This window comes from Lactuca virosa, chromosome 4, assembly GCF_052849685.1.
Source record: "Lactuca virosa cultivar CGN04683 chromosome 4, Lactuca_virosa_CGN04683_v6, whole genome shotgun sequence".
NCBI lineage: Eukaryota > Viridiplantae > Streptophyta > Magnoliopsida > Asterales > Asteraceae > Lactuca > Lactuca virosa.
Window position 1 is genome coordinate 212,569,614 of NC_136429.1, and position 72,089 is coordinate 212,641,702.

The 72,089-nt window shown below is 38.4% G+C and overlaps 1 protein-coding gene across 1 annotated transcript; it reads left to right on the top strand.

Moving 5' to 3' along the window:
• The first annotated feature begins 45,895 nt into the window (after positions 1-45,895).
• Positions 45,896-46,345, top strand: LOC145105570 (uncharacterized). The gene has a single exon (XM_079042653.1). The coding sequence runs from the start codon at positions 45,896-45,898 to the stop codon at positions 46,343-46,345; it is 450 nt and encodes a 149-aa protein (XP_078898779.1).
• Positions 46,346-72,089: the final 25,744 nt, after the last annotated feature.

Genomic DNA, 72,089 nt, shown 5'->3' on the forward strand with positions numbered 1-72,089 from the left:
GCCAAAAGTCAAAGGTCAAAGTCAAAGTCACCAGCCCATAATGTCAACTATCCATCCTCACGTCGTGACCAGCCCTTGGTCACGTCGTGAGAGCTTACTCGGTCCGATTCCAACTCATCCTGACTCACCTTGGCCAACTCAGTCAAGGAAACTCAACTTAGCTGTCATCACGACGTGAGCAACCTTATCTCACGTCGTGAGCTCCAACAACTTACCAAAACGGGATCAACCACTCCTCACATCATGATCAGTCTGAAGCAAAAAGTCCAACTTTTAAGTCCTTAATCTATTAAGCCTTAAACTCAAACTTTCCAGAAGGTCTTATAACTCCATAATATATTGGAAAGTCGATGCTTTTAAGACATATATGTCCAATACATGTCTAGATCTCATTTGGGTCAAAAGTTGAAGAAAAAGACATACAACTTTCATGTAAGGTTCCAAAACTCAACCATTCTCTAGATCTGAACTCTAAGACACTCCTAAGGCCCTTATAACCCATAAAGTTACCAACATTATGGTTTCCATTCATTCAAACTTGCTCAACAAAGGATAAAAGTGAGACAAAACTTAGATCTAGCCTTATATAACAATAAATGTGGAAGTTTTGACACTTAGAAGGGTCCAAAAACTATATGAAGTGATGATGATGATGATTCCTTGCAAGCCTCTACAAAAAAATCCCCTCTTTCTTCTTCTTCTTCTATTCTTCTTCCAACCAAGAAAGGCTCCAAAATGGCCAAGAATTAAGCAAGGGATAAACTAGGGGTTTCTGAGGTGAAAAAGGGTTTGGAAGCTGATAAGAAACCCTAAAATAGGTTTAGAGGTGCTTAAATATGAAGGAAACCCTAAAATATCATGGGCTTGGGTTGCTTCAGTTCTCACGTTGTGAGCCTTTATGTTCTCATGTCGTGAGAACAGTCCCACACAAACATTCTCATCTTAGACACCTCACGTCGTGAGGCTCATTTTTTCTTTCAAAATCCAACCTTTTGACTCCTTGAAACCCTGATTCGACTCATCCAGGAAAATGCGTGTTACAATTCAATTGGATTATAACTTAAGCTAGTATATGCAATCGTTGAAAACAAGAGGTTGCAAAATCTGCAAATTAAATAATCTGATACGTTAGTCATGAAGATCACAGAACCTTGATAGTCATGAATCTTCAATTGATGGAGTCTGAAGAATATGAATGTGGCTGGTAGAGATGGTGGAATGGTGGTGGCTAGGCTAGAACAAGGTGGTGACAGTTTAAGAGGGTTGTGACATCATGATGGTGAGTGACGACCGATGAAGTTAGGGTTGTTATAAGATGGGCTGGAAAAGATGATAAGAAGGGTAACTTTCAATCTTCCATAAATATAGGGATATAATTAATATACTAAATAATTTAATTAACTAAATTACCATAATGCTCGTATAAAATGATTCGTCCATATTATGTTATACATTTACACAATAATTGTTAGTTTACATATGATTCTATCTCTCTCTCTCTCTCTCTCTCTCTATATATATATATATATATATATATATATATATATATATATCTCCAGTAAAATCCTAAATTTTGGCCAACCTAAGTTATAATCCTGAAGTAATTGTTTTTTTAAGTAATAAAAACAGGCAAAATATTGCATTCAGCCCCTTTCCTACCGGTCAGAACCAATAACAAATTAATATGAGGTGATTTCGTAAACTGACCCGACCAGAGAATGACACATTAGCATCCCGACCATTTGTACGGCGCACCCAGACAGAGTGTGCGGCGTGCATATCTTTTTTCGGCTATAAATACTTGCCACCGTATATGCTTCTCATATCCCACCCCTATAACTTAATCCCTCGAGTTCTCTCTGCATTATATCCAAATTTCCTTAGTTTCTAGTATACCGGTGAAGCCCTGCGACCCCTGAGTGCCCGATAAGTAGTAGCCCTCGAGTAGAAGCTTTGTCAATGCAATTTCCGGATTTTTTTCTAGGGAATCCTTGTAAGTTAAATTACACTCTATATTATTTTAGTGTAATTTATATTTAAATTCATAGTCGTTGTTATAAATTTATAAATAAGATTTGTCAGTAAATCCAACGTCATATTATTGATTGATCTACTTACGAGGATGATGTCTAGACTGGATTTAGTGAGGTGTATAAAGTGAGATTTCCAAATAGTAACTTTGTATACCAAACAGACCCTACCTCCGATATGATCCTACTTAGTTGTCCCTTATCAGCTGTAGATCACTAGACATTGTGGTTATTGAGGGATCCATACTATCATTAGTCATAAAGAATATTAGATTAAGACTTAGTGATAATTATACTAGGTCACATCAAAGGAAAAACTAAGTGCTAGAGTGAAGCGTTGTCCGATTTCCAAGTCATCACTTTAAAAGGTGAGTGCAAGTATTCTAATTGCTTAAATGATATGTGGGTTGTCTTGTTGTGTTTAATATATACGTGCAACATGATACAATTATTACTTGGTTAAACTATCTATACTTTATCATATATAATAATAGGATTGGGTAGTAATGGGTCGTGTGAAATAATAAACGAGCGGTCGTGATTCAACCATGTGAGATAGCGGTTGTGATAGTTTAGTGAGAAATGTGCAAAATAATAAGTTGTGCATGTTGTGTCTATCCAAAGTACTATTGTACTGTCGTGTCTGCCGTGTTTTTCCAAAGTACTAATGTACTAGCTTGCTTACCCAAAATATTATCATACTGTCGTGCCTAATCATCTAAGAAATATAGGTGTCGTCTAATAAAGATCCTTTAGGAAAGATCCCTTGAGATCATTATGTAACATCCCAACCATCAGGTATTATTAATTTTTCCTTTTAGACTTCATGTTTAAGGTCTACTCGACGAGTTGGCGCTATGAATCGTCGAGTAGCAGCGGGCCAGGACACGTCATTTAATGAGTGACTCGTCGAGTCGGCATCGGGAACTCGACGAGTAGGAACTGGCAGTGGAAACCCTAATTTTCAGGGTTTTGCACCCTATATATTGGACCATTAGCGCCTCCCACTGTTCTCTATCACCCTCTTGAGACCCAGAAACCCTAATTGTCGTGAGTGAGAGCTTGGAGAGTGTTTTGGAGTTTTGGTGAGTGACTTTTGTGAAGGAAATTTGTAGATCAAGACGCTAGCATCAAGATTTCTGTGTGGATCCAGAGTCTACTTCAGTTTGGGCATGTTTTGGAGGTAACCAGCTGTTACCTTAACCTCTTTTTCTTCCAAGAATCATTCATATGTGAAAACTAGGGCTTTCTTTAGTTATTCATGAAGGGATTTTGGTATGGGAGCTAGATCTGAAGTTGAAACTTCAGATCTGAACCTCTTTTGAGTCCTAAGTCCATAAAGTTTCCAGCTCTTGCAAGGATGAGACTCTCCCAAGGTGTAAAGCTCCATTAGAAGCTTAGATTGGTCATTTAGAGCCTTTAGGGCCTTGCATGTGTGTAAAGTTTGCAACTTTACGTGATAAACATGCCTTAGAAGCTTGGATCTGTAATCTGGAACCTTGGCATGGCTTAAAAAGTGTCTGCATGGATGAAGGTCTGCAAGGACTCGGCGAGTTGCATAGTCAACTCGGCGAGTCATATGAAGATGGTCGTGAACTCGTTGAGTTGATGAACAAACTCGGCGATTCCGTTGAAGATTGCCTTGAACTCGGTGAGTCGTTCGATGACTCGGCGAGTCGGCTAGGGTTTCTCCCAATTCTTGGACACGTATGAACTCGACGAGCTAAAGGGGAACTCGACGAGCTAATCAAGGATTTCATGACTTCTCGAGTTCAGGAAGGACTCGACGAGTCGAGTCAACATGGACTGTTGACTATGACTGGGGACGTTGACTTTGACCAAGAGTTGACCAGTTGGCTTCTGAGAGTATTTTGGTAATTTGGAGATTTACGAAAAAGGGTTTTATGGTAACGATAGGTGGTGGAGGTCGTGTTGGTGATCCGGGAGTTGAGCTTCTAGTTTCAGACGACAGTTGCGAGGTGAGTTTTCCTCACTATACTCAAGGGTCTAAGGCACCAAGGCCGGCCCTTTGGATTATTATATGGTTATGTTATGCTAGTATGATCTGTTAGATCGGTATCCTAGAGGGTAGGATAATATTATATGATATGTGGTATGATCTGTTAGATTGGCATCCTGGAAGATAGGATGGTGTTATGTGCTATGTGGTAAGATCCGTTAGATCAAGTATTGTCTATAGACTGTTATGTGATTATCTATTATATGTGCACATGTTTGTTTGCCGGTTGAGGCTTATCTGCTTGGTGCGAAGGCCAATAGACCTGGGCATTCCAACCTGTAGGTTGTGGGCCGTGAATATTCCATCCCGAGGATGATTGGACTCAGAGTATGTGGGCATTCCAACCTGTTGGTTGTGGGCCTGGGGTATTCCAACCTGATGGTTGATTGGACCCATAGTGTGTTGGCAATCCAACCTGTTGGTTGTGGGCCTGGGGTATTCCAACCCGATGGTTGATTGGACCCATAGTATGCTGTTATGATTATATGTGTATTGTTGTGGGTATGGGTATTTTGGGGGAACTCACTAAGCTCTCGGGCTTACAGTTTCAGTTTATTGTTTCAGGTACATCAGGGGATCGCGGCAAGGCGAAGGCGTGATCATACAGCTCCTCATGTTTTGTCTATGTTTCTGGGAAAACTCTGATATTATACATTTTGAAAACAAAGTTGTAATGATTTTTAATGGTTTTGGAAATGTTTTAAAAGTTTTAAATTGGGTTGAAAATTTTTGGGTGTCACAAGTTGGTATCAGAGCCTTGGTTTGAGTGAATTGGAGGAACATGCGTGTAAATCCAGTCTCAAATCAAGGAAAGGTTTTCAAAATGATTTCTAAAATGGTTTTCAAAATAAGTAAATGAGGATACAGGATGTACGATCATCCGGAGCCAGTAAGTAGCCCCAAAATACCATACAGTTACTTGATTATGTGATATGTTAGAACAACATGCTAGTGCTAGGCTAGGGGTCTTCAGGAATTGCATGATAGAATTGCCTGATTGTATGATGCCTGATAGCCTAGGGTTTCCCTTATATGAAATTGACATAATTACTGTAGTTGCTTAGTGTATGCATCACGGCCGTACATAATTAAGATCTTATAGCCTAAGAATGTTTGATTTAGCCTTATGTTCTGTTCTTGTTCGATTGGGAGCTTAGGGTAGGATTGGATATTCGAAAGACTATAGGGTCTAGCGTTATGTATGACTAGCATACACTAGGGCTGCAGGGGTTGGTGGAAGTTTCATGGATGGGTGAGTTGTAGGGGACTGGTAGGTCAGTTGTGAGACGGTTAGTCTTCCTCTAGGAGTGAGGATTGAGTGTTCTCTATGATATGTGTCACACCCCGGCCGTCGGCGGAAACACCGGGCGGTGTAACGTCATTTCTCGTATCATAGTTATCAACTTCCTGAAAACACATGCAATTTAAAATACGTCAACATAAAGTTGGTGAGTCCACAGGTTTTGACTCCATATAAAAATAATACATTTTCCAAGTTCAAAAGTATAGTTTTGAAAATATTATTTTGACTCTCCAACGTTTAGTATATATATCATAGGTATAAAATTTTACTTACCAAATAAGTAATGTACCTATAAGTCTCATATACTATGAATATAAGTGTTTGTAATTCCATACAAACGAAAGTTGCTACGTATAAATCTTATTTCAATTCTATACGAGTAAAACCGCTACGTATAAATCTATTTCAATTCTATACGAGTAAAACCGCTACGTATAAATCTATTTCAATTCTATACGAGTATGTGTGTTAGGTATAATTATCTACTTAATATACAAGTATTATACCTACTAGTTTCTTGTACCTAGAGTATAAGTGTTTGGGAAACTTATACTTAACATTAATACTTGTATAACGACAAAGTATAATGCTTCTAACAATTTGCTACCATGAGTCCATAACCGCGGCTATATGACTAGTTTCAAACCTCTTCTTGATGCTATAAGTTTCGCATCTTGAGATAAGTTCCACACGCTTCATCAACGTCGGAACAATAAACAAACAAAAGGACAGTTCGTCACTCGCACACGGTTTTGTTGTAGCTAGCAACCACGAGTGGGGTTGTCAACTCGTATCTTATTCATACACGACTTCCTCGCTCACACGGGATTAACGGTTACAGGTCAGAGGATTTTCCCTAAGATTTCCAATCTTAGTTGATGAATACAATAGCTCATGTAGACTTGTCGAGTTCCGTTAGTTCTAGTAGTAAAATCATATTCGTGTCTAAAACCCTAAGTTATTAGACTATGCTTTTAACATTACTCCTAATTTATAATACTTAGGTAGTACAACAGCTATAATTAGAATTAAAACCAGGTTTTATCTTGACATAAAACCAGTAATAACAACATATAACGTTCCTAGTTTTATCTTGACATAAAACTATCAATAACAATATATAACATACTAAGTTTTATCTTGACATAAAACTAACAATAACAACATATAACATACCAAGTTTTATCTTGACATAAAACCAATAATAGCAACATACTTTATAACTTAACATATAGAACTTCCGAATATAACTTCGGAACTATATCGCACACAAAATATATATAGTTACCTAAGTATAACTCAAGATCTACATTAATATACTACTATAACAATAACATGCTAACAACTTTACGATAGTTGTATACTTTCAAATATGAAATAACTATATCCCGGTTATTATAACTATCTACGTTGATACTAATATACTATCATATAGACATAATAATAACGTATTTATAATATTTAGCATGCGTTTTCCCCCGAAAACATTAGAAAGTGGGGCCGTGAAACTCACCTTAATAGCGTGATTTTATGTAATCTAAGCAGAAACGGTCAGCGTACGAGGTCGTCGAGGCTCGGGATGCAAGATGGCTTTAGCACAGGAGAGAGGAGAAAGGGAAATTGTGTAAGGAATAGCTGAAGTCAGACCTGCTATTTATAGGAAGGATTTTGGACCCTCACGACGTGAGAAACTCATTGTTCACGTCGTGAGTTCCAAACTTATCACTTCGTAGACTTGCCATCCGTCTTCTAGCTTCCGAAGGTGGCAAAATGACTCCTCACGTCGTGAATTATCAATGTTCACATCGTGAGTTTGGATCTTATCCCCTCGCAGCCTCGTCACACCTTCTAGATCCGAAATATGGCGGTTTGACTCCTCACGTCGTGAGTTTTTGTGCTCACGTCGTGAGTTCAGTCAAATTAGGGTTTCTGACAGCGAAATCTTCGGAAGGCCATAACTTTTGCATACGAACTCCGTTTTTGACGTTCTTTATATCCACGCGTAGGTAATTCCGAGTACTACAACTCTCTAATAGATTACAATATCTAATTCTAAGCCTATTTTAAATCCCTATTGTTATAAGGCATTATAGCGTTAGAATTTATCATAACTTCTTCACGCAAAGTCAGATTTAGATGTTCTCTATATTTTTCGAATCGTATGGACGTATACTTTGAGTTGTATCATGAAAGTTCATACTTTAACATGAAGTACATAGTAAGTTTATCATATTACTAGTTTAACAAAATCACATTACATGATTGGCATAATCACATGTGATTGTTATTGACCTAATTTTGACGGGTGTTACATTCTCCCCCCGTTAGAATAATTTCGTCCCGAAATTTATCTTATGGATGGGGTTTTGTTAAATAGTTGGGGGTATTTTTTTTCATCTGATCTTCATATTCCCAAGTAAATTCAGGTCCTCGTAAAGAGTTCCATCGAACTTTCACTATGGGAATACGACTTTGTTTTAATCATTTGGTGTATCGATCCATGATTTCGACAGGTTCTTCCACAAAGTTGAGTTTGGTATTGACTTGTATCTCGTCGAGAGGTACAACAAGAGTGTCATCGAATAGACATCTTTTGAGATTTGACACGTGAAAAACATCGTGTACATTGCTTAGCTCTTGAGGTAACTTGATTTGGTATGCGACAAAACCAATTCTTGCTATAATTTCAAAAGGTCCTATATATCGTGGGTTTAGTTTGCCTTGTTTCCTGAATCGAATTACGACTTTCCAAGGAGAGACCTTTAACATTACTCTATATCAAACATGGAATTCCAAAGGCTTACGTCTTACGTCAGCATAGCTCTTCTGACGATCACGTGCTGCCTTTAATCAATCCTTAATTTGCACAATCTTTTGAGTTTGTCTCGTGGATTATTTCTGGCTTAGTACGTAAGGTATCACCTATATGTTCTCTGGCCAATTGTGTGTCTCCAACTTCTCAGTGCAAAACTACAACTCCCAATTCAAGGTCATGGGTAGTGTAATTATTCTCATGCACCTTTAGTTCTCGTGATGCGTAGGCGATAACTTTTCCTCTTTGCATCAACACACATCCCAATCCTTGATTTGATGTGTCGCAGTATACGACGAAATCTTCTGTCCCATCTGGAAGGGATAGGATTGGTGCACTACACAACATTTGCTTTAGTTTCTGAAAAGCAGCTTCTTGTTTGACTTCCCAGTTGAACTTCATATCCTTATGGGTTACTGTTGTAAACGGCTTGGCTATTTTGGAGAATTTCTCTATGAATCTACGGTAATAGCCAGCAAGTCCTAAGAATTGACGCACTTCTGTTGGCGTCTTTGGTGCTTCCCAATTCTTAATTGCTTCAATCTTGGAGGGTTGGACATGAATCCCTTTGTTGCTAACTACATGACCTAAAAATTTGTACTTCTCTAATCCAAAATTCACATTCGGAGAATTTGGCGTACAACTTTTCTTTTCTTAGTAGTTCCAAGATTATTTACAAGTGTTGACCGCGTTCTTCCTTGGTTTGTGAATATATCAATATATCATCGATAACTACTATCACAAATTTATCCAAGTACGGTTTGAAAACACTATTCATGAGGTCCATGAGCGACGATCAATCCAAAAGCTTAACTAGGAACTTAGATTGACCATACCGAGTCCTAAATGTTGTCTTCGGAACATCGTCTTCTTGTACTCCGAGTTGATGGTATCCTGATTTGAGATCTATCTTTAATCTTCTAGAATCTTCAAGTGTTTTAGTCTATCAACCACCGTATTCAAGTTTGGTTGTGCATCGGTCTGACCATAATTAAACATAAGTGATCAGTCTACGTTTAGTTGTGGTTCGTACCATGTACAATAAAACTCGGCTAAGTAGTTTGACCTAAAACCTTGCGTTGAATTCTTATCGAGGGTTTGGGTTTTCTATATTTTTGGGTTATATACATGTGTTCTCATCGCGGAACTGAGTTCATACATAACTCTATATCTTTGTGTTTGTTGTATTCACGAGTATTATTAATTATTGTTTGTTACTTCAGGTCTAGCTGATAAGGCACCGGCCAGTCAGGACAGTCGGTGGGCAGGATCATTTTAGCATATAGCCGTTCTGAAATCCAGCAACCCAAATCGACATGTCTATCCTTGTCACCGCTCCCGTAAGTAGTCTTTCAGTAGTATAATTTAATAATACTTTTTATTTATAAGTTAAGGGATATACCTAAACCTAACAGAGTAAGCCCTAAACTATAGTCGTGCTTTCCTAAGAAAGTACTAATTCACTATAGTTAATAGCTCTGATACCAATCTGTCACACCCGGCCGTCGGCAGAAACACCGGGCGGTGTAACGTCATTTCTCGTATCATAGTTATCAACTTCCTGAAAACACATGTAATTTAAAATACGTCAACATAAAGTTGGTGAGTCCACAGGTTTTGACTCCATATAAAAATAATACATTTTCCAAGTTCAAAAGTATAGTTTTGAAAATATCATTTTGACTCTCCAACGTTTAGTATATATATCCTAGGTATAAAATTTTACTTACCAAATAAGTAATGTACCTGTAAGTCTCATATACTATGAATATAAGTGTTTGTAATTCCATACAAACGAAAGTTGCTACGTATAAATCTTATTTCAATTCTATACGAGTAAAACCGCTACGTATAAATCTATTTCAATTCTATACGAGTAAAACCGCTACGTATAAATCTATTTCAATTCTATACGAGTATGTGTGTTAGGTATAATTATCTACTTAATATACAAGTATTATACCTACTAGTTTCTTGTACCTAGAGTATAAGTGTTTGGGAAACTTATACTTAACATTAATACTTGTATAACGACAAAGTATAATGCTTCTAACAATTTGCTACCATGAGTCCGTAACCGCGGCTATATGACTAGTTTCAAACCTCTTCTTGATGCTATAAGTTTCGCATCTTGAGATAAGTTCCACACGCTTCATCAACGTCGGAACAATAAACAAACAAAAGGACAGTTCGTCACTCGCACACGGTTTTGTTGTAGCTAGCAACCACGAGTGGGGTTGTCAACTCGTATCTTATTCATACACGACTTCCTCGCTCACACGGGATTAACGGTTACAGGTCAGAGGATTTTCCCTAAGATTTCCAATCTTAGTTGATGAATACAATAGCTCATGTAGACTTGTCGAGTTCCGTTAGTTCTAGTAGTAAAATCATATTCGTGTCTAAAACCCTAAGTTATTAGACTATGCTTTTAACATTACTCCTAATTTATAATACTTAGGTAGTACAACAGCTATAATTAGAATTAAAACCAGGTTTTATCTTGACATAAAACCAGTAATAACAACATATAACGTTCCTAGTTTTATCTTGACATAAAACTATCAATAACAATATATAACATACTAAGTTTTATCTTGACATAAAACTAACAATAACAACATATAACATACCAAGTTTTATCTTGACATAAAACCAATAATAGCAACATACTTTATAACTTAACATATAGAACTTCCGAATATAACTTCGGAACTATATCGCACACAAAATATATATAGTTACCTAAGTATAACTCAAGATCTACATTAATATACTACTATAACAATAACATGCTAACAACTTTACGATAGTTGTATACTTTCAAATATGAAATAACTATATCCCGGTTATTATAACTATCTACGTTGATACTAATATACTATCATATAGACATAATAATAACGTATTTATAATATTTAGCATGCGTTTTCCCCCGAAAACATTAGAAAGTGGGGCCGTGAAACTCACCTTAATAGCGTGATTTTATGTAATCTAAGCAGAAACGGTCAGCGTACGAGGTCGTCGAGGCTCGGGATGCAAGATGGCTTTAGCACAGGAGAGAGAAGAAAGGGAAATTGTGTAAGGAATAGCTGAAGTCGGACCTACTATTTATAGGAAGGATTTTGGACCCTCACGACGTGAGAAACTCATTGTTCACGTCGTGAGTTCCAAACTTATCACTTCGTAGACTTGTCATCCGTCTTCTAGCTTCCGAAGGTGGCAAAATGACTCCTCACGTCGTGAATTATCAATGTTCACGTCGTGAGTTTGGATCTTATCCCCTCGCAGCCTCGTCACACCTTCTAGATCCGAAATATGGCGATTTGACTCCTCACGTCGTGAGTTTTTGTGCTCACGTCGTGAGTTCAGTCAAATTAGGGTTTCTGACAGCGAAATCTTCGGAAGGCCATAACTTTTGCATACGAACTCCGTTTTTGACGTTCTTTATATCCACGCGTAGGTAATTCCGAGTACTACAACTCTCTAATAGATTACAATATCTAATTCTAAGCCTATTTTAAATCCCTATTGTTATAAGGCATTATAGCGTTAGAATTTATCATAACTTCTTCACGCGAAGTCAGATTTAGATGTTCTCTCTATTTTTCGAATCGTATGGATGTATACTTTGAGTTGTATCATGAAAGTTCATACTTTAACATGAATTACATAGGAAGTTTATCACATTACTAGTTTAACAAAATCACATTACATGATTGGCATAATCACATGTGATTGTTATTGACCTAATTTTGACGGGTGTTACAATATGTATGTTGTTAGGGTGTTGTGGTGATACTTGAGAAAAATATGGGTAGGTGTGGAAGGTAGTATGGGCCCGTACTACTGAAAGCACAGGACCCATACGCATAGCAAGGAAGTCACAACCCCTAGGGATTAGTCGGGAGTTGGTTCCCAGTTACTTATGCGGATTGTCTGATATCTTCCTGATATGTTTCAGAATGGCAGTTACGAGGCGTTTCAAGTCGGGGTCCGGATCAGGATCAGGACAGGGTGATCAGGAGGCCCCAGTGGCACCTGAGGTTATCGGCCAGGAGGGGCCAATGTTGACAGAGGATCGGGTCAGGGAGATCATCCGCGAGGAGGTGGTCGAGATTGTCCGGGGTCAGATTCTGGAGTTGTTCGGGACTATTAAGTCCGCTATGATGGAGTATTTCGACGACAGATATACATCCCTCACTGAGACAGTTGCCGCTGCAGCCACCGCGGCTGTAACAACGATGGGAGGGGGAGCGGGGCGAGTTTTTCAGTACAGGGACTTCGATAACATGAAGCCCCCTACTTTTGATGGGACGCAGGATCCCGTCAAGGCTATGAGGTGGATCTCGGATGTGGATGGGTGTTTCTTCACCTGCTCGTGTCCTACTGACAAGAAGGTCAGGTGTGCTCTGAACCTGCTAAGGTCCGGGGCCAAGGACTGGTGGAGACTTGCGACTGGGTCGTACACAGATGACCAGAGAGCTGCTGTTACTTGGGAGCAGTTCAGAGACATGTTCCGCGCCAGTTACATTCTGCGGGTCGAGCGGGAGCGTTTAGCACAGAAGTTTCTGAGTTTGAGACAGGATGGGGAGTCGGTGACGGAGATCACCCGTATGTTCACTGAGAGGGCGATGTTTTGCCCGGAGTTTGCTTCCGAGCAGGCTCAGATGACCCGTTATATGAGCATGCTCAAGACTGACATCCGTCAGTTTGTGTCTACCCAGCGATGTGATACACTTCTGGAGTTGCAGGAGGCCGCTAGACGGTGTGAGTTGGAGATTGAGCTGTAGTTGAGGGAGCAGTGGCAGGCCCCGACACAGTCACAGCCAACACCAAAGCGGTCCAAGACCACTGATACGAGGACTGGGGGACAGCCAGGCCACACTTGTGGGAAGTGCGGGAAGGCTCATTCAGGGATGTGCCGGACAGGGAGTGGGTGCCACCGATGTGGCAAGCAGGGCCATTTGGCCAGGGATTACAGGCAGCCGACTCCGACTTCCAGAGTCAGGCTTTGCTATCATTGTGAGTAGGTGGGCCATATGAAGGCCCAATGTCCTCTATTAGCCGCCAAGCCGGCGCAGGCTCCAACGCCGACTACCTTGAGGATCACGGATGGGAGACCAGTCAGGGCAGAGCCTCCGAAGGCTTAGGGTCGTGCTTTCCAGATGACCGCAGAGGAGGCCAGGGCAGTACCAGATGTGGTTGCCGGTATGTTTCTCCCCTCTATCTCATTTATTATAATTGTGTTATGCTTATCTGTTGTACCTGTGATTAGGTACGTTTTTAGTGAACTCTTTGCCCGCTTTGGTTTTATTTGACTCGGGGGCGAGTCGGTCTTTCGTATCTTAGTCATTTAGTAGGGAGTTCAGTGTGCCAGCGGGCGAGTTAGAGTGTCCGTTGCGAGTGTCTATCGCCAACGAACACGGGGTTTCTGCTTCTTCGGTTTATCGAGGGTGTGATTTGGAGATTTTTGGGGTGTCCTTTCCGATAGATTTGATTCCGATTCCCATGGGGGAGGTGTGCGTGATTGTAGGCATGGATTGGCTCAGTCGGTTCGATGCTATGATTGATTGCGAGGGCCAGCGAGTGGTAGTTCGAACCCCAAGTGGGGGAGAACTGACTGTATATGGTGAGGGCACCAGAGTGGGATCAGGGTTTTGTTCAGCTGCCAGGGCTTGGCAGTACATTCAGCACGAGTGTGCGGTTTATCTAGCATATGTGGTAGATACGCGGGTCAGGGATCAGATTTCGGTTTCCGATGTACCGGTAGTCAGGGAGTTTGCAGATGTGTTTCCGGAGGAGTTGCCGGGGATACCTCCGGAGAGGCAGGTCGAGTTTAGGATCGACCTGGTGCTAGGTGCGGCCCCTATCGCTAAGGCTCCGTACCGATTGGCACCGCCAGAGATGCAGGAGCTGTCGTCACAGCTATAGGAACCGCTAGGCAAGCAGTTCATTCATCCGAGCAGTTCTCCATGGGGAGCACCGATTCTTTTTGTCCGGAAGAAGGACGGTTCGCACCGGATGTGCATTGACTACCGGGAGTTGAATAAATTAACGGTGAAGAACCGTTACCCACTCCCGAGGATAGACGATCTCTTCGATCAGTTGCAGGGTGCATCTTGGTTTTCCAAGATAGACTTGAGGTCTGGGTATCATCAGGTCAGGGTCAGAGAGGAGGACGTGGAGAAGACCGCGTTCCGAACTCGTTATGGACATTACGAGTTCGTGGTGATGCCGTTTGGGCTCACCAACGCGTCAGCGGTGTTCATGGACCTGATGAATCGGGTCTGTAGACCGATGCTCGATCGCTCGGTCATAGTGTTTATAGATGATATCTTGGTGTATTCCAAGACCCGAGAGCAGCATGAGGAGCATCTGCGGGAGTTGTTGGGAGTTCTAAGACGAGAACGGCTGTACGCCAAGTTCTTGAAGTGTGAGTTTTGGCTACGAGAGGTCCAGTTCCTCAGACATCTCGTTAACCAAGAGGGGATTTTGGTCGATCCGGCCAAAATCGAGGCGGTCATGCAGTGGGAGGTTCCGAAATCTCCCTCAGATATCAAGAGCTTTCTGGTATTGGCAGGGTACTACCGTAGATTCATACAAAACTTCTCCAAGATTGCGGTACCCCTCACTCGTATGACGAGGAAGGGGGTGGATTTCCGGTGGGGCCCTGAGCAGCAGAGGGCGTTTGAGACCCTCCGACATCGGTTGTGCGAGGCACCAGTCTTGACACTCCCGGAGGGAGTTGAGGATTTTGTGGTGTTCTGTGATGCATCCATCACAGGGTTAGGGGCGGTCCTCATGCAGAAAGGACGAGTGATAACTTATGCGTCGCGGCAATTGAAGCCGCATGAGACAAGATACCCTACGCATGACTTGGAGTTGGGGGTGGTGGTATTCACCCTCAAGATATGGAGACATTACCTTTATGGGGTCCGTTGTACCATTTACACGGATCACGAGAGCTTGATACATATCATGGATCAGCCGAACCTGAACATGAGACAGCGCATGTGGCTGGATGTAGTCAAGGACTACGATTGCGAGATCCTTTACCACCCTGGTAAAGCGAACGTGGTTGCGGATGCTTTGAGCCGCAAGTCAGCTGGGTCTTCCACCCCATCGGTATGTATGAGGATAGCAGTGGACTCTCCGCTTGTGATTCTGATTAGAGATGCCCAGGTTGAGGGCATGCGACCGGAGAATTGGAAGCTGGAGAGGATCAAGGGTGAGAATACCCGGTTTGAGCAGGATAGTCGGGGATTATTGACCCGATGCGGTCGGGTTTGGGTTCCGATGTCTGGCGGGGTTAGGCAGACGGTTATGGAGGAGGCTCATAAGTCTCATTTTTCTATTCACCCGGGGGCCACCAAGATGTTCCGGGATTTGAGTTTGAGCTATTGGTGGCCGTGCATGAAGCGAGAAATCGCTTGGTACGTCGAGAGGTGCTTGACCTGTAGGATGGTCAAGGCCGAGCAGCAGAGGCCGCATGGCAAGCTGCAACCCCTGGAGATCCCCATGTGGAAATGGGAACAGATCACGATGGATTTTATTACCAAGTTGCCGAGGAAGGTGAAGGGGTTTGATGCTATATGGGTCATCGTGGATCGATTGACCAAGAGTGCCCATTTCTTGGCCATACGGGAGAGCTCATCGGCCGAAAAATTGGCCGACATATACGTTCACGAGATCGTGTCTCGCCATGGGGTTCCCGTTTCCATTGTCTCTGATCGGGATGTCAGGCTTACCTCTCGCTTCTGGCAGAAGTTTTACGAGGAGCTGGGCACACGGTTGCACTTCATCACAACATTCCATCCGCAGACTGATGGTCAGAGCGAGCGGACCATTCAGACCCTCGAGGATATGTTGAGGGTGTGTGTCATCGATTTCGGTGGGAGCTGGGACTCCCACCTACCGCTTGCAGAGTTCGTCTACAACAACAACTATCATTCCAGCATTGGCGCCCCGCCATTCGAGCTGTTGTATGGGCGGAGATGTCGCACCCCGGTTTGTTAGGGTGAGGTTGGTCACAGGGTGATGGGTCGGACGGAGGTGGTATTGCAGACTACCGAGAAGATTCAGCAGGTTAGACAGCGGCTGCAGACCGCTCTGAGTCGGCAGAAGAGTTACGCTGACCGACGCCGATCCGAGTTAGAGTTTCAGGTCGGTGACATGGTACTCCTAAAGGTCTCGCCATGGAAGGGTGTGATCCGCTTCAGGAAGAGGGGAAAATTGGGTCCCCGATATATTGGGCCATTCAGGATCATTGTCAGGGTTGGAAAGGTGGATATCAGACTAGAGCTGCCGGAGGAGCTTAGTCGGATCCACAGTACTTTCCACGTTTCGCAGTTGTGAAAGTGCATTGTGGACCCGGAGGCAGTGGTGCCGCTGGATGACATTCAGGTTGATGAGCGCCTGAATTATATTGAGAGGCCGATTGCCATTTTGGAAAGGAAAGTGAAAGTCCTGCGCAACAAGGAGGTTCCGTTGGTAAAGATACAATGGGAGCATCGGAGGGGATCCGAGTGGACATGGGAGTCGGAGGCTGAGATACGGGAGCATTACCCGGAGTTATTCGCTACAGCTGACTTCGAGGACGAAGTCTAAGTCAAGTGGGGGAGAATTGTAACATCCCAACCGTCAGGTATTATTAATTTTTCCTTTTAGACTTCATGTTTAAGGTCTACTCGACGAGTTAGCGCTCTGACTCGTCGAGTAGCAGCGGGCCAGGACACGTCATTTAATGAGTGAATCGTCGAGTCGGCATGGGGGACTCGACGAGTAGGAGCTGGCAGTGGAAACCCTAATTTTCAGGGTTTTGCTCCCTATATATTGGACCATTAGCGCCTCCCACTATTCTCTATCACCCTCTTGAGACCCAGAAACCATGATTGCCGTGAGTGAGAGCTTAGAGAGTGTTTTGGAGCTTTGGGGAGTGACTTTTGTGAAGGAAATTTGTAGATCAAGAGGCTAGCATCAAGATTTATGTGTGGATCCAGAGTCTACTTCATTTTGTGCATGTTTTGGAGGTAACCAGTTGTTACCTTAACCTCTTTTTCTTCTAAGATTCATTCGAATGTGAAAACTAGGGCTTTCTTTAGTTATTCATGAAGGGATTTTGGTATGGGAGCTAGATCTGAAGTTGAAACTTCAGATCTGAACCTCTTTTGAGTCCTAAGTCCATAAAGTTTCCAGCTCTTGCAAGGATGAGACTCTCTCAAGGTGTAAAGCTCCATTAGAAGCTTAGATTGGTCATTTAGAGCCTTTAGGGCCTTGCATGTGTGTAAAGTTTGCAACTTTACGTAATAAACATGCCTTAGAAGCTTGGATCTGTAATCTGGAACCTTGGCATGGCTTAAAAAGTGTCTGCATGGATGAAGGTCTGCAAGGACTCGGCGAGTTGCATAGTCAACTCGGCGAGTCATATGAAGATGGTCGTGAACTCGTCGAGTTGATGAACAAACTCGGCGAGTCTGTTGAAGGTTGCCTTGAACTCGGCGAGTCGTTCGATGACTCGGCGAGTCGGCTAGGGTTTCTCCCAATTCTTGGACACGTATGAACTCTACGAGCTAAAGGGGAACTCGACGAGCTAATCAAGGATTTCATGACTTCTCGAGTTCAGGAAGGACTCGACGAGTCGATGGTCTGCACTGGACGAGTCGAGTCAACATGGACTGTTGACTATGACTGGGGACGTTGACTTTGACCAAGAGTTGACCAGTTGACTTCTGAGAGTATTCTGGTAATTTGGAGATTTACGAAAAAGGGTTTTATGGTAACGATAGGTGGTGGAGTTCGTGTTGGTGATCCGGGAGTTGAGCTTCTAGTTTCAGACGACAGTTGCGAGGTGAGTTTTCCTCACTATACTCAAGGGTCTAAGGCACCAAGGCCGGCCCTTTGGATTATTCTATGGTTATGTTATGGTAGTATGATCTGTTAGATCGGTATCCTAGAGGGTAGGATAATATTATATGATATGTGGTATGATCTGTTAGATTGGCATCCTGGTAGATAGGATGGTGTTATGTGCTATGTGGTAAGATCCGTTAGATCAAGTATTGTCTATAGACTATTATGTGATTATCTATTATATGTGCACATGTTTGTTTGGCGGTTGAGGCTTATCTGGTTGGTGCGAAGGCCAATAGACCTGGGAATTCCAACCTGTAGGTTGTGGGCCGTGAGTATTCTATCCCGAGGATGATTGGACTCAGAGTATGTGGGCATTCCAACCTGTTGGTTGTGGGCCTGGGGTATTCCAACCTGATGGTTGATTGGACCCATAGTGTGTTGGCAATCCAACCTGTTAGTTGTGGGCCTGGGGTATTCCAACCCGATGGTTGATTGGACCCATAGTATGCTGTTATGATTATATGTGTATTGTTGCGGGTATGGGTATTTTGGGGGAACTCACTAAGCTCTCGGGCTTACAGTTTCAGTTTATTGTTTCAGGTACATCAGGGGATCACGGCAAGGCGAAGGCGTGATCGTACAGCTCCTCATGTTTTGTCTATGTTTCTGGGAAAACTCTGATATTATACATTTTGAAAACAATGTTGTAATGATTTTTAATGGTTTTGGAAATGTTTTAAAAGTTTTAAATTGGGTTAAAAATTTTTGGGTGTCACACATTATTTCAAGATTAAGACGTGAGGATAACGGAAATGGGTAACTGAGTTATTTGTTTGCTGAAAAATATATAATTAAATATTATAATATTGTGGGTTTAAAACCCTATGTACTCATCAGGTTTCCAAACTTTACCCACTCAGTTTATTTGTATCGTAAATACTTGGATACTAATGCTTGTGTCTACTGAGAGATTCAAGGTGATGTAGACCATTAGTATATTGAGATGTTGTAAGCCTCTGTTTTATGCTTATGTTTCTTGTATTAGTTATGACATCCCAGACTTTTAAAATATAAAATCTTTTGAAAGGCCTTGATTTTGATATTATATCATGTCAAAGATATTTTGGGACCAATTCCGCAATAACAAAAGTATTAAATAAACGTAAACAAAAATTTTTAAAATAATTGTGAAAATGGGGATGTCACACACACACGTGCATATATATATATATATATATATATATATATATATATATATATATATATATATATATAATACGTATAAATGAAAAAAAACTTGAAAAACATTTTTTAAAGTATAAAAATATAAAAAATATTTTTATATGTATTTGTCATATTTATACATAGTTTTTACGTATAAATATTTTTATATATATAAATTTGTATTTAAAATATATTTATACATGTATTTATTTAATAATATTAATAATACGAATTTAAAAAATAATGCACTTATATACATTTCACAGTTAAGATATAATTATGTAATGTGCAGATAAATGCTTAGCAGTTTGACAAAAGATATTACGATGCTTCATAAAAGTTCTATTTTCCGAAGTCAAAATACAAACATTATCTTTAATTCTACTAATTTCTAACTCTAACTGCTCTATTTTTAATCTTATTTCCTCATTTCTTAAACTGCGTCTGTTAAGAGCATCATCACGATTAGAAACTTTTAATCTATTCAATCTTAAACTTTCACATAATTTAGAGATGTTTTCTTTCAATTCGGTCGATTCATCACAATATTGATAAATAGGAATATCTAAAGTTTTGAGAATAGAGTGTACCTTTTCAGTTACCTTATTACAGGCCTCCATGTGATCCCTTGCACTCTTGGTTGAAAAGCAAGATGCATACGATTTTGCATCATCAGAAACATTTCCATTCTCCAAATCATATTCCTTCTCATCCGAACTCAAGCTTTGCACCATCAAGCACTTGTCTACCTTTTCATCGGCAACAACATTGTTAGTCATGAAACAGTTTCCATGAGTGGGTCTGCGAACCTACTCATCCTTCGACTCGGTAGACCACACTTCAACATAACCATCATCACTCTTTTCTTCTTCCACCATTAATACTTTCCCTTATATCTTTAGCTTTTTCAGATCATCTATTTTATGAAAATGATATGACTTATCCTTCACCTTTTCCTTCTTTTCATTTTGTTTTCTTAACATACATTCCTTGGAAAAGTGGTTTTTTCCATTACAATAGTTGCAATCAAAACCAGAGTCACCTAACAGATGATTCTTATTCTTCTCTTCTTATTTCTTGTAACTTAAGACATCATCTCTTTTCCCTTTTTCAGAATACGAACTTCCACCTTTGTAACCGTTTCCACCATCAACCCCAACATATATCCTTTGAACTTTAAATTTTTTTTTTTTGAAAAATTTCTTAGGATTGCTAACCATTAGTGCTTCTCTTCACTGGTAAATTCACTGGTAAATTCATCTTCAGTAGCATCTAAATCTAAATCATTAGGGAAAAGAATAGGAATACAAGTGGTAGATCCAATACTACTCGGTAAATTGAAAGAAATGGAGTGAGAATCGTCTTTAGACATGATTGCAGATAAAAATTTAGGACACAAATCAAATCTATGACCAAAACGTAGATTTCAAATCGAGAAAAGATAATAGAACAATGAATATAAGATCAAACTGCAAACAGTTTGCAAAATGCGGAATAGATCGAAAATTCAAAGTAAAAGTTGAAAACTCGAAGAACTCGAACAAATTGGGGATTTAAAAATAGCTCATAGAAATCCTACTCTGATACCACTTGATATGATCGAATAGATTCCATATGAAGAAAATCAAGATTGAAAAAGACGTAATCAAAAAAATCGAATGAACTCAGCAAGGTAAATAAGATCTATTTTTCATTAGAGAGTAAGGAAGGTTCAATTACAAACAAGTAAGATCCTCAATCAAAAGGTACCATCTCTCTCTAACTAACATCATTTATATAAGTGGATAAAGGAGTCGGTTAGGCATCTAACCAATGAGGTCAGGATTCCTAAGTTAGATAATATGTCAAAACAAGTCACTGACAAGGACTGCGAAGCATAAGTAATAACTACAAAATGCCAATATGCGAGATCAAATAAAGAATTCACATACGAAAAGTGAAGACATAAACATACAAGACTTACGAACCTTTTTGCATACAGACTCAAAACAATCTATACAATATACAAGACCTAACAATTTTTTTATAAAATAATAATAATAATAATAATAATAAGGTTTTTTGTAGAAAAGTCATAATATTTTGGGTCAGTTTACGAAATAGTCCTAAATTAATTTGTTACCGATTCTAACCGGTAGAAAAGGGCCAGAATGCAACAATTTTACCATTTTTAGGACTTTTTGCTAAAAAAATAAATCGGGACTTAAACGTAAATTAGGCCAAAGTTTTGGGACATTACTGTAGATTTCCATATATATATATACATACATATATATATATATATATATATATATATATATATATATATATATATATATATATATATATAGGTATGAAGGTAACAAATTTGTTTTCTGCATATTTTTTGATGAACTAAAAAAATGAATCGTTAGATGAATAAAAAATAACATGATTCACAAAAAGAATTCCCGGAAAAACATTTCGATAATTCATTTCCGCGATGATTTTGTTCTTATTCACTAAAATTGTCAAAAGAATGAATTTTTGTTTGATTTATTGAAAAAGGAATCATGAAGGTGTTTTTCTGGGGAATTTTTTTTCTTGTGAATCATTTACTTTTGATTCATTTTGTTGGTTCACTAATATATATATATATATATATATATATATATATATAATTATATAATTACCTTTCTACGAAAAGTTTCCTTCTTATTTGATCTACATTATATATATATATATATATATATATATATATATATATATATATATATATATATATATATATATATATATATATATATATATAACAAGTTTTTACAAATCCTAACAAGAACAAATTCATGGCTTCGGAAACATACAAAATTTATTCTAACGCAAATTAAGATCAAAACCCTACGAGGATCACTAGTCTAACAATATGAACAACAAAGTTAGTCAAGAAATACTAACCTTTAGCAAAACCGATTTGGTTGAAGATCCCTTGTGAATGCCAATTTGCTTGAAGCTTGAGAAAGGTATATCACCCAAAGTAGATTGTCTCTAAAGTGTTACACCCAAAAGGCTAAATTGAAACTAATGGTCCTTAGATTAGTCCTCTAGATTTCAATAAAATAAAAAAGAAAAAAAATCCAGTCACAAAATGTGAGAGCATTGGGACGAAAATTAGAGGAGTCTGGGAGGGATATTTATAGCTGAATGTGACTTGGTGGAAAAAAAACTTGATAAGTATAAATGCTAAATTTAAATTCAAATCAAATCAGTTTCCACCTCTTTCCATAAATAACCAAATTCGTAAATCAGTAGGGATAATCCCTAACTTCTTTTTTCCCCTCTCCTATAAGTTCCAGAATATTCCAGTTACTTAATTTTTTGAATAATTAACGTCTAGTCCATGTACTTTTAATTAATACTGAATTAATTCTTAGATTAAATTACATGAATTGTCCATAGTGCAGATGCCAAAAGGCACATGTACCTATTTTCAAAAATTAACTTGGAGAGTCCCTCGTTTGTTTTAAACTTGCATGCTTCATTCCTACTGATATGAAATGACTATTTTTCCCTTAATAATTTCTTTTTCCATTTTCTTTTATTTGATTATTAGTTTTAAATACAAATAAAACAAATAGTCCCCACCTTTCCGCCTTCCATTTCCAAGCTCCTTATTCCTAATTTCATCTCCCTCTTTTTCACCTTCCCTTCACCAACGTCGACAAAAACCCAAACACAAAAATAGTGAACAAGTTTGAAACTAGTGAACACTTGCGTGAAAACATTCTTGCCCTTGTGCTTCCCAAAAATCTTTTCACTAAGTTTTTCGAATTCAACGTACCAAGACGACAACTAGTTCATTTTGATAATATGTATTCATCTATACTGAATAATTCTCCCAGAAAACAGGTTCCAATTGGACCAAATCATCAAGTCATATGAATTTAAGCCGATGCCAAAAAACCATCAAGCTCAAACCCAAATGAAATCAACTTAATTACCAAAATCGGTAACCAACATTATAGTGAAAAAAAAGAGGGATTAAAATGGGGAAGGGAGGGGGTCATCTTCTTCACCCCCACAACACCGTCAACCACCCTTATAACCATCATCTTCACCACTATATCGGTACACCTTATCCCTCCATCACAACCAACCCTTCAATCGGCCTTCATTATCATCATACCATCACTATATATCGTCTTGAACCATCACTCCATCATAAATGAACACCTTACCCCTATTGTTTCATAATTGCAAGTCAACAGACAGTTGTCGGAGGTTGCCGGTTAAAGACAACTCTTACATTGAAGATCTAGTTGTTTCTTCCTTTTTAGTCTCCGTTAAATGCCCTAGCCACCATAAAACTTGATCAAAATCCCACCAAACCTTTCTTATTGACAAACACACCCATACTTCCTCCTTACCGATTGTTTTTAACCCACAATCTCCTTCCTAAAAACCCAGTCAAAACCACTGCCACCGCCGATCTACAGCTTGTGTGTGTTGTGTTTCTTGTTTTCTCCATCAGTACCATAGTAAAAGGGGTGGGCAAGCTTCGCTGGAGTATGGAGACGGTAATGGTGGCTGGTGATTAGCCGATGAGTTGAAGGTCTATGTTTTCCCTCTCATCGAGTCTGTATGTTTTTATGTGTTTTTTTTCTCCGATTGTGGATGGTTTGGGGAAAGTGAAGTGGAGGGGGCCTTTATTATTTATTTTTTAATTAGAAATCATAATAAAAGCATTAGATTAATTGAAAAATAATTATACAAGGGTAGTTTAGTCGTTTCAAATTTGTCACGAACTAAGTTCGCAATAAAATCGTCTTTTAGGGATGAAACGTGGAAGGTTAAATCAAACGAGGGACAGTCTGAGTTAATTTTTGAAAATAGGGACTGAACGTGACTTTTGACACCTGCACGAGCGACAGTTTGTGTAATTTACTCTAATTCTAATTAATTCCAATTAATTCAAATTAGTCTAAACTAGTTTCTAATTAATTTATCATGTTATGACAAATTAATAAACTATTTATCTCTCCTTCTCTCTCTCTCTCTCTCTCTCTCTCTCTCTTAGTTTATATTATAACTCTTTAGCTCTTGAGGGCAACCCTAAAAGGATATTGTTATTATTCCCAAAGTTATACCAATTAGTTATGACATTGGACACCTATTTCCAATAGTCTCCCACTTGGACAGGTCATTAACTACTATTGGTCGAATAACTTCGAAATATCCACAAAACATGCCTTCCTTAGAATTCATTGAACTCTAATAAAATCAAGAATCAACCCTTTGATAGGTGATCAATTATTCCTTTGTTTCTACAAGATATTTGTATGAACTGGGTCATGGATTTATGAATCAACCTTACATTTCAAAATTATGTTACTCGATTAATGATTTATGATGACTTAATCTGACTACTAATTGAACACAATAATTGTTAGATCTATATGCTCAAGAATCATTATTGAGTGATATTACTAATAACATATGATCCTATAGGGTCACACCTTGATCAAGTTGATATTTATTAAATATTTATTAAGAATTTGATTATTAATAAATAAATTTAACTCTTGTATTTTATTGGAGAAAAATTTATGAAAATAATAATAAAAGGAAATACAATTAGTCATTACATCGTATGGTATGATTAAATAAGTCATGTATAATTTTTTGGACACTTTCACAAACCATTACTTAACTATTTAACTGGCTTTGTTAGTTAAATGAACTAGGAAACATTTTTTTTTGTCTTCATTAGGTCTCATGGCCGAAACTTATAGGAGAGTGGAAGGTTGCTTGTCAACCTCCCTCCATGTCTCCCATGCTTCTCTTTTAGACCAATATTTTATAGTTTAATAGTTTATAGCCTTTCAGACTTTTCATGGGATATATAAAGGAGAGTGTTGCTTGCAAAAAGCCCACCTTTTCTCTTAAAAAAGACCTTGAAGCCATAACTTCCCTTGTCCATCTTCTTTTACTCTCTTTTGAAGACAATACTTGGTTTTTGGTGCTCTTTGTGTCTTCCTTTTTAGTGCTTATTTGTAAACACTTAAAGGCTTAAATAACAAAGCAATACAATAAGAAAAGTAGCATTTTGGGTACCTTAATCTTGTTGGTGGATTACTTGTAGAGAAGTTCAAGCTCCTTGTTCTTGCTATCTACTTCAATGCCCCAAATCCATGACGGTCCAAAGGCTCCAAATGTTGTCATTCTAAAACACTAATATCATTCTAACCTCTTTAAAATGATCCTTGATGATTTGGTTTTGTTATATACTTGAAAATTGTAAGAAGATTTTAAAGCTTCCATTTCCAGTTTTTGTGAAAAAACTCTCTATTTTTATTTATCAAAACTCATCAGTGGTATCAGAGCCATATTTTATATGTTAGAATGATTTTTCATTTTTGATAATCTTTGGTTTTTGGAAAACAAGCATATATTTCTTTTTGCCTGAAGAAATGTCCATATTTGTTTTTTTGGCAACTTGTTGTTTAAAAGTGTTTATTTTTTATATAACAATTTTCCATGCATTTTGCTTATATAAAAGTTGTATTAGAAAAAACAAAGAGTTGTTTATTGATATGTTTGTTATGTGTAAACAGGTGATTAGGATAATTTGTGGTTGTTATTTATTTATTCATATCATGATATAAGAGATAAATAAGTATTATTTCATTTGTTTATTTTTATATGTAATAAATTAGTTTTTAGATTCGTTGTATTTTATTTTTATAAAAAATGTAACAAGATGGAGCCTGAAGATCATATGAAGACATAGAGCCTTTTTGAAGACCTTGAAGTGTCCTATTAAGTCCTTTAGGAAATAACTTAATATTTGTTGTGATGGCTCACAATAAATATTACTAGAAAATGGCTTTGTTTATACACTTTAAAATGTATGCTTGTGATGTTTATTCCTGGTTGTTATAAAATGTTGTATGTATGTAAACGTGTTTTCCATGATTAAATCATTTTCACAAATAAAATGTAACATCAAGTTGGGGTTTATAGTTTTAAATAAAAGTTTCCAAGATAAGATGAGAAAAAATGGTTTTTTTTTTGTTAAAAAGAGTTTTAATTTTTTAGAACTCTTAAAATAGCCAAACTTTTAAACATTTAAAAAGGTTTAAAATGTTTTTTAAACTTAATCTAAACTCCATAAGTCTATAATAAAATGATGTTTTATTAAAAAATTAAAAACTGGTTCCAGTCGTTATAAGGTCGAATTAAAATTGAATATAAATTTTAACTGGTGAAATTGTAATGTACCATGGAATATTTTGTGCATGAAATATTCATGATACAAAATGTTTTAAAAATGCTAGAATAATAAAACATTTATAAAAGTCATTTTTCCAAAACTTCAAATCTATGCAATCCACTTAAAAACACTTAACATTTTGTGTGCGATTCTTGTAGATTTTGGGTCACCTTATTTATTTGGATTGTCCAAAATGGCCAAGGTGTTTTATATTTGCTTATGGGATAAAAGTCACCTAACCATTTGTAAAATATAATTCACAAGTTTTTTAAATGGATAATTTGATCAATTTTTATGTGATAAAGGTCACCTAAGCATAAACGTTTTGAGGCATAGATGGGATAAACATGCCATTAAAAACAAAGTAATAAATTTTGGATCCCATTAATCTAAGAATTACATAAGAGTTGTAGTTGGTTATCGCAACCTACCAATCAACAAAATCACTTGTGTTGTGGGTCAATGCCTTAAGTTATTTTGGGTGATGTGGATCTTAGCTTTTCAAAATTAATTTTAAAGGGTAATTAATTTTAAAAGAAATTATATCAAAGATATTAAAATGAATTTATTTTGTAGATGATTACCCCAATTGTAACCACCTCATCACTCGCCATCTGATCAATCCTCGAAAAAGAAAAACTAAGCAGATCCAACTTTATTGATTGGTTCAAACAACTTAGAATTATCCTCAAGCTTGAGAAAAAGGACTATGTCCTTGATGGACCAATCCTAGAAGAGCTCCCAGCCAATGTTGCCAAAGCATTGAAAGATTCTTAGGCAAAACAAGTAAATGATTCGACTGAAGTGGCTTGCAAAAATGACTCCAGAGCTTCAGAAAACTTTTGAGTTTCATGAAGCATTTGATATGATTGAGCAACTTAAAATCATGTTTCAAGTTTAGGCTAAGCAAGAGAGGTTTAAGACCTTGAATGCTTTTATTGGTTTCAAAATGGCTAAGGGATCTTCTGTGAGTGCACATGTACTCAAAATATAAGCTTACGTTGAGCATCTTGCCCGCCTCAGATTCCCATTTGGGTATGAGCCAGCGACCGATGTGATCCTAACCTCATTGCCTAAGTCATCCAACCAATTTGTATTGAACTTCACTATGAATGAATTGGAGAGGAGCATTAGTGAGCTTCAAAATATGCTTAAGAATGCCAAGGCAAACATCAAGAAATCTATGAATAATCAAGTGCTAATGATACGCGAGGGTCAAATCTCCAAGAACAAAACCGGTAATAATACCGGTAAGTGTCACACCCCCGAACCGGAACGTCGGAAACGTCTGGGGGCGAATGACTTTAATGAGTTCCCGAGAATACAAGTTATTTTGAAAAGCGTCAACATATAAAATGTTGGTGCGTTCATAAGCATGTTTGTATGAAAACTTTACATTGGTTTGAAAACTCCAGAAAATCCGATATTTTCTGTAAAAATAGTTTGTGAGTTTTTGTTTCAAATCTTGTATTATAGCATGTGTATCCCTGTTTTATCTTGTTTGAAAAATGTATAGAGAGTGATTCCCAGAAAATCTTGTATTTTCTGTGTCAGGAGAAATTATGGTCTTAAACCCAAAGACCGGAGTGAGGTGGATAGTACAAATAATCAACATAGTGTTTATACTTTGCAAAACTGAGTGGTATGTATATTAAGTGTAAAACTTATAATAGTTTTGTTATTATCTATATGAGTCGTTATAACCATACTAATATGATGGAGTGCCTGTCTTGACGTTCTTTAGGCGTCAGTTTCTGAGAAGACATTTGTCACCCTAGACTGGCCTGTCTAGCTGTAGCGAGCAGCTCAAGTGTGGGGTATCAACCCCGTATAGATCAATACACAAATTCCCTTCCGCCCTCCAGGAGACTCTGGTTATAACTACATGACTTACTGTGTACACTAAGGTAGGTACGGTGAAGATGCGTCTCACAAGAGCCTTAACAAAATTTCTACGCGAATAATGTGTTTCATTATCTGAGCATTAAAATAATGTTACAAGTGTATATTTTTGAATATAACTCATAACTAGTAAAAATGTAATCAATTTTATCGGGAGTGTCAGAATAGTTCGTTGTTTCATCGTTGTTATCAAAATAGTCAATTGTTAACGATATGGTCACGAGAGGCCCAATTTACATAAAATTGACACTAGTGCCCATTTGACATAAAATGTGTCATATAAGGCCCAATTAGGATAGAATTGGCCACATAAGGCCTATTTTGACTTAAGTATTCAAGAATGGCCCATATTTGTTAGTTTGTTCACTTTCAGCCCATTTTAGTTTGAAATATCATAAATGGCCCATTTTTATGAAAAATGACACTTTTGGCCCAATAATACCAAAAATGTCAATAAAAGCCCATTTTTCCAAAAATGACGTTTTCGGCCCAATAATACCGAGAATGTCAATAAAAGCCCATTTTTATGAAAAATGACACTTTTAGCCCATAAATACCGTGAATGTTAAATAAAACCCACTTTTATGAAAAATGACAAATATGGCCCATTTTATGATTTCTTTAGTTTTGTTGTGAATATTCAAGCTTACTTAGCATCTTTAACCAAACATAATAAGATACATAATGTAAGTTATTCGAACAACTTCAAGGTTTGGGTAAATCTCTAAATTTTGGAGCTTTTAGCATAATATCACAACATAATAACACATATATTATACCAAACATACACATGCAAGCATATATAACAAGATTTTACACAAAACTAGCTTGTATTCTCCCCCAAAAGATAGTAAATCACGAAAAACAAGGGGTATGAAGCTCACCTTGAGTTTTCTCGGTTATGAAGAGGAAGAATGGGGTGAGTTTCGGCCTTAGCTAACTTCTTGAAGAGATTTTTCGATGTTGATATGGTTCTAGGAAGCAAGACAAGAAAGATGAAGTTGTATGATGAATAATGTTAGTGTAAGATAGAAACAAAACATCTTGAGGGTGATCTTAGCTTACCTAGTGTATGAAGGTTTGAGAAAAGCTTCTTAAATGCTTACACACCCACGAAAACTGAGGGAGAAAGACGAGAGAGTTTTCCTTGAGTTAGAGAGGGAAGTGAGGAATGTGATTGGAGTTTGAAAGAAAAATGGTGGTGAGGAGGGTGGCTTCGGCTGAGATATGGAGGAGAGGGAAAGAGTTTAGTGGTAATTACATGGTGGTTAAACAAAGTTGCTTGGATGTATGTAAAACAATAGCCTAGATACATGGTGTCTAATGTGGAGGTGGCATCACCTAATTCCATTGCAAATTTCTCTCACTTTTTTTAGAACCGAGAATAGGAGAGGGGAGAAAGAAACAAATTTTTAGGCTTGGGTTTGGAGTGTAACCGAGAACCCCTAGGCTCAATAGGGTTTTCTGTTTTAAAGGCCCAAAATAAATGGTTCTCGGCCCAATAAATGATCTATGGAGGGTATTAGCCCAATTAAGTCTTAAATTAATTTTTCATGGCCCAGTAAGGCCCATTAAGAGAGTTTTAGCCCCAAAATAATGCCAAATGGAGTATTGGGCCCACTATGACCCAAAGAAGGTGTTCACAGCCCAATAAGGCCCACTAAGTGTCTTATGGCCTAAATCAGGGTTGAATAATAAATTTCGGCCCAATTAGGGCCCAAATATGGGTTCTTGGCCCAAAAGTACCAAGTTGAGAGGTTATTGGCCCATTAGTGCCCAATAAGAGAGTTTTGAGTTAAGGCCCAAATTTGAATGCACATAACTTATTGGATTAGATTTTTGGGCTTATACGGGAAGGTTTCGACTTGAAACAAAATTCTGGATGTATAAATTCGTATTGTATTGAAAATAACTTATACTGCACATAATGTTACATAGTTACGCAAAGGATGCTAGTTGTATATGGATAGGAATTTCTAGCCCTAAAATGCTAGTTGTGACAGTAAGTGGAAAGGCAAAGCTGCCAAGAAAGGTAAGGACCATGGAAAGGGTCAAGGGAAGCCTCCTGCTACCAACCCCAATCCCAAGCCCAAACCTATTGCTGACTCTGATTGGTTTCACTGCAATGACTCTGATTGCTTTCACTGCAGTGAAAAGGGACAATGGAAACGCAACTGTCCCAAGTACATAGAGGAAGTTAAGAAAAACAAGGCCAACCAGGTTGGCATCTCATGTATATCTGTGATTGAATTATATGCATTCTGTACTAAATCATGGGCATTCGATACTGGAAGAGGTAATAAAATCTGCAATGATTTGCAGGGACTAAAGAATGTTAGAGAACTTAAAGATGGCGATTTGCAACTCCATGTGGGAAATGACACTCGAGTAGTTGTAAAAGCTAGAGGAAAATATCATATTTTTCTTCCAAATGGTCTTAATCTTATTTTGAACAGTTGTTGTTATGTACCTAGTATAACTAGGAACAAGGGTTTCATTATAAGTTTGACTTTCATTTTGGAAACATCTCTGCATTTAAAGATAATGTGCTATATTTTGAGACTAATCCTAATAATGGAATATATGAAATCCATTTAAATGGTTCATACCAAAAGGACAATTCAATGTACAACTTAACAAATAAGAAAACAAAGTCGGACTTAAATATAACTTATTTAATGCATTGTCGGCTTAGACACATAAACAAAACTCACATTGTTAAGCTTCAAAAGGATGGAATCTTAGAATCAACAGGCTCAGAGTCTTTTGATGTGTGTGGATCATGTCTATGTGGCAAGATGACCAAAGCTCCTTTTACCGGTGTTGGTGAAAGGGCTTCAGATCTATTAGTACTCATACATAGTGATGTATGTGGACCTTTGAGGACAAAAATAAGAAATAGTGAAAGATACTTCATTACATTTACTGATGACTTCAGTAGATTTGAATATGTGTATCTCATTAAACACAAACATGAAGCATTCGATGTCTTCAAGGTAATCCAAAATGAAGTACAAAATCACATTGGTAAAAATATTAAAACCATACGATCACATTGTGGTGGTTAATATCTAAGCTATAAATTTGATGAACATCTTAAAAATTGTGGCATAGTGTCACAACTCACTCCATCGGGAACACCAAAACATAATGGTGTTTCAGAAAGGAGAAACCATACTGTACTTGATATGGTACGATCAATCATGAGTCATGCTTTGCGTCCTCATTCATTTTGGGGTTATGCCCTCAATACCGCAGCTCGAATTGTAAACATGGTCCCAACTAAAAAGGTTAGTAAGACTCCCTACGGGTTATGGCATGGAAAAGTTCCATTAATGTCTTACTTAAAGCTATGGGGATGTGAAGCATATGTTAAAAGAGAGACTTTTAACAAGATTGACCCTAGATCTCAAAAGTGTATCTTTGTGGGATACCCAAAGAAAACCATGGGTTATTACTTCTTCCAGAAAAAGAGAATCAAGTGTTCATCGCCCGTAAAGAAGTGTTTCTTGAAAATGACTTTTTCTTGTATAAAGCAAGTGGGAGCCCCATTGATCTTGAAGAAATTAATGAAACACAACCTTTAAGTGAGAATGATAATCAACAAAGCATTTTTGAATCTGAAATTATCGTTTAGATACTAGAAACCACACCAACTGTATGACATAGAGTCTAAAATTTGTCATTCCTAAAGAGGAAGTCTTCTTGATGGATCAATGTGAGCCCATCAATTTCAAGGCAACTATTGCAAACCCAGAGTCTAATAAATGGGTTGAAGCCATGAAAGCTAAAATGTAGTCCATGAATGACAATCAAGTATGTGACGTGGTTGACTTACCTCCTAACAGTAGGGCTGTTGGAAGCAAGTGGATCTTCAAGAAGAATATTGACATGGACGAAAATGCACAAACATTCAAGGCACGACTTGTAAAGAAAGGGTATACTCAAATTCAAGGTGTTGACTATGAATATACTTTCTTTCCAGTTGCCAAGATTAAATCTATTAGGATTATCATGGTCATAGTTGCATATTACGACTATGAGATATGGCAAATGGATGTCAAAACCACTATTCTTAATGGATATCTTGAGGAAGATGTCTATATGGAACAACTTGAAGGTTTTGTTAAACTAGATAACCTAAATAATGTGTGAAAACTGAATAAGTTCATTTATGGATTGAAACAAGCATCTAGAGCCTGGTACCATCATTTTGATGAGAACATCAAAAAGTTTGGTTTCTCAGAAAGTCCCAATGAACCATGTGTATAAATAAAAGAAAGTGGGAGCCAAACTGTTTTTCTAATTCTATATGTCGATGACATATTACTGACTGGGAAATATATCCCAACATTGAAAGAGACTAAGGCCTACCTTAGTAAGTCCATTCAAATGAAAGATCTAGGGGATGCTGCATACATACTCGGTATTAGGAACTATAGAGATAGATCCCAAAGACTCATTGGTTTGAGTCAGAGCACATACATTGACAAAGTCTTTAAATGCTTTTCAATGGATAACTCAAAAAAAGAATTGTACCCATACTGCCTGGAACCATTCTTTCTAAGGTTGACAGATCTAGTATTGAAGATGAAATCAAAAGAATGAGTCACATACCGTATGCTTCAACAGTAGGTTCAATTATGTATGCTATGACATGTACACTATCATATGTATCTTATGTTATTAGTCTAACTAGTAGGTATCAAGCTAATCCTGGTGAGAAACATTGGATGGTGGTTAAAAACATACTTAAGTACTTAAGAAGGACTAAAAGACACGTTTCTAGTTTATGGAGGAGTTGACGAAGAGCTTATTGTAAGATGTTACACTGATGCTGGTTTAAGCACTAAGCGAGATAACTCTCGATCACAGTCGGAATACGTGTTCACACTTAATGGAGGAGCCATTGCATGTAAACGTTCAAAGCAAGAAGTGGTCGCACTTTCTACAACATAATCAAAGTATATAACTGTGTGTGAGACAACTCAAGAAGTTGATTGGATGAAGAAATTCATCGGTGATTTAGATGTTATTCCAAGCATCAATAATGCCATTGAGACTCTTTATGACAACACTGGTGCTATCGCTATCATAAGAGACCCGATGGTTACCAACAAGACTATACACATTCAATGAAAATTCAATTTCATTCGTCAGGAATTGGAATTGGGAAATGTAGGCATTGAGAAGGTTCATACAAATGATAATCTATAAGATCTATTTATGAAGCCTCTTTCTCAAAATAAGTTTGAGAGTCATGTAAAAGGAATCAGTCTTCAGTTAGCTAGTGATTGGATTTAAAATCTGTACTTTACTAATATCTAGATATTTAGAACTATGTAGCGATGATATGGAATCTCTTCTGATATATGAGATATCTCTTTTGTGTTAAATATTATTGTGTTATATGTTAGCATGTTATTTAATCCTTGAATAATGTAATTATTCAAAATTGTCCATAATCAGTCACTGTTGTGGGAGCAACTGTGAATTAAGACTAATATGAATCGGCTTGGTTGATTTCTAGTGGTGAAATAGAAAAGTGTTGCATCTAAATTCATATGTACTTGTTAGAGAAAAACTATTGGATATGACCCGCATCAAGAGTCACTTCATGGATCGTTATCATAAGTGAATCTTGAACACAGGTAAATATCTTTATGTCTTTCGACATGATATACATACTGGAGAACTCTGATATGAGGATTGTTATACTTTGACATGGTTAGACGTTGTTCGTAACTGTGCATTCATAAAATCCTTCGTTGGGTATATCATGAACTATATGAGAGTATGTATGTAGTTAAGATGAGATTTGTTCCTCTTATGTGTTGAGAGTTAGACATCTAAGGCGCCTTACTTAAAGTTGGATGTCAAATGAGAATGATCATGTTCCATGTCTCATATCCAAAATGATGTCAGAAACAAAGAGAATATTGATACACTTACCTTATGATTCAATTGTAGCTTTTTGAGCTCCTGAAATTAGATGTTGATTAATGGCACCCCTTCGTGTGTTGTTAGGGGAAATAGCCTATTGCTAGACGCCAGCTACTGTCTATGAATGTTTGTAATGAATCTTGTGCAAGTAAGAGATTGTTGGATCTATATTCTCAAGAATCATTATTGAGTGATATTACTAACAACATATGATCCTATTTGGTCACACATTGATCAAGTTGGTACTTATTAAATATTTGTTAAGAATTTGATTATTAATAAATAAATTCAACTCTTGTATTTAATTGGAGAAAAATTATTGTTTTATAAAAATAATAATAAAAGGAAAAAGAAACTAGTCATTACATCATATGGTATGATTAAATAAGTCATGTACAAGTTTTTGGACACTTTCACAAACCATGAATTTGATGGGTTATGAGCACTACATCATTCCTACGGTGTACATGCAAACCCTAAAGCTTTGGATCTAGTTTGTCTAATGAACATGCAATAATCATCCAAAGACATAAACCCTAGATCTAGCATGTGATAATCAACATTAACATAAGAATAGGGTTTAGATCTTACCTTTGATTGTTATGTAGCAATAACAATCTATTCCTTCTTGTAATTGTCTTCTAAAAGCTTAGAGTCACAAATGTCACTCCTCTAATGGCTCACAAACACCAAGAGCAAGAGGATGAAAAAGGAGAAGAGGAGAGGCACTCAAAAACGTCTAGAAACCCTAAGGAATCAGTTCACCACGTTTTTGGTGCCCTATGGGTGCTTAAATAGTGAGGCTATTAGGGTTATCTAACAAGGAAACCCTAATTTGACTGCTTAGGCCCTAAGCAATCCATGAAATCCTCCTTTAGAGGCGTTGGACGATTTCTAATGGGTTTCCCCATAGAATTCGTCCACTCCTCTAATAAGGAGTCCAATAGCCCAATATTCAACTATCACACAATTGACAGTTCTAGTCCCTTAAGTTTAATTAATCTCTTTTAGCCACAAAATTAATTCTTAATTAATTATTGACTAATACTAATTAAACAATATGATTTCTCCTTTAATATATTATTCGTATAATATATGAATAAATCATAATTAATCCTCTCTCTCCATAATTCATCCTATCAAGTTGCTTTGGTGAAGGCAACCCAAAAGAACCATGCACCATCGGGTCAAGTACATACCAAAATAGTTATGGACCTAGACACTAATCCAACAGAATTAACTAAGTAATTGGCTTTGTTAGTTAAATAAATTAGGAAACATTTTTTTGTCTTCATTAGGCCTCATGGCCAAAACTTTTAGGAAACTGGGAGGTTGCTTGTCAACCTCCCTCCATGTCTCCCATGCTTCTCTTTTGTACCAATACTTTATAGTTTAATATTTTATAGCCTTTTGCACTTTGCATGGGATATATAAAGGAGAGTGCTGCTTACAAAAAGACCATATTTTTCTTAAAAAAGACCTTGAAGTTGTAGCTTCCCTTCTCCATCTTTTTTTGCTCTCTTTTGAAGACAATACTTGGTTTTTGGTGCTCTTTGTGTCTTCTTTTTTAGTGCTTATTTGTTAAGAAATTAAAAGCTTAAAGAAAAAAGAAATACAAGAAGCAATCTAGCATTTTGGGTACCTTAATCTTGTTGGTGGATTACTAGTAGAGAAGTCCAAGCTCCTTGTTCTTGCCATCTACTTCAACACCCCAAATCCAAGAAGGTCCAAAGGCTCCAAAGGTTGTCATTATAAAACACCCTATGGTTGTTTTAATATCATTCTAACCTCTTTAAAAGGATCCTTGATGGTTTGGTTTTGTTATATACCAGAAAATTGTAAGAAATTTTTAAAGCTCCTATTACCGATTTTTGTGAAAAACTGTTAGATGCATTTTATATGCATCTATTAGCACGTTTTTGTTAGTATTTTCTTATAAAATGCTAACTAATCCCTTGTTTTACCATGAGTTGCGTATTTCTCATTATTTCCATAGAATGGCCATACTACTCACGTTTGTTACGATTTTCAGGGAAAATTAGCACGGATTGAGAATACGACACTTTGAGGATGCGTTTGATGAATCATTGGAGCCAAATTGGAGCCTAGGTCTTATGGAGGATGCCGAGGAATGCTTGGAAGCTACTCTGATGAAGGAGAAAAAGATGTTTCGCTTAAAATACACAAAACTCGATCGAATTATAGCCAAATTCGATCGTGTGAAGTCTTCGAGGATTGCTTACCTTGGCTTGAAGTTTCAGGAAGAAAATACAAAAAAATTCGATCGAATCTTCCCAGAAAATTCGATCGACTTGATGCTTCGAACTTGGAATCCCTCAAATTTCAGTTAAATGTCAGATTTGATCGAAGTCACAAAAAATTCGATCGCGCTTAAAAAAATTCGATCCAGTTTATTGTCGGGTCTTATCTGGACGTATAAATAGCACCCTAAACATGCATGTCACCCTAATCTTCTACTAGAGGCGATTCCTGAAGACAGAGAGGTGATTTTTGGAAGATTCCAAGTGCCAAACCAAGATATGAAAAACACGATTCAATATGTATCATTAGTTTAGTGAGATTTATTAGTTAGAACTTAATTTAATATTTTGTAATCCGTTTTTGGCCATGTTCGGCTAAAAACTCAATGTCTCTCTAGTTTAAGAATGAAAGATATCATCATCTCATAATTACTCATGATTGAATCCATGAAATAATCTCTCTGAGTGTGGGTTCTATAATACTTAAAAATCTATATCAGGTACTCATACGTTAGTCTCAATCTCCATGCTATGTCTAATCGATATAGACAATCTGCTAACACTTTATGACAATATTAAATCAATAATTAATTCCAATAGTATGATCGATTATGGAGGTTGAGTAAATTAATACTCAAGAAGTGGGGATCTAACATGCATGTAACATCCAAAAAGTGCTAGTAAAAATTTCATTTTCAAAACACCCAAAATGATACAACCAATTGTTCTAAAACCAAACATATTAAAATATTCTCAACATCTGTGTAAATCAGATAAACAGTGCAGAATAAAAATCAAGGGGATGTTGTGCGATCACGCCGAGCCCTTCCCCTTGTAACCAGAAGTACCTAAAAAATTTAAACCACAAAACCGTAAGCACAAAGCTTAGTGAGTTCCCCAAAATACCACATACCATACATAACATTGAGCCCTGCCCGCATAACCGGCCCCACCCAACATAGAGGTCCCCGTCCATGATACAAACGGGCCCCACCCAACATAAAAATGGGCCCCGCTCAGCACATAATGCAAGAGTCACAAAGACAGCTAACATCCCACAAAGTATAGTGAAAAGACTCATCTCACAACGTAATCAACATAAATCAGCTCACACAACCAAGAAGTGGATACTACACACCACCTATCAAATCACATAATGTAAACCCTTAGTCTACCTTTTAAAACTAGCATCTTACTAAAATTCAATGGTCAAAGTCATTGGCAGTTGACCTCCACCTTGTGGTCAGGTCATGGCCACGTTGTGGCTATCCAATTTGTCCGCGATCAAATCCGCTACCACGTCGTGGCAGACATGCCACTACGTTGTGGCAGAATCCATACAAAACAGTCACAATTTCCTTCTTTGCTACGACGTGACACCCATCTTGCCACGTTGTGGCTATTGCACTTGGGCCTCTTAATAGATTAAGTTCTTAATTCGAAAGGATCCTTGTTCATACTTTCTAGAAAGCTTCTTGGGACAAAAAGAGCTCATAAAAATACAAACCTCATGGACATGCTTGCCTCATGCATGTCCTTCCCTAAACCATGTCAAAATATGAGAAAAGTTCCCTCTTATACATGCACGACTCCAAAAACCCAACCATCTTCTAGATCCAGAAGGTAACAAGCTCAAGTGACCTTGGTGAATCATAAAGTTGCAAACTTTATCTCATTAGATCAATCAAAACTTATCAAAGGACCCAAACATGCAAAATAATTAGGGGTGCGCAAAGGTGGGTACCCGCCCTAATTCATTGGAACCGGAACCGACAGTTCTTGAAATCTTGGAACCGGAACCGGTTCCGGTATCGGATACTCTGTTCATAATTTTCTTTTTATAAGTTAATAATTAGAAACCGTAAACTAACAATATATAATGTGATATCCCCAAATTTACGGTCATTTTAAAACTTTTATTTATGCTTATTTTAAAACAGAGTATTTATTTTGTTTGTGGAATTGGTCCTAAAAATATTATTTCAATGTGAGATAATATTAACATTAAACATATCCGAAGAAACCTTCAAGATTGATATCTTGTCAAAAATTAGGATGTCATAACTGATATAAAACATAAGCATAAACAGACTTTACATTAATTTACAGTAATGATCTACATCTCCTTTAATCTCTCAGTGTAATGTATCTTTGCATTGATACATGGGATACAAATAAACTGAGTGGGTCAGGTTGGGAAACATGGTGAGTACATATGGTTTTTAACCTATAATAATGTAGTTAATATGTTCAATTATCAACCATTTAACCCAATTACCCATCCCCGTTTTATTATTTATTCTTCCCAAAGGATTTATCCTAAGGGCCATCGCCTACATCGCATTTACTTTTCAATGCCTACATCTCATTTCCTTATATATATTTATTACTAAGTACATTTCCTAAGGATCATCGCCTACATGTCATAGACAATACTGATTCGGGGATTACTCCCCCAATACGGGTCCAATAAGGGTTAGAGTATCATCACATGAATACGTAGTTACTACATCGCTTGAACTTGTAATTCATCACCTACATGTTATGAGTCTGTCGGTGTTTCCACATGACTTGTTTAGATTAGTTAGTGGTCGCCATCTATAAGTTACAGTGAAAGCAAAATAGTGTAGCTTAACTTACAGAGGTTTTAGAGAAACCCTGGAAATTAGGCTGGCATAACTCTGACTTGCTAGCTACTAGATTTCGGGCTTTATGGGACCTCAGAGCTTCGTCAAATACTTCAAAACTAAAGGAAAATAGGATCAATAGAGAGAGAGGAATGTTTGGGAGTGATTTGTGATGAAGAAATGAGGTAAAATCATCTATATATAGGTTATTCTAGAGCCTCTCACATCGTGAGACATGGTGCTCACATCATGACCTTGCGTAGGCAGCAAGGCTTCGCCTTTCGTGCTAACACGTGGCACCTGACGGGGGTAAAAATTCAGAGCTTAAAAAATTCGTAACTTTTGCATACGAGCTCTGTTTTTTACGTTCTTTATATTTACGCGTATCTATCGACATGATTTACAACTTTCATTTAGACTCCATCAGATAATTTTTGACCAATCCTAATTTTAACAGTCTACGAAGATTACACTGTTAACGACTATGTAAAATTCCTAACTTTTACATACAGACTCTATTTTTAAATGTCTTTATATCGTTGAACTCCTATTAACGAGATCTTCGACTCTCATTTAGATTGTTTCGGCTAACAATCGACCTATCTGAAATTTGATTTCTGAGCTATATATTGCTACGCTGAATCTTAGAAAAATCATAATTTCCTCTGATGTGTAACACCCTGTTCCGAATCAATTTCTAATTCAAGGCTGTGGCCCGAAGATCGGTCATCATAAGGCTTAGGGCCTTTGGAAAGGCGAGATCTAGACCCATCTGGGTGCGAGTAATGTAATTAAGGTGATCCGGGTGTTCGGTTCGTGTTTTAGAGCCTAGGGGTATTTCGGTAAAGTGGCAGTTCGGGGTTTTATGGAAATTAGATTTTTGTTCGGAAGGTCTTAAGGCCGGTATGAGTTGATTGAAGTGTAGGGATTCTCATTACCTTTTCCTAGGTATAAGAATCGTCGGAAACAGACTGGTAATGAAGAAGTTATGACCTTCGGAAGGTTGGTGAAATTAGGGTTTCACCAAGTACGCGGGACGTACACAAGTGTACGCATGGCATACTAGAAGGAGGGCCAGTATGCGGGGCGTACATCTTCAGTACGCTAGGCGTACTAAGCTTGTTGGTCGCGATCACCATTTGGAGTATGCACGGTGTACGGGAAGTACGCTGGGCGTATTCCAGTCAGTCCCAAACCTTATTTTTGGGTCTTGGACCCTATTTAAATTCCTTATCTCATCATATAACCCTAATATCTTCCGCCTCCATCCCTCTAAACCCTATAAATGAAACCTTAACCCCCATTTAAATGGTTTTTGAGTTTTGGGTGCTATTTCATGCTTTTGGTGTTCATAGAAGAAGAAAGAGCTTCTTGGAGAGGTGTGGGATTGCTTGTGGCTTTTGGATCCAGGCTTGTTGCATCTTGATATACATCTTGAAGGTAACAAGTTTCTACCTTGGTGATCTTATATGTTGGATCTATTTCATGTGGTATTGTGTGCATTTTGGGTCTTTGTGTTAAAGATGGGTTTTTAATCTACTCCACAAGCAATGGGTGCTAGATATTAGCTCCATTCAGTCCCTAGGTTCATAGAAATGCAGGATTTATAGTGCCTTTTGGTCCATGCAAGCATTAAGAAAATTTTTAAGTCCTTATTGAGCTTTTGAGTCCATTTTTGCCATGCAAGCACGTAAAGTTGCCAACTTTACATGATAAGTAGTCTTATGGAATCAGATCTGACAGTTTGAAACTTTATCTTAACCAATTAAGGGCTTATTAAAGTAAAAAAGGGGTCTGAGGAGTACCCTGGGCGTACGTAAGTGTACGCTCAGCGTAATGCTGATTTTGTGCTTTAAGGACTTGTACTCTGTGCTTTGAAGTCATGTACGCAGGGCGTACGTCTTGAGTACGCTGGGCGTACTCTTCAATTCAATATTATTGGGCCTTTTGAGTTTGGGCCTTGTTGGGCCAATGGGTTTCTATTTTTCGGCCATGGTTAGGTTGAGGACTTTCTTGGTATTGGTCCCTTATGAATTTTAGGCCAAACTAGGAAGTGGGCCATATTGGGCTTTAGTTGCTTTTGTCTTGGTCCTTGGATTGCCATTATGGTTTTTGGGATTTCTATGCATGTTGGGATGGGCTTTGGTTATGGAACATGTAAGGAAAGGGTAAAATGGCCTTGTACCCTTTAGGAAGTTAGTTTATGGAGTGGGCCTCAGATTTTGGGTTATCAGGTTAATTATTGATTAAGATTGTAGTTATTGTTAGTTGGCGCAAGGTTATCCAGTTCGGCGGTGCGAGCAGTCATTTAAGTAACAACAGATTGAGATGAGTGTTCCTCACTATACTTTCGGGTCGAAGGAACCATGGCCGACCCTTTTGGATTGTTATCTTGTTTGTTGTATGATTGAGTATTGTAGTGATCTGTTAGACCTGTATCCTGGTAGATAGGATGATGCTATGCTTAGTGATCTATTAGATCTGCCTGATATCTGTTCTGGCTATACGTTTATCGGTTGCATGTGTTGAGGTAGTGTGCTTGGGTTGAGACTGTACTGCTTTGTGTTGCCAGTCAATAAACCTGGTAATATTTATATCGATATGTTATATGTATGCTTATCTGTTATGTATATGTCGACAAGGTTTGTGTGTGTGGTTGGGTTGAGGCGGTCCTGCTTAGTGCTGAAGGCCAACAGACCCAGGGCGGCCCGGATAGGTTGAAGGCCAGTAAGGCGTACCAGTCAGGCCGAAGGCCCGGAGAATGGTGCAGATAGGCTGAAGGCCCGGTGAGGCGGTCCAGTCATGTTGAAGGTTCTGTGAGTGGTCCAGATAGTCTGTAGGCCGGTGGGGCATTCCAGTCAGGCTGAAGGCTCTGTATGCATGCTGTTTGTTGTATATGTTATATGTTGTGTGTTGGAACTGTGGGGGGAACTCACTAAGCTTTGTGCTTACAATTTTTTGTTTATTGTTTCATGTGTTTTAGAGAATCGTGGCAAGGAGAAGGCGTGACCGTACACATCCTAATTTTATGTCATTGATCTTGGGAGGCACTGATTTTTAAATAATGTTTTGGGAGCACTAATTTTGTAAGCAATTCTATTAGTAAAACAGTCATTTTGAAAAGTTTAAATTTGTTGAAAATTTTGGGATGTTACATGATGAAGTCAAATTTAGACGTTCTCTATATGCACACTCTTATTTTAACGATTACTATGACTTTCATTTAGACCACTTTGAATAAAAAGTAATTTATCAAAAATTTACTTTTTACGATACGCAGAGTCGTGCAGATTTAATCGTGAAACTTCGAAGAAGCGTAACTTCTTCATACGAAGTCGGATTTCAGTGTTCTTCATATGTATGAAATCTTTGTGATATATACTATAACTTTGGTTAAGATTATTTATCCTAAATAATCTTCTATCAAAAATTCATTTTTAACACTTATTATCTCTAAATTGACTAACCCGAATCTGCGGGTGTTACAATTATCTCCCCCCTTAGGATGATTACGTCCCAGAATCATTAACAAAACAGGGCTTGTATAATGACTCTACATGTTACCTTTTCATCCTAGGTGGTAATCGTAACTCTTATGTCATTTCTATTAAGTTCCTAATTCTTAGACTTCTTGACCGTTGACGTTGCTGCACCTACTCTTCCTTCTAAATTTGATCTCCACTGGGAGCTCCTGCCCCTAAGATAAGGTCTTCACTTTGATTATTCTAACATATCGATGGGTCATTTCCTTAATGACCTTGCATCGATGATGCAATGGCTAGACTTAGGTTTCTTTGAGTCGGTCTCTAACTCGAAAGATACCTTCCTTCATGTTCTAATGTGATATAATCACATTATAGCATGTAGCACTTCTAGCTACAAGCTGCTTAATCTTAATGATGAACATGATAATTCTACTGATTGCTTCAATTATATTTTCGTTCAATCTAAAGTCAGACACTACGTCGAATTTACTTCATAGATTAGTCGGACTCGATATGATATGACCACTAAGGGTGGAATAATATTTATCTTCGTAGTCATTACGAAAGAAAACTTAATGATGGAAATGAACAAAATAGCTCGATTACTTAGAGACTTAGTAACTTTGTGACTTTCCCTGATCCGAGTAAGAGTCATGTGCTTTTGGTGGTATAGACCTCTACTACCTTTCACACCTACTCATACTCGTCTCAAGAGTTTCCTCGTAGTCCCAATTTATTATTTGTAAAATCAAAAAAACAATATAACACATACGAATGTGTCCATCAATCATAGAAATTTCCTTAGGCTCCACTAGGACTTCCTCCATGCGTATATTCAACAATGATTCTTCTTCTACTTGGTTGGTGGTGGAAACGCCAGACGATGGGACGACTTCAGAGATTACACCAAAAGTTCTATCTTTCCGCCAGTCGAAAGTGTACTTCTCCCATACCAGACGTATTATTTATTAGACATATTCTAAAGGCAAGATACCACCCTATAGGTATTGCTTATGATATCTTCTGATAGGTATCATTCACTATCATAGGCCTTCTCATTTCCTCCATTTCTCAGTCCTCTACGATTCTTTATCATGACATTCTGTTCACCAAAACAGGCGTTCGGTGTGCCGAGATGAGAATATAAATAGAGAAGGTTTAGACGCATAATCTTCCTTATTACTCCAAAAAGTTACATGCCAGTTCTGATACCACAACTAAATGTTTAGAAACCCGAGCACTTAAAATTTCCTAACTCTAGGCTGGAAATAGACCTTAAATCTAGTAATATCAATTTAGATAGGTTACCTAAGGCATCTCAATGCATCTTATAGATATAGCATGCAAAAGTCATTTAGTACAATTAGCAAATTAGGCATATAATCCTAAAGTAAGCTAGTGCTTGTGTCAATTCAGGTGTACTGCCTAAGATATAATAGACGCACTTCTCACGATCATCGCTTAACATTCTAAGTTTAAGCCTCGAAATCCTACAAATTACTAGTTCGATTAAACTAATGATCTGATACCAAAAGTTGTTGATAATGTTTAAAACCAAATGAAAATTATTAGTAACCGTTTACATATTGTCACCTTTTGTTCCTCTAACTCTCATTGTACTAACACATCACTATTGAGTTTTTGTGAATAAAAAGGTCTCAACTCTTCATTGTCCAAAATTTTAGCTTGAACAGTATGTTTCTATGAATAAAAAGGTGCTTCTTTCTTGATCCTTACAATAAATCTTCTTATTCTTCCTTCAAAGTGCACCAAAATACCAAATATATGTTCAAATATGGGAGATAGAGGATTAGAGTTTTCTTCAAGGCTCTTGGAGGTGATGGAGGTTGAGGGTGGAGGAAATCCTAGCCACCACTTCCCTTAAATACGACCTTAAGCCCAAAATTAGGGTTTGCTCAAAAACAATCGCCACGTCGTGGCGGATAATTGAGATGCACATTTTCTGCAGGTCACGCCACATCGTGACCATCCAAAATTCATAATCTTACTAGAAATTTATACATGAAAATCCGGATGTTACACTCCTATGAATAAATAATTCTCTATTATTTAATCACCAAAACAATTACAAAATTTATACATAGCGCCAACAGGGTGTTAAGTGAGCGCCATAATGACAAGTCTCTTTCCATGTTTATGGTGGACTTCTCTAATGCGTTTAACCTTGTTGACAGATCTGTATTACTTGATGAGCTTAGACTGAGGTACCCTTCTATATCCTTGTGGGTAGAATTCCTATATGGTCAAGCAGCAAGGTTGTATCTAGGAGACACACATATTTGGTCAACTACTAGAGTTTAGCAATGAGACCCCTTGGAACCACTTCTCTTTGCCCTTGTGTTGTACCCGCTCTTGCATAATATTAGAGACACTTGCAAGCTTCTTCTCCATGCATGGTATCTTGATGATGGCACACTTATTGGAGATTCGGAGGAGGTGGCCAAAGCGTTAGACATTATTAAGGTTATTGACCCAAAATTGGGCCTTTAGTTGAATATCAAAAAAACCGAGCTCTTTTGGCCCTCGTGTGATGTTAGGAAGCTGTGTGAGGGGCTATTCCTGGTTGGCATTGGGAGGTCGCCATTGGGGGTGAAAATTCTCAGGGGAGCTGTTAGTAGAGTTGCTAGCTTCATTACCAACTTAGTCATAAAGAGAGCCCGAAACACTGTGAATTTGATGCGCCTTCTCCCATAATTTTCTGAGCCGCAGAGTGAGCTCCTTCTACTTCGGTCTTGTATGGGTATTGCTAAACTTTTCTTTGGGCTGGGGACATGGCAACCCATTCACATGGAGGAGGCAACATTGTTCTTTGACAATGGGTTGCCCGGGGTGATTGAGGACATTGTGGTTTGTGGTAGCCCTTTCTTTGGTGACATATAGTGGTGAATTGCTTCCCTACCCATTAGGTTTGATGGTTTGGGTTTATACTTGGTAGTAGAGGCTACCTCATATGACTTTGTTGGATCAAGGCCCCAATCTTGGGTATTGTAAGACTATATCTTCGGGATAGTGGCATATATGGTATGGATTCTGATTATGCTTGTGCCTTAGCTTCTTTTCATAACAAGCTTCCGGACATTGACCTTAGTAGATTTATTACTACGAACACCCCCCTAAATTCCAGAATACACTGGCGAGTGCTCTTTTTAGTAAAATTGTCCAATATATGGAAGTGCATTTCAACATGACGGCTCGACAGAAAGCACTTTTCCAGTGTTTACGTGCACCACATGCTCAAGATTTTCTTCTAGCTATCCCTATTGATAGTCTTGGCCAACAAATGTCCCCTGTGGAGTATCGTACCATCCTCACATATCGACTCATGATTCCAATATTCCCAACTGAAGAGATATGTCCGGTGTGCCGCAAGGCATGTTTGGACTCTTGTGGAGAGCATGCAGTTCATTGCAAAGAACTCTCGGGGTTTAAATACAAGCACGACATGGTTAGGGATGTTTTGGTCGACATATTTAAGCACGACAGGGTTTCCACCAAGAAAGAGGCTCCTGTGAATTTCTTGACTGACCCGAAAAAAGGAAGGTCAACCCTTAGACCGGTTGGCATTTTGATTTTTGGATGGGCTGGAGGGAAACACACATGTGTGGACCTTACAGGGGTATCCCCTCTCATATGATTGAGGGTAGGGGGTTTCATGGCGGGATAGGCTTTCAAATCTGCTACATGCAAGGTCCCCAAACATGAGCAATCATGCATGGGAAATCAAAACATGTTCATACCATTTGCATTTGATACGTTTGGTTTCCTTGCACCGGATGCGGTGAAGCTTCTTAATAGAGTACAACGGATCATGCATAACAATGTTATATCCCCTAGATCTATGGATGTAGTCTTCATAAGAATTGGATTTACCATACAAAAGGCTTAGCAACGCAACTTGTTGCCTGTTTACCTTATCATTCGTTGTACGATTATAACTAAGATTTATAAAAAAACTAATCAACTAACTACTAAACTTAAGATCATCTCTCATGTCTATGCTCCTAGCATGCATACTATGTATTGGTTAGTCCCTTTTGTGAATGAATCAACTGTATTTTCCTTTAACGATGCCCCTTTCACGACAAAATCTCCATCTTCAGCTCTGTCTCGAATGTAATGAAACTTCCTCTTTATATGCATTGACTTTTCATGATCCATAGGTTCTTTAGTCATAGTGACCGCACCTTTGTTATCACAGAATATTTCCATGGGATCTTTGTTGCTCAGGATAACTCCAAGATCACCAATGAAGTTCTTCATCTAGGTAGCTTCCTTGGACGCCTCACTAGTAACAATATATTCAGACTTTCTGGTAGTTTTTGACACCATTTATTGTTTGGAACTCTTCCATGTCACCTCATCACCATTTAACATGAATATCCATCCGGACTGTGACTTCGAGTAATCTCTATCCGTTTGAAAAATTGCATCACTATAGCCTTTCACAACCAACTCTTATTCACCACCATACACAAGCAACATATCTTTAGCATTCCTCAAATACTTAAGAATGTTAATGATAGTTGTCCAATGACCTAGCCGATTTTCCTGATATCGACTCGCCGTGCTCAAAGCATATGAAACGTCAAGGCGAGTACATGTCATAGTGTACATTATCGATCCTATAGCCAAAGCATAAGAAGATTTACTTTCTTGAAATTTCCATATTGAATCTTTTCAATACCTTATCCACATATCTGGTTTGAATAAGTCCTATTAGACGCCTAGATCTATCTCTAGAGAATCTCATAGCGAAACATTTCTCGAGCCAAGTTTTTACACTTTGTAACTCAAGGATATCATTTCCTATGAGTAGTATGTCATCAACATACAACGGAGACAACGACACTCCCACTAGATTTGACATATACATAAGACTTATATGGACTTCTTGAAAAACCATACGCTTTGACTTTTTCATGGAAACACAAATTCTAGCTTCACGATGCTTGTTTTAGTCCATAGATGGACCTTTCAATCTTACACACTTTATTTGGATACTTGGCTTGTTCAAAACCTTTAGGTTGTGCCATACACACATCCTCTAAAGTTTATCATTAAGGAAAGCGAGTTTAACATCCATTTTCCATACCTCATAATCATAAAAGGCAACTATGGTAAGTAGTATCCTAATAGACTTTACCTTAGCTACTGGTGAGAATGTTTCCTCGTAATCAATTCCTTAAGTCTAAGTGTAACCTTTTGCCACCAACCTAGCTTTTAATGTGTGCACATTCCAATCCATGTTGGTCTTCTTCTTGAAGATCCATTTACAACCTACTATCTTAAGACCGGGTGTCAGATCAACCAAATTCCAAACTTAGTTATCCTTCACGGACTGAATTTCGCTAACCATAGCCTCTTTCCATTGGACATGCTCAGGGCCTGCTATCACTTCCTTTATTTAGATAGATCATCAATATTGACTAATGTTTTATCACTAATCAACGTGTTTCCTACCACCATTATATGGAAACCATAAAATTCGGGAGGAGCACTAACTCTACTGGATCTACGAAGAGGTAAAGATATGTATTTTGGCTCAACAACTTTCTCAACCTCTGGTTGAGTGCTCGTGCCAACTATGGGTTCATTATTGGTTAACTCTTGGATATATTGAAGACCACTTTGAATCCCACTAAGTTCTTGAAATATAAGTTCTATATTAAGGAACACTCTTTTTCGAGCTATAAACACCACATTTTCACTGTGTCTTTAAAACAAATATGCAAAGCTTTTTGTGGAAAACCGATAAAATGACACTTCTCAGATCTAGATTCAAGTTTGTTTTGGGTTTCATGCTGAATGAAAATCTCACAACCCCATACCTTAGTGTGATTGAGTGAAGGAACTTTTCCAGTCCATAATTCATGAGATGTCTTTGAAACCTTCTTTATTTGTACAAGGTTTAAGATATGGTTTGCGGTTTCAAGTGCATACACCCAAAATGTAATTAGTAATGAAGAATGAATCATCATAGATTGAACCATGTCTAATAGGGTTCAATTTCTCCTTTTAAAAACACCATTAAGCTATGGTGTTCTTGGAGGAGCTAACTATGAAACTATTCCACAATCTCTAAGATGATCGTTGAACTCAATACTAAGTTACTCTCTTCCCCTTTCAGATCGGAGAACCTTTATCTTCTTTCCCAATTGATTATCCATATCATTCTGATACTCTTTGAACTTTTCAAAAGTATCCGAATTATGTTTAATCAAATAGACATAACTGTATCTACTAAAATCTTCAGTAAATGTAACTTACCAGTGTAAATTACCGTCTCTTGTAGCGGATTTGAAGGGTCTACATACATCCGTGCATATGAGATCCAACAATCCTTCACCTCTTTCTCATGTCTCTTGAATGGTGATTTAGTCATCTTGCTTAATAATCAAGACTCACATACATCATCCGATTTTAAGTTGAATGATTCCAATATTCTGTCCGATTGGAGCTTGGTGATGTGTTTCTTGTTTATGTGGCCAAAGCGGCAATGCCATAAGCACGATTTACCTAAGTTATTATAAGAATCATTATTTTTAAGTTAACATTGCTATTATTATAAACACAAATACTACTTTAATATATTCCATTGCAAGGAGAAGTTATAAACATAAAATAATCATCTTTAAAACCAAAATATTACCCCTTTTATTGTCAAATGAAAACCAAAAACCTTGTTTAAACAATGCATGAAATGAAATAATATTTCTAGTCATCTCTGATGAGTAATACCTGTTAACTAAATTAATCCTAACTCCACTACTAAGCATAAGCTCGAAATCTATGACCATCAAGACAGGCGACATGCGCCTATTCCCCATGATTAGATTTAGCTCCCCATGCTTAAGCTTCCTTCATTCCTTCAGACTCCACAATATAGTTCATATGTGAGTACTACATCCCATATCAAGAACCCACAAATGTGAAGTAATAGTATTATGGAGTTTGATCATATAAGTACCTGAGGTGGATCCAATCGCTTTCACCTTAACATCCTTGAGATATTTCAAGTACTTAGGTTAGCTTGATTTCCACTCCCCCTTAACGCCATAGTAGTAGCAAGTTGACTTTTTCGGATCACTATTTGGTGGAATGGAGGATTCACCCTTTCCTTTATCCCCATAACCATAAGGTCCGACCGGATCCTCTCCTTTCCATTTGGGATTGGAATATTTCCTCTTCTTTTCCACCATTTTGAATGGCAAGAATGAGCGCCAGAGAGTTAACTTAAATTTTCTTCAATACAACTTCAGTGGTTTGGAACAAGTTGTAGATTTTAATCAATGTCTGATCTACATTATTAAAATGATAAGTCATTATGAAGTTATCATATGAACTAGGGAGAGATCCAAACACAAGATCCACAACTAGGTTCTTATTAAGGACAACATTGAGATTCTCAAGTTTGTCTATATAATTCCTCATCTTTTGAACTTGGGCACTGTGACAACCCGGAACTTTTATCCTGTACAATTGGTCAATCATATCAATATTAAACTCAGTTTTATCACCTTTTAACGCCGTTTAAGGGTTTCATCAAGCGTTCTAAGCCTCGTACAATCAAAGTTTGGGTCCTAGGTCGAGTAATACCAAGTCATAGTTCAACATTCGGGCCATACACCCTCTCGGGAGGAGTGTACGGCCGTATACATGGGTGTGCGGCCGCACACCCACCCCTCAACTGTACACCCTCCTCTATATATAGGAGGAGACCCCTTCATTCACTCTTTTCCCCTTTTGGCTGCACACTACTTTCCCTCTCTAGAATCTTCACATAAGGACCCTCCAAAGGCCTCAAAAACGTGAAGTACTCCATCATTCAGCTTGTTATACTGGTAAGACACCTTGATGTAAGCCTCAAACTCTTCACTTGAAGGTGTACGGCCGCACACCTTCATAAGGTGGCCGTGCACACCTCAAAAACCCTCCAAAGTGAGAGTTTGATCCCCCATCTTCTAGTTGGACTTGGATTGAACCTTACAACACTGGAAAAATCGACTTTTGGAGCATAAATGAAGAGTGTACGGCCGCACACCCCTGTGTACGGCCGCACACACCCTCTGTACGACCGCACAGTCCTGTGTGCAACCGCACACACATCCTGGCCGCACACCCTGGCCGTACACACACTCATATGGCCATACACCTTCCCCCGATCGATCATTTATGGCTCCGACACTTAGTTCAAGCATTTCCAAGTCTTTAGGGTGGTTTCCCATCATGTTTTGTCATGGAATACCTTAATCTAATACATATATGTGTACTATATGTTAATAGGATCCGCTTGCGTACAAAACATTAGTTGACACTCAGCACTCGTAACCGATCGTACTCCCGAATCCTACGTCAAATGGTGAGTTCATACCCCTACGCTTTTATAAGTTTTTATAACGTTTTCAGGGGGGGGGAATACACCCTTTCCTTTATCCCTTTTGTAAAATGCGGAGCATAAGGGACGTTTTCTAAACATAATTGCATAGTTTTCAGAACAGTACATGAACACAACTTACCAGTCAAACTATAATAGGTATAGTTTGGGGATTTCATTACCGGTTTTACAGAATCAAACTCCATGCAAAGTCAAACATATAAACTATGACATATTTAGTTTATCCATACAGATAACAAGAGTATCTTACTAAATAATTATTTTGTGTATAATTATTTATACTCTACAACGTATACAACGATTTCGAACTCGAGAACAACCAAACTACACGTAAACTAGTTAATACCGGATTGTGAGACTTATCTTCGTTATGCCCTTCGGGGTACCAATAAATCCTCACCGTTAGTATAACCAGAGTCTCCTGGAGCGAGAGCGTGAAATTTTTGAATAGATGTATTCGGGATTAACAATACCACACCTGAACTATTAGCTGCAGTTAGGCGGGGACGCCTGGGGTGACAAATTTTGTAATCATACGACGCCTGAAGAAACGTCAAGGAGGTCACGGGTCATATTATTATAGTTATACGACTCACAATAAGTATAAACTAACCTTTGTTTACGGGATTTCTTTCTTCAATAGTTTTATTTTAACTAATGAAACTACTTATCTACTTACTAGAGGGTATTCCTGGGAATTAACTCTTGGTTTTATTTGAATAATAAAACTACTTATATACTGGTAGTAGCCAAGGCTTACCAAACGAAACATACCTTACTTACTGGCGGTAGCCAGGGCTTTCAAAAGAATCATACTTTTCATACAGTAATCAACAAACATGTTAGAAAATATTGGATTTTCTTGGGAAGCATGCATACTATTTCGAAACTCGACAACGAAGGTTTTCGTTACAAACGATATTTTCTACAATGAAAAGGAATCAATTTTACAAATTCAGTGACTAGTTTCCACTACAAAACATGCTTATGAACTCACCAGCTTTATGCTGATACGTTTTCAAAATCGCTTGTATTCTCAGGGCAACTATAGACAGGTACTTATGCCAGCTTTTGGAGAAGACGGAGCATTTTGGAGTCTCGTCTTTAACTTTTGCTACTTTTGAATATACTGATATGTACAAATTATGTTTTCAAACAGATGTAAATATTCATATTGTAATGTAATGGTTGTGTTTACTTTGATTGCTATGATACGATTGTTGTGATACTACGCATGAAGTCACCCGCCCCCGGACGTTTCCGCCGTCCGTTCTGACGGTTCGGGGGTGTGACAGATTGGTATCAGAGATATTGTTTATAGTGAACTAAGTATACCGAACCTTACATGGTATACAACTATAAACACTAAGGGGCTGAAGTGCTCTGAACTAAAAGTATACTTTTAAAATATAAGTATTTTACGAAAAGTATACAAGCATACCTACATACCAGAAACAGTATTATGGGTAGAACAAAATAGAAGTATTTGGATGTTGGGCACTGCGGTTAAACCTGGGCAGTTATGTAATCATGTCTAGGGTCAATATAGTTTGATCAACTATATTCATTCGAGACATGACCAACATATGCTTGGGAGTGACTGTGGGGTTACAACAGGTCTAAAACTTACCAAGTATCCATACAACAAGACGTCGATAGAACAAACCAAACAACCTAAAATACTATAGGAGTATTTTATCTGAGTCAAATTCATTACAGAGATTCTCTTCCAAGTGTTACTACTCATTCCTTTTAGCGATAACTTAATTGCATTGGTAGCTTTTCCTTGTTTATCGCTTAATAGAACAATCTAGCTATCATAGTGAGATATATATTGCTTTATATCTCTTGATTCGATTCCAGAGGACTTACCATCCTCTTCTTCCTGGTTGTTTCTAGAACAAGATGCCTCCCCGTCGAAGACCCATCAGAAGGCACAACAACACGCCACCACCACCGCCACCTCCTCAGTTCGATCCTGCCATGTTCCAGGCAGCTGTTACTGCAGCTGTGGCTGCTGCAATGTCACAGATTAATCCTGGCGGATCTGGCGGGTCGGGAGGTGGTACTCATCCCCAAAATCCTGAAGGGAGTCAAGGGCAGCAGAAGGAGTGCTCCTATAAAGACTTCATGACTACGAAACCCACACCCTTCGACGGCAATGGAGGTGTTATTGCCCTAACTCGATGGTTCGAGAAAATCGAGTCTATCTTCGAAATTTGTTCCTGTTCTGAAGCTAACAAGGTGAAATTCGCCGCTTGCACTTTCACCAATAGAGCATTGACCTGGTGGAATGGTCGGGTCAAATCTTTAACTCTGCCAATAGCAAATTCTATGGGTTGGGAGAGCCTGAAGGAGCTCATGCTAGCTGAGTATTGCCCACGAGGCGAAATGCAGAAATTGGAGCACGAACTCTGGACCCTAAAGATGAAGGGTTCCGATATTGCTGCCTACACTTCTAGGTTTGAAGACCTAGCACTTCTTTGCTCGGGAATGGTCACCCCAGAGAGTAAGAAGATTGAAAGATATATCTGGCGATTGACGCCCCCAACCCAAGGGAATGTCTTGGCCGCCAGGCCAAACACTTTTGACAGCGCCAAGTGTTTGGCACAGACTCTCATAGATCACGGCGTTGATCTCGATAATGTGATAGCCACTCCTGAACCAGCTAAGGGAAGTGGAGAGAAAAGAAAGTTCTGGAAGCAACGAAAGGGCCAGTCTTCGCAGGAGCCCTCCAAGAAACAACATACGGTGGCAGTTCACGCTGCTACTACTCCTGCCACTGCTCCTGCAACTCCGCACCTACCAGTGGATATACTGGTACCCTCCCTTGGTGCAGAAAATGCAACTATCATCACCGCATCCCCGACCCTTGTCGTGAAATACTCTGCAGCAATTGTGGCAAGAAGGGCCACCTGGCTCGATGCTGCAGAACACCAGTCCAACCAACCAATCAGGCCTCTGGAGCAGGTGTCGGTAAAGCCTGTTATGGCTGTGGGGAAGTCGGGCATTTCAGGAGAAACTGCCCCAAGGAAGCAACGACGGACAACACAGGGAAGGTACTATATATGGGGCAAGAGGAGGCAGTTGCTGACCCTACCGTTGTTACGGGTACGTTCCTCCTTGACAACTCTTATGCATGCATTCTTTTCGATTCTGGTGCTGAGAGAAGTTTTGTTAGTCATGCATTCAAACAACTTCTTAAAAATAAACCTCAACCCTTAACCGAAAACGTTTACCGTCGAGATGGCTAACGGTGAGAAAGAGAACACTAAAGATATAATCCGCGGTTGCACCCTTACTTTAAATGATCATTCTTTTCCCATCGACCTTATGCCGATTTCTATAAAAAGCTTCGATGTCATCATTGGCATGGATTGGTTGAGCCCCAATCATGCTGATATCCTTTGTTACGAAAAATCCATTCGTCTCAATCTTCCCTCTGACGAAGCTCTCATGATCTATGGCAATAAACTCAGTTCAAACCTCCGCATCAATTCGTGCATCAAAGCCCATAAACTTCTGCGAAAGGAATGTCATGCATTCTTAGCTCATGTCATTAACGAGAAGCAGGAAGTTAAAGACCTCGAGAGCATCCCCGAAGTCTGCAACTTTCCTGATGTCTTTCCCGAAGAGCTTCCGGGAATTCCTCCCGAACGCCAAGTCGAGTTTCGCATCGACTTAATCCCCGGAGCTACCCTCGTGGCTAAGTCCCCTTATTGCTTAGCGCCAGCAGAAATGCAGGAGCTCTCTAGTCAGCTCAATGAGCTGCTCATCAAAGGATTCATCAGACCGAGTTCCTCACCCTGGGGAGCCCCGATCTTGTTCGTGAAAAAGAAGGATGGATCCTTCCGAATGTGTATTGACTATCGTGAACTGAACAAACTCACAGTTAAGAACCGTTACCCTCTTCCTCGAATCGACGACCTCTTCGATCAACTTCAAGGTGCCAGCTACTTCTCCAAGATAGAACTAAGATCAGGGTATCATCAACTACGAGTCCACGAGAGTGATGTTCCTAAGACAACATTTCAGACTCGGTATGGTCACTACGAATTTGTAGTAATGCCCTTCGGTCTAACCAACGCACCGGCGGTATTCATGGACCTGATGAATCGGGTGTGCCGTTCCTTCCTAGACAAGTTCATAATCGTGTTCATCGACGATATACTTGTGTATTCCCAAAGTGAAGAAGAACACCGACAAGACTTGAGATTGGTGCTGGAAACTCTAAGGGCGGAGAAGCTGTATGCGAAATTCTCCAAGTGCGAATTTTAGATTCGAAAAGTAACCTTCCTAGGTCACGTAGTAAGCGAGGAGGGCATACACGTGGACCCTTCCAAAATCGAGGCGATAAAGAACTGGTCAGCACCGAAAAAGCCCACAGAAATCCGTCAATTCTTGGGTCTTGCTGGCTATTATCGCAGATTTATCCAGAATTGCCAAACCCTTAACCACTCTGACTCAGAAAGGTGTACCCTTCTGTTCGAGTGAAAAGCAAGACACTGCATTCCAAACGTTGAAGTAGGCCCTATACAGCGCACCTATCCTGTCTCTGCCCGAAGGGACGGAGGACTTCGTTGTCTACTGTGATGCATCCAATCAGGGCTTGGGCTGTGTGCTCATGCAGCGAGGAAAAGTTATTGCTTATACCTCGAGACAGCTGAAAGCACATGAAGTCAACTACACAACACACGACTTGGAGTTGGGAGCAGTGATCTTCGCATTGAAGATATGGAGACATTACCTTTATGGAACCAAGTGCACTATCTTCACTGACCATAAAAGCCTACAACATATTTTCGACCAGAAGGAGTTGAACATGAGACAACGGCGATGGGTAGAGCTACTCAGCGATTACGAGTGCGAAATACACTACAATCCCGGCAAGGCCAATGTGGTGGCAGATGCCCTCAACCGGAAGGAATGCTCAGGTCGTAGGGTGAAGGCACTGACCATGACTATCCATTCACATTATCGCGCAAATCAAGGAGGATCAGCTGGAAGCCTTAAGACCAGAGAACGTGTCGGGTGAAGCCTTGAGAGGAATGGAAAAGAACCTAGAGATCAAGGGAGACGAAGTCTATTATTTCATGGACCGAATCTGGACCCCAAAGTTTGGTGGTTATAGGGAGGTTGTCATGAACGAAGCTCACAAGACCAGATACTCCGTTCACCCAGGTTCGGATAAGATGTACCTTGATCTCAAGAAGCTATACTGGTGGCCAAACATGAAAGCAGAGATCGCTACATTCGTGGGCAAGTGCCTGACTTGCGCCAAAGTGAAGATCGAATATCAGAAGCCTCAGGTCTACTCCAACAGCCGGAAATACCAGAATGGAAGTGGGAGAGGATTACTATGGATTTCATCACCAAATTACCCAAATCTCCGAGTGGGTACGACACCATCTGGGTAGTACTCGACCGATTGACAAAATCCGCTCACTTCTTGCCAATCAAGGAGACTTTCAAAATGGAGAGACTCACACGGATCTACATTCAAGAAATAGTTTGACTGCACGGTGTGCCTGTGTCCATTATCTCCGACCGAGATAGCAGGTTCACTTCGAGATTTTGGCAGTCCCTGCAGAAAGCTCTTGGAACTAAGCTGGATATGAGTACATCTGCCCATCCTCAGACAGATGGGCAGAGTGAGAGAACCATCAAGACCTTGGAAGACATGTTGCGAGAATGTGTTATCGATTTTGGTAAGTCGTGGGACATCCATTTACCCTTGGTCGAATTATCCTACAACAATAGCTACCACACCAGTATCAAGGCTGCGCCGTTTGAGGCCCTATATGGCCGTAAGTGCAGATCCCTTTTGTACTGGGCTGAGGTAGGCGACACGCAGCTAGCCAAGGGGCAAGTCCCAGACAGCACTCTCACAGGCCCAGAGATCATCCGTGAAACTACAGAAAAGATTGTACAAATCCGGGAATGACTGAAAGCCTCACGAGATAGACAAAAGAGCTACGCCGATAAACGACAAAAACCCTTGGAGTTCCAGGTGGGAGATCGTGTTCTGCTGAAGGTCTCGCTCTGGAAAGGCATGATACGCTTTGGAAAGCGCGGAAGGCTAAATCGGAGGTACATAGGACCATTCAAAATCCTCGCTAGGATCTGTCCCGTAGCATACAAACTCTGTTTACCTCAAGAGCTTAGTAACATTCATTCCGTCTTCCATGTCTCGAATCTTAAAAAGTGTTTATCCGATGAAACCTTTATGATTTCTCTTGATGAGATTGAAATCAACGAAAATCTTAACTTTGTGGAAGAACTAATCGAAATCATGGATCGGGAGGTCAAGCGAACAAAACAAAGTCGCATCCCGATAGTGAAGGTTCGCTGGAATGCCAAGCGGGGACCTGAATTCACTTGGGAGCGCGAGGATTCAATGAAACAGAAGTATCCGCATCTCTTCTCTAATTCATGATTTGTATTCTATGTTCAAATTTCGGGACGAAATTCCCTCTAACAGGGGGATGATGTGACAACCCGAAACTTTTATCCTGTATAATTGGTCAATCATATCAATATTAAACTCGGTTTTATCACCTTTTAACACCGTTTAAGGGTTTGATCAAGCATTCTAAGCCTCGTACAATCAAAGTTTGGGTCCTAGGTCGAGTAATACCAAGTCATAGTTCAACATTCGGGCCATACACCCTCTCGGGAGGAGTGTACGGCCGTACACATGGGTGTGCGGCCGCACACCCACCCCTCAACTGTACACCCTCCTCTATATATAGGAGGAGACACCTTCATTCACTCTTTTCCCCTTTTGGCTGCACACTACTTTCTCTCTCTAGAATCTTCACATAAGGTCCCTCCAAAGGCCTCAAAAAAGTGAAGTACTCAATCATTCAGCTTGTTATACTGGTAAGACACCTTGATGTAAGCCTAAAACTCTTCATGTTCTTCGTGCTCGTCATCACTAGAAGGTGTACGGCCGCACACCTTCATAAGGTGGCCGTACACACCTCAAAAACCCTCCAAAGTGAGAGTTTGATCCCCCATCTTCTAGTTGGACTTGGTTTGAACCTTAAAACACTGGAAAAATCAACTTTTGGAGCATAAAAGAAGAGTGTACGGCCGCACACCCCTGTGTACGACCGCACACACCCTCTGTACGACCGCACACTCCTGTGTGCAACCGCACACACATCCTGGCCGCACACCCTGACCGTACACACACTCTTATGGCCATACACCTTCCCCCGATCGATCATTTATGGCTCCGACACTTAGTTCAAGCATTTCCAAGTCTTTAGGGTGGTTTCCCGTCATGTTTTGTCATGGAATACCTTAATCTAATACATATATGTGTACTATATGTTAATAGGATCTGCTTGCGTATGAAAGATTAGTTGACACTCAGCACTAGTAACCGATCGTACTCCCGAATCCTACCTTAACCGGTGAGTTCATACCCCTACGCTTTCATAAGTCTTTATAACGTTTTCAGGGGGGGGGGGGGAATACAAGCCAAACATAAAGGTTTTCACAACTTAAAAACTGATGCAATTACAATAGTTTTACGTTAAACGTTTAGATACTTTATCCCTTTTGTAAAATGCGGAGCATAAGGGGCATTTTCTAAACATAATTGCATAGTTTTCAAAATAGTACATGAACACAACTTACCAGTCAAAGTATAATAGGTATAGTTTGGGGATTTCATTACCGGTTTTATAGAATCAAACTCCATGCAAAGTCAAACATATAAACTATGACAGATTTAGTTTATCCATACAGATAACAAGAGTATCTTACTAAATAATTATTTTGTGTATAATTATTTATACTCTACAACGTATACAACGATTTCGAACTCGAGAACAACCAAACTACACATAAACTAGTTAATACCGAATTGTGAGACTTATCTTCGTTATGCCCTTCGGGGTACCAATAAATCCTCACCGTTAGTATAACCAGAGTCTCCTGGAGGGAGAGCGTGAAATTTGTGAATAGATCTATTCGGGATTGACAATCCCACACCTGAACTGTTAGCTGCAGTTAGGCGGACACGCCTGGGGTGACAAATTTTGTAATCGTACGACGCCTGAAGAAACGTCAAGGAGGTCACGGGTCATATTAGTATGGTTATACGACTCACAATAAGTATAAAGTAACCTTTGTTTACGGGATTTCTTTCTTCAATAGTTTTATTTTAACTAATGAAACTACTTATGTACTTACTGGAGGGTATTCCAGGGAATTAACTCTTGGTTTTATTTGAATAATAAAACTACTTACATACTGGTAGTAGCCAGGGCTTACCAAACGAAACATACCTTACTTACTGGCGGTAGCCAGGGCTTTCAAACGAATCATACTTTTCATACAGTAATCAACAAACATGTTAGAAAATATTGGATTTTCTTGGGAAGCATGCATACTATTTCGAAACTCGACAATGAAGGTTTTCGTTACAAACGATATTTTCTACAATGAAAAGGAATCAATTTTACAAATTCAGTGACTAGTTTCCACTACAAAACATGCTTATGAACTCACCAGCTTTATGCTGATACGTTTTCAAAATCGCTTGTATTCTCAGGGAAACTATAGACAGGTACTTATGCCAGCTTTTGGAGAAGACGGAGCATTTTGGAGTCTCGTCTTTAACTTTTGCTACTTTTGAATATACTGATATGTACAAATTATGTTTTCAAACAGATGTAAATATTCATATTGTAATGTAATGGTTGTGTTTACTTTGATTGCTATGATACGATTGTTGTGATACTACGCATGAAGTCACCCGCCCCCGGACGTTTCCGCTGTCCGTTCTGACGGTTCGGGGGTGTGACAGATTGGTATCAGAGATACTGTTTATAGTGAACTAAGTATACCGAACCTTACATGGTATACAACTATAAACACTAAGGGGCTGAAGTGCTCTGAACTAAAAGTATACTTTTAAAATATAAGTATTTTACAAAAAGTATACAAGCATACCTACATACCAGAAACAGTATTATGGGTAGAACAAAACAGAAGTATTTGGATGTTGGGCACTGCGGTTAAACCTGGCAGTTATGTAATCATGTCTAGGGTCAATATAGCTTGATCAACTATATTCATTCGAGACAGGACCAACATATGCTTGGCAGTGACTGTGGGGTTGCAGCAGGTCTAAAACTTACCAAGTATCTATACAACAAGACGTCGATAGAACAAACCAGACAACCTAAAATACTATAGGAGTATTTTATCAGAGTTAAATTCATTGCAGAGATTCTCTTCCAAGTGTTACTACTCGTTCCTTTTAGCGATAACTTAATTGCATTGGTAGCTTTTCCTTGTTTATCGCTTAATAGAACACTCTAGCTATCATAGTGAGATATATATTGCTTTATATCTCTTGATTCGATTCCAGAGGACATACCATCCTCTTCTTCCTGGTTGATTCTAGAACAAGATGCCTCCCCGTCGAAGACCCATCAGAAGGCACAACAACACCCCACCACCACCGCCACCTCCTCAGTTCGATCCTGCCATGTTCCAGGCAGCTGTTACTGCTGCTATGGCTGCTGCAATTGTTGGATTAATGTCTAAGTCCATAACTATAATTGGTAAGACTTGACCCGACCCGGCATGGTCCATTTGGGTTGTATATCATCAGGACAATTTGTTAGGATGGACTTTTGAGAGAAGGTTATTTATGGTTTATTAATATATTATAAGTTATAATATATTAATATGAAATCATATGTTTTAATTAGTATCGATCAAGAATTAATTTGGAATTAATTTAGTGATCAAGAGAGACTAATTAAATCTATGGGGACTAATTATGATATTTGTATGCTAGTATAGGGTAATATCTTGGAAACTTCATATTTGCATGTATAATAGAGAAAACATAGATCCAAGGTATTTTGGGTTGTATGTGCACCATAGGATGTTGTAGTATACTAAAACCCAACAGAGGTATCAGAGCCATGGGTTGTTTTCTGTTATATTGATGCAAATGTTTTATTTTCAAAGTTGAAAAAAAAAAGAAAAAAAAACATGACGTTTGTCAAATTTTATGATAATTACTTGTTTTTGTGAAAAACTAATTATTTGTAAAATTTGAATCATTTGCTATATTAGTTGAATTAGGTCAAATTTAGTAAAAGATAAAATGATATGGTTATTTTATTAGTTTTAAAAGTTTGATCTAAAGAGTTTTTTGAAACCTCCATAAGTTATGGATATGAAAAGGTTTTAAAAAAAATTGATTCAAAGTTTTTTATGGAGTTACAAAACTTGGTCTTAATGTTTTAAAGAATTCCATAACTTGTTCTTAAGTTATGGAACATGAAAAGTTTTTTTTTTGTGTTACCTTGTTTTATGAGTTAATTTAGATTAATGAAAAAAATTGTGTGTTAGTTGTTTTCAATCCAAATTGATCTAGAAATAGTTCATAAAATGTGTTTTTGTAACTTGTCCTCAAGTTATATGAAAAGTCACATTTATGAATCCTAAACCTCATAAAAATTGTCATAGGTTACAAAATGAAGAGTTTGCCCTCATTAAATGGTTTTATGACTCCATAACTTGTCATCAAGTGGTGGAGGTTCAAGAGTCTCTTCATTAAATAAAATGTTTAACTTTAATTAAACTCATAAGCTATGAAAAATCCAAGAGTTTTGAAAGGTTTCAAAACTTGTCCTCAAGTTTTGGAATTTGTAAAGTTACCCCCCATGTATACTTTAATTCCAAACTAGACCTTAGAATTTTAAAAGTTTAAAATTCAACCCTTATACTATTATTATAATTTTAATTATATAAATATGTATAAGATAAAGTCGTCTTACCATTAGTAGGCCTCATTCACGAAGCCGGTCTATAAGGGGGGTATAAGGTTACTGCCTCTAAAATGGCAGTTTAATGGGTGTCCACTCTCACTCACCGCTTCCTTGACCGGTGGAGGGTCGTTAGCCGAACAGGTAGGACAAGGACTATAATTCTCCCTTCATTATAACTATAATGATAAATACTAAGTAACTAAACACTTATAAATTCCCAATCTTAATTACTTAGGAAAATATGAATAAGGTGCTAATCCATGAAATTACACTTTGCACTTTGTTTAAGCTGTTAGTGGAGCGTGTGTGGTTAACCGGCACACTAACCTGGACTTAACAAGGTAGGCAAAGGGTAACTTAATGTTTATCATAGTATCGTTGGAGCGTGTGTGGTTAACCAACACATCGATTGAGGGGTAAATATTAAGGGTACCAAGTATATTTGCATGGTTACTTCACACCTTGTTTTGTGATCCTCGGCATCCCAGTCACAAAACCTGAAGGGCACACTCGAGATTGAAAAGTTCAATGAATCTCAAAAGAATCTAGGAGTTTCAAAACCAATTAAAACCTAATAATAGATTTCGTTTATCTTGGTGGAAATTGGTGAATCGTCGTTCACCTACCTTCAAATATTTTATAGCTTGGATTACGGCATCCTTCTTCCAAGTTATAAAATAGTTTGTTGGGTCCTAGCCTTAATATATCATATTGGGTGTTATATTAAAGACTTAAATCAACTTTACGTGAATTTCTCCCATTGTTGATGTCTGGTTTAGACAACAATGATCTTCCCAAACCAAGCTTTCCTAATAAATATGACTTCCCGAGTTTGGCTCATGGAAGTCATACTTCTCTTCCTCCACCTCCTCCAATTATTCTCCCTAACCCACAAGTTCAAGGTCACTCAAGCCCTAATGGCAAGCAAGGTCTATGTGTGATCACATCTTAGAGATGAAGTCACATATTGACAAGCCGGGAGAGTTGGGTGTCAAAGTCTTGAGAAAGTTGGATGTTCAATCACTTTCTAAGTCACATAGTGAGTTCCTGTGGGACTACTATGAAACAGACTATGACATGAACCTTAATGATCATATCTATTTGCTTGGTGCTGCTGAATCAACAATGATTTGGAACGATAGTAAAGCAAATTTGATTAGAAGATCAACTTCCAAAAAAAATTTATGGACAGTGACAATGGTGACACGGGAAATCCAGAAAAAGCATTCTCTTCCCAATGGAAAGGGATTGGCCATAGTCAAACCGGTTGACCAAATGGCAAAGAGAAAGGCTAAGTCTGAGATAGTCCCATTACCAAAGGGTCCATATGTTTATTTTGCCAAAGGAAGGGGCGTTGATTGCAAAGCTACCAAATTTACCTAAGGATGTTAAAGTCAATAAGTTTGACTCTGCATCAGGTAGAGCCCATTATCTAACTCTGTTAAGTTCTATTCTGAGATCCTCATTACATGATGTGACTGGGTCACATGTTGATGTTTTAAGAATCAAAGAATAAAGAGAAATCTTAAAGGAAGTATATGCTGATTCTGATCGCGAAGGTGGATTTCGATCGTATCAGAATTTTGAGCAGTTGCTTAAGAAGTTATGATATATTGCTAAGGAATAGATAACAACAATTTTCCATGTGGATTGTAAGGATAAGTTTTTCCGCAAAGTTTTAAAATAAAAGAAAATTGTTTAATTTTATTTATTTGAAGTATCCTTACAATGGCATTTGTGGAAAATTGTTGCTTATATGATTCCACCGACAGCAATATTGGAAAATGGATTTGATTCTTTCATTTGTGGTAGTGTCTAAATTTACCAAATCAGGAAAGTTCCTCATCACCCAAGTTTCAATTGGACCGAAACTTGGAATCATGCAAGTTGAATAGTATGATGAATGAGAACTTTCAAGCATTGGAAAATCAAGACTAATTACTTGTTCACATGGATGTGTGAGTCAAGTGAAGGACTAAAGGGATCGAGTACACATTCTTGTGCACTGGTCATGTCCACCACAAAGCTCGTTAAGACTATTTGATTTACTAAAGTTTAGTAAATATGGTTATACTTACAAGTTTAAGTATAATTCTGAAACATTGGAAAAGTCTCAATGTATGGCAGAACGAATGGGAAGAATCAAATTAGGCAGAAAGATAAAAGTTTCTCAAATATGAAAAGATGGGAGAGTACTTTAGTATCATGTTTGTGATCATCTTAATGATTTAGAAATCATATCACAATTAGTCCTCTAAAGGCCATCTTAGTGCATTCTTATGACTAAGAAGAGGAGTCATGAATTGTTGAAATGGTTAGATCAGGAAGATGAGTCATACTTCGTTCCAAAACAATTCTTAGAGTCATACTCCAAGATTGTAACTTGAGTGACATATCTTAAAGAAAGGTTTAAAACACTTGTCAAATGTAAGAGTAAAAATGTCCTACTCTTGTACATTTGAAATTGGTAAGTTGTGATGTTTTGGATAAAACAAAGACCAACTTAGGCCAATTGTGTGAAGTGTTTGTCTTGATTAGAATCCACACTATCTCTTGAATATTTGACAAGAAAGTCTTATAGGTCAGGAAGACAGTGGGAGTATAAAAGATCATGAAATAGTTTCAAGAACTAATCAAGAAGAAAACCTGTATTTCATCACTAGAACACGACTAGAGGTTTATAACCTATCGTGTTGACATTTCTGTGCCCATTCCAGTTAAAGTTGGCTTTGCATATGAGTTCTGAGAGTTCTCAGTTGGTTGCATAACAACTTGGAAGCAATGGCAGGCCCTTGAGCTGCCAGGTGGTAAGAAATTAAGATTGAGTTCAGTCCATATGTGTTTGGATTTGTCATTATCCTTGTCTTGTGACTATGGTTTTGACGATTCACATGGATAAGAACACATACACCATAAAATCTAAGGGTCATAAGGTTTCTCTCCGATTCATGAAAATGATGGTGAGGAAACACTTCCACCAAGTAGATTTGAAGCAGATGGCAAAAGGTCTAAACAATTGAGACTATGATTACGGCATCCCTTTTCATAGTTCTGAAATTGTTTAGACACACATGCATTCTATCTAAGGAAAGGTGTATGATTTTGATAAAGTCTTATCAAGGCAATCTCGTCTCAGAAATCTAAACTTTGGTATGAAAGTCAATAAAGTATTGATTCTAGAAGTCCAGCTGATTTCTGAGTACATGTCAAAGCTAGTGGAAGCATAAGTGTTATGCTAATAATCATCATGTTAGTGGGAGCATGATAATTATCATAAAGGTTGCAAGTTAGCAATGTTAATTATAGAAAACAAAAGTTTCAATTTGTGGAGTTGCAGGGGTTGAAAAGTTGTTTTTGCTATAATTAAGGGAGAGGAAATTATACTTCATTTCAATTCTAAAAGCTTAGATTGAGGCTTTAATCATCTTTAGTCAAGGATATATATGAATTTTGTGTTGGAATGACTCAACATAAGGAAATTCTATATATGGGTCTATTATTTGCGTTCTAAAATTAGATTATGATTACGACATCCCTTTTCATAATCTGAATTATGAGAACTTGGCAAATAGAAATATTGTAGCAAAAGGATTGGTCTAGTATCATGTCTTTATGTGAGACATCATGAATCGTGTCCCATATGCTTCGGATATAGGATCGATTGCATGTGCTATAATATTCATTCTTTCTAAAATTTTCCAAATGCCTGAGACATTAAGAAGGGAAAAGGTCTAGAATTGGATATGACTAAAATGATTAAGCAATTGTCGAGGATAATCTGAGGTTTACCAAAGATTGGTTGCTCAGGGACAGTTGGAAGTATAATGCTAATTTTGGAAGGACCATATTGACCTATTCTGAAAAGAGGCATCTCTTATTCAGAAGTGATAGTCAAAATGAGAATATGGAGTTGTCTCCATAGGTGGAAGTTATCTGTGTAAGATTAGAAAACTTAATGCAAGAAGAATATTCAAAGCAATGTTTTTGGAATTAGTTTCCATGGAGTTGATCTTCATTGGAATGCCCTGTAATGACCGTTGACAAGTCTTTATGACCTTGTACATATTCATTACAAGAGGGTCAGTGCATACAAGTTTAAAATCTAAACAGATTTCAGTAAATGATAAGAATTTGGAATTCTTACATTCTTCGATAAGGAGTTGGGAGTGTGAAATTAGAATCATTGAAATTATGTTCAATTGGTTTATTTCACAAAGTAAGGATCATAGAAAAACATAAAGTGCATACTTGGTGTATGGCAAAACTATTGTTTTGAAAAACATAGTGTACTTTCTTGGAGCATGGGACAACTAGTGTTTTTAATTCAAGTATAAAGTTGATGAAACCGAACCAATGAATAATTAGTAATCAGTATGGTGATAAATAAAAGTGTCTTATTTATATTCATAGGTTTTGATACCATATTAGATTAAATTATTCTTGTGTTTCATTTTGCATGTTTTGACTTCCAGAATAAACTAGGTTATTCTTCCCGAATGACTAAGTTATTCAAACTATCCACAGTCGGTCATATGTTGGAAGTAGATATGAATCAAGACTGTCATGGGTTGGCTTGTAGAGGTCTAAGATATTGGACAAAGTGGTGCTACAACACTCATGGGTGCTCATAAGTTCTGAGTATTAGATTCAACCCACGCTCATTTGAATCACTTCATGGATTTTATCACGAGTGATCATGAGACGATAATATCCTATATTCTTCAAACCTAGAGATATGAGTTGCTACTATGAGTTGGTTATACATTGATTGCACGAAAACACATTGGTAACTCGATGTTATAAAACGTGCCTTGTGTATGATTCAACAAGTAGTAGAACAAGCCATATGAGTCGAAGTTTATCCATTCCTTTTACCTTCGGGATAAAAGCGATATCTGTGGGCCCCTCGATGATTTAAAGATGATACATGTGAGTGCTTGGCCAAGCCAGGACTGATTTGATTTGTTCAATCAGTCAGTCATCATGAATCGGAAATCGGGAAACAACAAATGGACAGAGAGAATGATTGATAATCCATGTCTCAGTCCATATGATATCTAGAATGGAGGAATATATGACCCCTTATCTAATGGACAAGTCATTGACAAAGGTCAGAGTTCATCGACAAGGTCAGAGTTCGACAGAAGCTTTTGAGAGCTACGATTGCTAGTCAGGGTTTGAAGTCATACTCAATAATAGTTTTAGACTTATCCAAGTGGGAGACTGTTGGGTTAATGTCTAAGTCCATAACTATAATTGGTAAGACTTGACCCGACCCGACATGGTCCATTTGGGTTGCATGGCATCGGGACAATTGGATAGACAAGATGAGGAAAAAAAAGGATACTAGTGATTTATTTTAATATATTATAAGTTCTAATATATTAATATATAATCATATTATTTAATTAGTATTGATCAAGAATTAATTTATAATTAATTAAGTGATTAAAAGGAACTAATTAAATATGGACTCTTAGATATATATGTGTGATGGGCCAAGTTCATTTAGGTTGGGCTAAGCTTTCATGGATAGTCCATGGAGTGTTGAACCCATGGATCATATGAAATGAAGGGTCATGGGTTTAACCCTAATCTCCACACTATATAAAGATGTCCTTGGTTGGTGAAATTGGCACTAGTGTGTGTACACAAAAGGGCAAGGCCGATTTCACTAGAGAGAACCAAAGTATCCTTATTCTCAAGGTTATTCCAAGTGTTCATGGTGTTGTGTGAACCATTTGAGGTGTCACACTTGGGGCACTATGCACTCAAGCTTCATGAAGACAAGTTACATAAAAAAAAGGTATGTATTCTATCTATTTTATTACCCAAGTATATGATATTTGTATGCTAGTATAGGGTAATATCTTGGAAACTTCATATTTGCATGTATAATAGAGAAAACATAGATCCAAGGTATTTAGGGTTGTATGTGCACCATAGGATGTTGTAGTATACTAAAACCCAACAGCAATGTCACAGATTAATCCTGGCGGATCTGGCGGGTCGGGAGGTGGTACTCATCCCCAAAATCCTGAAGGGAGTCAAGGGCACCAGAAGGAGTGCTCCTATAAAGATTTCATGACTGCGAAACCCAAACCCTTCGACGGCAATGGAGGTGTTATTGCCCTAACTCGATGGTTCGAGAAAATCGAGTCTATCTTAGAAATTTGTTCCTGTTCTGAAGCTAACAAGGTGAAATTCGCCGCTTGCACTTTCACCAATAGAGCATTGACCTGGTGGAATGGTCGGGTCAAATCTTTAACTCTGCCAATAGCAAATGCTATGGGTTGGGAGAGCCTGAAGGAGCTCATGCTAGCTGAGTATTGCCCACGAGGTGAAATGTAGAAATTGGAGCACGAACTCTGGACCCTAAAGATGAAGGGTTCTGATATTGCTGCCTACACTTCTAGGTTTGAAGACCTAGCACTTCTTTGCTCGGGAATGGTCACCCATGAGAGTAAGAAGATTAAAAGATATATCTGGGGATTGACGCCCCCAACCCAAGGGAATGTCTTGGCCGCCAGGCCAAACACTTTTGACAGCGCCAAGTGTTTGGCACAGACTCTCATAGATCACGGCGTTGATCTCGATAATGTGACAGCCACTCCTAAACCAGCTAAGGGAAGTGGTGAGAAAAGAAAGTTCTGGAAGCAACGAAAGGGCCAGTCTTCGCAGGAGCCCTCCAAGAAACAACATACGGTGACAGTTCACGCTGCTACTACTCCTGCCACTGCTCCTGCAACTCCAGCACCCACCAGTGGATATACAGGTACCCTCCCTTGGTGCTGCAAATGCAACTATCATCACCGCATCCCTGGCCCATGTCGTGAAATACTCTGCAACAATTGTGGCAAGAAGGGCCACCTGGCTCGAGGCTTCTAACGCCCGTGTTTCTAGGCTAGGCATTAATATTGACATAATGGTCTAGGTTAACCTTTGTGACTCAGTTTGGAAAATGAAAAGGAATTATGTGAATATTATGTGTTTTATGCTTAATTATTAGGGTTTAAATAATTAAGAATAAAAATGAGCGTCAAAAATTAAATTTTAGATAAAGCCGATATCAATTAAGAAACTGGTGGTGGGCGTGACAAGGATTACGATTATATAAAGAAAGCCAAAATCCGAGTTATAACGAAGAAGTTATGACCTGTCGAAGTTTCACAACAAACCGACACAATGCCGAATGTCGTAAAAAGTGAGTTTTTGATAAACTACTTTTTAGCCTTAGTAATCTAAACGAAACTTGTAGTGTTCGTTAAACTGAGAGTAGGTATAACAAGAACACCCAAATCTGACTTCGTATGAGGAAGTTATGATTTTTTGAAGTTTCAGCTTAGTCGTAGACATCTAAATACTCGAATTTTAGATCAAATGATTTTTAGCCGACACGACCTAAACGAGAATCAAAGGTCTCGTAAATAGTAGCACAACGGTAAAAAGTCTGACGAAAACGGACGTCGGATGAAGAAGTTATGAATTTTTAACGGATTTCCTGTCCTAGTCTGTTAAAAATAATAATATAAAAATTAATTCAAAATTAGCCGACGAAGTCTAAACAGAAGTTGTAGAGCGTAATTTTACCTACGCGTGCATATAAAGAACGTAAAAAACGGAGCTAGTAAGCGAAAGTTATGGATTTTAGACGTTTTTGCACAAAAACCGAGAAAATTCGCATAGTCACGATTTGCCACGTCACCCTCGCTTAGAACGTGCCACGTGTCCGAAATGGGTGAGTTAGGTGAGCCACGTGTCCGATCTGCTGAGTCATCCGAGCACCTGATCTGATCCGAAGTGGTCCAATAGCGGTGCGACATGTACCTTCTTGCAGGAGACCGAACCCTCGCAGCATGCCACGATGCCTCTACTTCGGACCCTAGACCTCGGTCCAGTAAGGAGCTGCCAGCAAGCCTTCGCAGGTGCGAGCCATGTGCGAGCCATCCCCTGCGAGTCCTCGGATCAGCACACCTGGAGGCTTCTCAGCCGTTGGATCAGGAGGCTCGCCCCTATAAATAAAAGGGTGCGAGACCTCCCGGGGGTATTTTGAAAACTTGTCAATTTTAGCCCCTAAACCCATATTTCTTTCATTCTAACTTCCCCCGAAGCCCCGGTATCGATTATAACCCCCAAAATACGCCACGAAGTGCCCGTGAAGCCCGGAAAATTTATCTTTTCGGTTTCGAAGCCCGACCCTTCGCAGAGCCCGGTTTCTCAATAAAACTCCCGGTTTTATTAGAAACGATCGTTTTAGGAAACGAATTGCTGCCCGATTTTCATTAAATCAGGTGAGTGTGTAGTTACTTTCACCTTACACATAGATATGAAGTATTTTACATAAAATACGTGCTGTGTGAATATTTATTGTTTGTTTATTTGAGTTGGATGTTAAAGGTGTGATTTATACATGTTTTTAAATAATTTAAACTGTATATGTATTTTTATCTAAAAAAATGTTGGGTAAAACATGGGTAGATGAAATAATAGGTGTGTGATGATAGGTGAGTTGGATAAAGGAGATGATCAGTAATATTGATCATGAGTTGAGGGTGAGTGGTGAAATTTGAGAGAATCACTTACCCAAAATGTTGGCCCCCGTCATTCAGCAGAGTAGGGATGACAAGCATGGACTATTCTAGATGGTCTGTGGAACACTAGCAGGCCCGCAACCTGTAGGTGTAATGAACTATATGTTCATTTGGAGTACTCTAAAAACCCATTGACATGTATGACAGGGTGAATACTGTCAATAATATTGTCAATAAATAAGAGCAATGAATTTAGCCCCTGTTGTATAAACCCTGGTGATGGTGTGACCTTGTGCCTATTCCTTAGGATGAATCCTTAGGAAGGAGTGATAGTTGAATCTTAGGGTAAACCCTTAACAAATTAATAAGATAATGGGTTTGGGGTAATTTGGTTGATTGATTGATCTTTAAGTACAATAAATTTATTTATTGTGGGTTGAAAACCCTATATGCTCACCAGGCTTCCAAGCCTGACCCACTCAGCTTTTTATGATTACAGGTAGTGGACCCCGAGCATAGTCGGATGATGATGATGACTGATTTATGGATTATAGGCCAGTAGTTATAAATAACTGTTGTAAGGCTTATAATGTCTTGTTTATGCTTTTGATCTGTATCGGAACATGACATCCCGAGGTTTTAATATAAAAGGAAATTATATATTTCTTAAAGAAAGGTTTTGATAAACATTATCATGTTTTATATTGGGGACCTATTCCGCAATATCTTTTGAAAAGATTTCTCTGATTTTATTTTAAAAAACATAAATTAAATCGGTCTTTTCTGGCCGAGAAATTAGGGGATGTCACAGTTGGTATTAGAGCATTAGTTTAAGCGAACTAAGAAATTGTAGGATTTCTACACTTAAACTTAGAATGCTAAGTGATGATTGTGAGATGAGTGTTTACCATATTTTAGACACGAGCACTAGTTTATTTTAGGAAAGATGCCTAAAATGCCTTTATGTGCTAAATGCTATATGTTGCCATATATGCCATTATTTGTTCGGATCTATGGTCTGTTGCCGACCGGATCTGCGAACCTTATGTGTATAGGATTTTAAGCGTATGATTACGAGATTAGAACTAACATGTAAACGTTTCGGAGTGATAAGGGAATTGACACGTCTAACAAGGATAAAGACCTAAATTCGCCTTATTCGGTATATAGATTGTAATGGCAAGAACTCGAAGTGGAGCAGGAAATGCAAACAGAAACCAACAACCTCAACCTCAAGTGGTGGAACAGGTGCCTATAGTAGGAACTACACCCGAACCCATCACCATGGCTGGAGTACGAGCTGTGATTCAGACCATGATGGCTGAACAGAGGGAGGAGTTGAGGCAAATGTTGCTGAACAATAGGGATGAACCTTCAGTTCCTGTTGAACAACGTGAACTAAATGACGATCGATCTAAAGAAGGGAACAACAGCAGATCAGTTGGTCAAAGTGAACCGCTCGTGGTTGGAAGGAATAACCACGAGGGTAGAGTGGAGAGAAATGGGTGCAAGTATAAGGACTTTATGACTTGCAAGCCATCGACCTTCACTGGAAAAGAAGATCCTGTCGGAGTAATGGACTGGATCTCGGAAATGGAGTTGGCTTTCATGACTTGTGATTTCCAAGGCAAGTTACAAACTACCTTT

Excerpts from the sequence above, each read along its gene's own strand:
- LOC145105570 (XM_079042653.1), top strand. The coding sequence starts at position 45,896 with ATGACGGCTCGACAGAAAGCACTTTTCCAGTGTTTACGTGCACCACAT.